Source organism: Coregonus clupeaformis, unplaced genomic scaffold, assembly GCF_020615455.1.
Source record: "Coregonus clupeaformis isolate EN_2021a unplaced genomic scaffold, ASM2061545v1 scaf0928, whole genome shotgun sequence".
In the NCBI taxonomy this organism is placed as follows: Eukaryota; Metazoa; Chordata; class Actinopteri; order Salmoniformes; family Salmonidae; genus Coregonus; species Coregonus clupeaformis.
In genome coordinates, this window is record NW_025534382.1 from 86,212 (window position 1) to 158,300 (window position 72,089).

At 42.5% G+C, this 72,089-nt stretch overlaps 1 pseudogene; it reads left to right on the forward strand.

The window, feature by feature from the left end:
• The first annotated feature begins 3,767 nt into the window (after positions 1-3,767).
• LOC123485997 lies at positions 3,768-43,470 on the forward strand (annotated as a pseudogene).
• The last annotated feature ends 28,619 nt before the right edge of the window (positions 43,471-72,089 follow it).

The following is a 72,089-nucleotide window of genomic DNA, read 5'->3' on the forward strand; positions in this document are numbered from 1 at the left end:
CATTTAGCAGATGTTTTTTTTCCAGGGCCTGGTATCCCAAAAGCATCTTAAGGCTAAGTTCATCATTAGAACCTTCGTAGGCGCATTGTTAAATCTCTGAGCTGTTTCCCAAAACCATCGTTATTAACGTTGCACTTGAAAACGCTCATATTCTAACACCTGCCTCAGACCACTTGTAGAACAGCCAAGTGCGTCGTTAGATGCTTTTTTGCCCTCCCGCAACACTTTATACACAGAAGATCTCCGCTAAACATAGAATCACATGGTTTATCCGTCTGTCTGTGACCGCCGATAAATTCAGAACAAAGTTGACTACAAATACAAAGTTGCAAATGTCTTTGCAATTGATGCAAACAAGTGACGTATAAAATAATGCTTAGTTCAAATTGACAGATTAATTTATTTAACTAATTTTGAGGTAGGAAGTGATTCTGTTACCAAGTAACCTGCTGGAATAGGCTACTGAGAATGGGGTCATAATTTCAATCAATGAATCAAATATTAATAATATGGATGTGAACTGATTGTCAACAACAGCCAGGTAATTTCTTTTTTTACCTGTTGCCTAATATCTCTCTCTCTCTCTCTCTCTCTCTCTCTCTCTCTCTCTCTCTCTCTCTCTCTCTCTCTCTCTCTCTCTCTCTCTCTCTCTCTCTCTCTCTCTCTCTCTCTCTCTCTCTCTCTCTCTCTCTCTCTCTCTCTCTCTCTACACACACACACACACACACACACACACACACACACACACACACACACACACACACCTGCTGTCTCAACCTCTGAATGATCGACTATGAAAAGGCAACTGAAATTTACTCCTGAGATGCTGACCTGTTGCAACCTCTATAACCAATGTGATTATTATTTGACCCTGCTGGTCATCTATGAACATTTGAACATCTTGAAGAACGATCTGGCCTTAATGGCCATATCCTCTTATAATCTCCCCCCAGCACAGCCAGAAGAGGACTGGCCACCCCTCAGAGCCTGGTTCCTCTCTAGGATTCTTCCTAGGTTCCTGCCTTTCTAGGGTGTTTTTCCTAGCCACAGTGCTTCAACATCCGAACATGCGCTGTTCGGCACGAGACGACCGTTAGAGCCAATTACGTGTTTCTGCCAATGACCTTCAAATCAAATTGTATTTCTCACATGCGCTGAATACAACAGCTGTACACTTTACCGTGAAATGCTTACTAACGAGCCCTTTCCCAACAATGCAGTTAAAACTTAAGAAAAATTAGCTAAATAAAAAAAGGAAATAGTAACATAATGATATAACAATAATGAGGCTATAAGGAGTACCAGTACTGAGTCAATGTGCAGGGGTACCAGGTAGTTGAGGTAATAACTAGACTATATACAAGGAGTACCAGTACTGAGTCAATGTGCAGGGTACCAGGTAGTTGAGGTAATAACTAGACTATATACAAGGAGTACCAGTACCCGAGTCAATGTGCAGGGGGTGCGAGGTAGTTGAGGTAATAACTAACTATATACAAGGAGTACCAGTACTGAGTCAATGTGCAGAGGTACCAGGTAGTTGAAGGTAATAACTAGACATATACAAGGAGTACCAGTACTGAGTCAATGTGCAGGGGTACCAGGTAGTTGAGGTAATAACTAGACTATATACAAGGAGTACCAGTATTGAGTCAATGTGCAGGGGTACCAGGTAGTTGAGGTAATAACTAGACTATATACAAGGAGTACCAGTACTGAGTCAATGTTCAGAGGTACCAGGTAGTTGAGGTAATAACTAGACTATATACAAGGAGTACCAGTACTGAGTCAATGTGCAGGGGTACCAGGTAGTTGAGGTAATAACTAGACTATATACAAGGAGTAGCAGTATTGAGTCAATGTGCAGGGGTACCAGGTAGTTGAGGTAATAACTAGACTATATACAAGGAGTACCAGTACTGAGTCAATGTGCAGGGGTACCAGGTAGTTGAGGTAATAACTAGACTATATACAAGGAGTACCAGTACTGAGTCAATGTGCAGGGGTACCAGGTAGTTGAGGTAATAACTAGACTATATACAAGGAGTACCAGTACTGAGTCAATGTGCAGGGGTACCAGGTAGTTGAGGTAATAACTAGACTATATACAAGGAGTACCAGTACTGAGTCAATGTGCAGGGGTACCAGGTAGTTGAGGTAATAACTAGACTATATACAAGGAGTACCAGTACTGAGTCAATGTGCAGGGGTACCAGGTAGTTGAGGTAATAACTAGACTATATACAAGGAGTACCAGTACTGAGTCAATGTCCAGGGGTACCAGGTAGTTGAGGTAATATGTACATGTAGGTAGGGGTAAAAGTGACTAGGCAATCAGGATAGAGATTACATCTCCTCATCCAGGGAGTGCACACACACACACTCACTGACACACACACACAGGTTTTCCATCTTTCCCTTTTGAAAAAGTGTTGCCTCAGGATTATTTTCCTGCTGTAGCAAACGGCCTCAAATTAAGATCCTACATCTGTAGCAATATACCTGTCTTTAATGTACATGGCTATATTAGGAGGACATGATTCTCTTTAGACCATTGTTTTTTGACCATTTGACATATTTTATTTACTATTGTTTAGGCTGGTTGAATGAGTTCCCTATGAGAGGCTACTTCATCTGCAAGAAAACAGGCGGCCGCACCAGTTTCCTCATATGAAATTAAAAGTAAGTGTGTAGCCTACGCACTTACAAAATGGCTGTTTAAACTGTGGGACACATTTCTCGGCAACATTAAAATTAGGGTAAATGTGTTGATTTGAAGGAAAGACGGGCAGACTCTGGTAAGTCTAGGCTACATAGAACTATTATATTAGAAAGTTAGGTCGTTTACAGACATTCAATAGTCAGAGTAGGTTTGATATATGATCACTTATCATGCTGACCAACTTGATGGTCTCTGTTGGAAATGTGAAACATGTCATGCCTAGGCTACAAGCTCTGTCCTGCTACTGTTAGGTCTATAACGTTATGGGAACTGATCTGAACAGGTTTAGGCTGGTCATCTAGGATATGTAGGCTATAGCTGAGGTATAGACCTCCTGCTGTATAAGGACTAGGCTCCTGCTACTGTTACTGTTATAACGTTATGGGAACTGATCTGAACAGGTTTAGGCTGGTCATCTAGGATATGTAGGCTATAGCTGAGATATAGACCTCCATCTGCATATCACTAACAAACCTCTGTTATATATTATAACCTAGCCTACGTTACAAAATATAAATCTCCTACTTGTTGCAAAAATACTTTCTGAATGGATCAATGATTTCCCCTCAGATAAATCATGCCTGTTTTAGCCCTTCTGTCTACATTCTCAGATTCAAAGACAAAAAATGGCCGACTTTTAATTAATACAAATAAGTGTGAGACATGGCCTTGTGTTGCTGCACTGTCTATAACTACCTTAACAAACAGTGACCTATTATTATTATTGACAGTTAACATGGAGAAGAGATGTCACAACCAGATGTTCATCTGATTGCATTAAATAGCCTGACTGTTTCAATATGTCTGTTAGTACATTTTTATTTCTAAGAGATCATGAGTAAATGAGAACAATGGACATTCTAGAATTAGTTGTCACTGTGGTAACCACAACCAACATGCTGCATCTCTGTTTAGGGGTCAGTGGTCTAAAATGAGTCTCTCTGGGGAGAGAGAGGAGGGGGTCCCTGCCTCTAAAATGAGTCTCTCTGGGGAGAGAGAGGAGGGGGTCCCTGCCTCTAAAATGAGTCTCTCTGGGGGACATGACACCAAAGCTAAGAGGTGAGATTACAATTTTGTTTAAGAATTCGTACGTTTATTTCCGAAACGCTATATCCACAATTGTTTTTCAGCAGAAATGATTGCCTTAGGTCCCTTCAATATTACTGGGTACCTTCAATATTACTGTTCTCAGATTTTTTATTAATGGATTTGAGATGTGTATAAAAATAAAAGTTTTTTTGGCTAAATGCTATATATCCTTTGTTTAGCTGGAATGTAATGTTCGTATCCTGTATATTTGACTGTGATACGTGGTTGTCTCACCTAGATATCTTAAGATGAATGCACTTACAGATACCATATCTTAATTTGACCCAGTTTCTCACAGCAGGAAAATAATCCTGCAGCAATAGGAAATGTAAATTATTATGTGGAATTATAATTCATGATTTTTTTTTGTAGTGGTCGGTAAATTTTTCATTAGGGCAAATCAAGTTTGACATTTTTAAGTGGAAATTACAAACTCTAGAAGCCTTTTTAAAGCTTGAATACACTACAATATGGCAACTGTATTGTAAGTCACTCTGGGCCCGGTTTCCCGATAGCGATGGAATTTATTATTACTGTGTAAAACCTAGCAGTACTACTTATTTCTCTGAGAGTGAGGCAGATATATTATTACTGTGTAAAACCTAGCAGTACTACTTATTTCTCTGAGAGTGAGGTAGATATATATTATTACTGTGTAAAACCTAGCAGTACTCCTTATTTCTCTGAGAGTGAGCCAGATATATTATTACTGTGTAAAACCTAGCAGTACTACTTATTTCTCTGAGAGTGAGCCAGATATATATTATTACTGTGTAAAACCTAGCAGTACTACTTATTTCTCTGTGACTGAGGCAGATATATAGCATTTTGCAAAAAAACATGATTATTTGTCTCTCTGAAATGAAACTATCAAGTGATAGATTTTAAACAAATACATGTCTGTCATTGAACAACCCCATACCATGATTAGATAGTGAAAAAACACACCAATCTCTTTCATCATTTCTTCAAAAAATAAAAGCTAATTTACGAACATTTCTGAAAATGGATATATAGCGTTTTGAAATGAAACTCTTCTTATGTTTCCCCATCTGAGCTCAGAGTAAATGAGAGATGTAATGTTTGTCTCTGTTGTGTTGAAGCCCAATCAAGCAGGAGAGACCAGCCTCCCCTGTACCCAGCTGTGTGTCCATGAAGAGTGACCTGTCTATGAATCTTCCTATAGAGTTCAGAGAGGGAGACTTTTCTACTGAACAAAGGTAAGAAGAACTCATGGGTCATGGTCAGTGAGTTAAACAACACTGTCTCTAGTCATTTCTCCTCTCCCGTTTTCCCATTTATTTTTGTTGTTTTCATAATCCATAGGCTAATCCTTTTTTCCATTTTCATAGTCCTGAAACAATATTAAACAAACACATCATTCCCTGTTTGTGTGTGTGTGTGTGTGTGTGTAGGTGTGTGTGTGTGTGTGTCTGTGTGTGTGTGTGTGTGAGTGTGTGTCTGTGTGTGTGTGTGTGTCAGTGAGTGTGTGTGCACTCCCTGGATGAGGAGATGTAATCTCTATCCTGATTGCCTAGTCACTTTTACCCCTACCTACAGTTGAAGTCAGAAGTTTACATACACTTAGGTTGGAGTCATTAAACTCGTTTTTCAACCACTCCACAAATTTCTCGTTAACAAACTATAGTTTTGGCAAGTCAGTTATGACATCTACTTTGTGCATGACACAAGTAATTTTTCCAACAATTGTTTACAGACAGATTATTTAACTTATAATTCACTGTATCACAATTCCAGTGGGTCAGAAGTTTACATACACTAAGTTTACTGTGCCTTTGAACAGCTTGGAAAATTCCAGAAAATGATATCTTTGCTTTAGAAGCTTCTGATAGGCTAATTGACATCATTTGAGTCAATTGGAGGTGTCCCTGTGGATGTATTTCAAGGCCTACCTTCAAACTCTGTGCCTCTTTGCTTGACATCATGGGAAAATAAAAAGAAATCAGCCAAGACCTCAGACATAAAATTGTAGACCTCCACAAGTCTGGTTCATCCTTGGGAGCAATTTCCAAACACCTAAAGGTACCACGTTCATCTGTACAAACAATAGTACGCAAGTATAAACACAATGGGACCACGCAGCCGTCATACCGCTCAGGAAGGAGACGCGTTCTTGTCACGCCCTGACTCAGGGGACTCGTATATGTTGAGTGAGGGTGTGTAGTTTCTATGTTGTGTATTTCTATGTTGTATTTCTAGATCGTGTAGATCTATGTTGGCCGGTGTGGTTCCCAATTAGAGGCAGCTGTAGCTCGTTGTCTCTGATTGGGGACCATACTTAGGCAGCCTATTGGCACTAGTGGGTTGTGGGATCTTGTTCCGTGTTAAGGTATGTTGTGTTGTGCTGCCTTGGACTTCACGTATCGTTTGTTTATTGTTTTGTCGTTGTGTTTATTCGTTAATAAACATGTATGCATATCACGCTGCGCCTTGGTTCTACCAGTCTTTGAACGAGCGTGACAGTTCTGTCTCCTAGAGATGAACGTACTTTGGTGCGAAAAGTGCAAATCAATCCCAGAACAACAGCAAAGGACCTTGTGAATATGCTGGAGGAAACAGGTACAAAAGTATCTATATTCACAGTAATAACTAGTCCTATATCGACATAACCTGAAAGGCCGCTCATCAAGGAAGAAGCCATTGCTCCAAAACCGCCATAAAAAAGCCAGACTACGGTTTGCAACTGCACATGGGGACAAAGATCGTACTTTTGGGGGAAATGTCCTCTGGTCTGATCAAACAAAAATAGAACCGTTTGGCCATAATGACCATCGTTATGTTTGGAGGAAAAAGGGGGGTGGATTGCAAGCCGAAGAACACCATCCCAACCGTGAAGCACGGGGGTGGCAGCATCATGCTGTGGGGGTGCTTTGCTGCAGGAGGGACTGGTGCACTTCACAAAATAGATGGCATCATAAGGAAGGAAAGTTACGTGGATATATTGAAGCAACATCTCAATGCTACCAAATACTAATTGAGTGTATGTAAACTTCTGACCCACTGGGAATGTGATGAAAGAAATAAAAGCTGAAATAAATCATTCTCTCTACTATTATTCTGACATTTCACATTCTTAAAATAAAGTGGTGATCCTAACTGACCTAAGACAGGCATTTGTGAAAAACTGAGTTTAAATGTATTTGGCTAAGGTGTATGTAAACTTCCAACTTCAACTGTATGTAGGATCTTAATTTGAGCCAGTTTGCTACAGCAGGAAAATATTCCTGCAGCAACAGGAAATGTGGATCATAATTTATGTACATTTTGTAAGGTTGATATATTCTTCATAGAAAAAATCTATTCTGAAACTTTAGAAGCCGTTTTAAACCTCAAATACATTTCCTGCATTGCATGGAAGTTATTCTGCAGTGGGGGGTGATCAAATTAAGATCCTTTACTCAGAATTTTACTTGGTGATATGGTGCTGCTAGTGATAGACAACATTTAGAGACAGAATACAGACAGAGGAGTTTACACAAAGTTTACGTACAACATTATACACACATAGCTAGAGTGAGCATTGAGCTATAAGAGAATGAGCAGTGGATATACAAATTTATACAACAGGTGGGTCTAATCCTGAATGCTGATTGGTTAAAACCGCATTCCAGCCGATGTCTATTCCACAAATTACCACCGGCTAAATCTATGACATTAAATGCCTATGTACTCTGTTCCATCTGACTGTGCAATCCACTATCTCATCAGCCCAGCCAGGCAATTTATACATTTGATCGCCACGATAAAAAAGTATCTAGACATTATCTCACATTTCTTTTAGACTAACATTTAGTTTGCATTTACATTTGCAACATTGTTTCAATATTCAAATTTGATCTCCAGCTGTCGCATAGTAATGAACGTGTCAGGAGTCGGGATGAGACAGACTGGCAGGCAGCTTTTCTCAGCCTGTCGAAATCATGAATACAAAGAAATATCAATAGAAAACAGGTCAAACTAAACGAAGTGCAGCTAGTTTGCAGTTTTGTCATTTCACTTCACCATTTTGGACTATTTTGTGTATGTCCATTACATGTAATCCAAATAAAAATTAATTTAAATTACAGGTTGTAATGCAACAAAATAGGAAACATGCCAAGGGGGATGAATACTTTTGCACGGCACTGTATTTGCAGAGTTTGCTTAACAAAACCCGTGCCAATATATCTTACAAACACCTGCTTCTCAGGCATTATCACTTAAATAGAGTACAGTGGGTTTACATTTACATAAATATATCTAAGAGAGATGAACAGAGTGCTAATGCAGTATAGTGCAGTTATTTAGTGTACAGTTCAGAGATGGCTTGATGTGGTGTGCAGCATAGAGTGTATAGTCCTTTAGTCTCTATGGGCCAGATGGTAGTGTACAGTTCAGAGATGGCTTGATGTGGTGAGCAGCGTAGAGTGTATAGTCATTTAGTCTCTATGGGCCAGATGGCCAGTTGGTGAGGGCTACAGCATGGGGAAAGAAACTGTTCAGATGGGGGTCTATAACATCCAATTACATTGGTTTACAGCAGCTGACAGTTGCAACATCATTGCTAATAATGCAAACTGCCTTAGTTTAGATAAAGACAAGCTCTGTACAGATGTAGGATCTTAATTTAATCAGCCTGTTGTAGGATAACTAAAACTTGTTGTGTATGTAGGCTATAGCTGAGGTATAGACCTCCATCTGCATATCACTAACAAACCGCTGTTATATATTATAACCTAGCCTACTTGACATAATATAAAATCTCTTACTTGTTGCAAAATAACTTTCTGAATGGATCAATGATTTCCCCTCAGATCAATCATGCCCGTTTTAGCCCTTCTGTCTACATTCTCCGATTGAAAGACAGGGATGTAGCTCAGTTGGTAGAATATGGCGTTTGCAACGCCAGGGTTGTGGGTTCGATTCCCATGGAGGGTATAATTTTTTTTAAAATAATGTATGCACTTCCTAACTGTAAGTCGCTCTGGATAAGAGCGTCTGCTAAATGACTAAACTGTTTTAATGAATAAAAATAAGTGTGAGACATGGCCTTGTGTTGCTGCACTGTCTATAACTACCTTAACAAACAGTGACTTATTATTATTATTGACAGTTAACATGGAGAAGAGATGTCACAACCATTTGAGATGTGTATAAAAATCAATGTTTTTTTTGTCTAAATGCTATATATCCATTCTTTAGCTGGAATGGGATGTTCGTATCCTGTATATTTGACTGTGATATGTGGTTGTCTCACCTAGATATCTTAAGATGAATGCACTTACAGATGCCATATCTTAATTTGACCCAGTTTCTCACAGCAGGAATAGGAAATGTAAATTATTATGTGCATTGTAATTCATGAAAATGTTTTGTAGTGGTCGGTACATTTTTCATTAGGGCAAATCAAGTTTGACATTTTTTAAGTGGAAATTACAAACTCTAGAAGCCTTTTAAAGCTTGAATACACTACAATACAGCAACTGTATTGTAAGTCACTCTGGGCCCGGTTTCCCGATAGCGATGGAATTTAGGCTTACCAGTGTTTTAAGATGCATCTTTCCTACAACGGCTGATGATGTAACATGTATATAAAGTATAAAGTGACGCGGGAGGGCAAAAAAGCATCTAACGATGCACTTGGCTGTTCTACAAGTGGTCTGAGGCAGGTGTTAGAATATGAGCGTTTTCAAGTGCAACGTTAATAACGATGGTTTTGGGAAACAGCTCAGAGATTTAACAATGCTCCTACGAAGGTTCTAATGATGAACTTAGCCTTAAGATGCTTTTGGGATACCAGGCCCTGGACAAAAACATCTGCTAAATTCATAGGTAAATGTTTTACATACAGATCTCATATTACTGGGTTTATTTAAAAAAAATATATATATATATATATATATTGATGTTACAAATGTATCATGTGTACAGTTCTTTATAAAAAAATGTAGTTATTTGTACATTTGACTGTGTAAAACCTAGCAGTACTACTTATTTCTCTGAGAGTGCGGCAGATGTACGTTCAAGAATTAGTTGTCACTGTGTTAGCTGTGACAACTAATTGTCACAGCTAACACAGCGGCAGGTAGCTTAGTGGGTAAGAGTGTTGTGCCAGAAACCGAAAGGTCGCAGGTTCTAATCCCCGAGCCGACTACGTGAAAAATCTGTCGATGTGCCCTTAAGCAAGGCACTTAACCCTAATTGCTCCTGTAAGTCGCTCTGGATAAGAGCCTCTGCTAAATGACTAAAATGTGTTCACCACAACCAACTGTTTAGGGGTTAGTGGTCTAAAATTAGTCTGTCTGGGGAGAGAGAGGAGGGGGGCCCTGCCAACATGCTGTAGCTCTGTTTAGGGGTTAGTGGTCTAAAATGAGTCTGTCTGGGGAGAGAGAGGAGGGGGTCCCTGCCTCTAAAATGAGTCTCTCTGGGGAGAGAGAGGAGGGGGGCCCTGCCTCTAAAATGAGTCTGTCTGGGGAGAGAGAGGAGGGGGGCCCTGCCTCTAAAATGAGTCTCTCTGGGGAGAGAGAGGAGGGGGGCCCTGCCTCTAAAATGAGTCTGTCTGGGGAGAGAGAGGAGGGGGGCCCTGCCAACATGCTGTATCTCTGTTTAGGGGTTAGTGGTCTAAAATTAGTCTGTCTGGGGAGAGAGAGGAGGGGGGCCCTGCCTCTAAAATGAGTCTCTCTGGGGAGAGAGAGGAGGAGGGGGCCCTGCCTCTAAAATGAGTCTCTCTGGGGAGAGAGAGGAGGGGGGCCCTGCCTCTAAAATGAGTCTGTCTGGGGAGAGAGAGGAGGGGGGCCCTGCCAACATGCTGTATCTCTGTTTAGGGGTTAGTGGTCTAAAATGAGTCTGTCTGGGGAGAGAGAGGAGGGGGGCCCTGCCTCTAAAATGAGTCTCTCTGGGGAGAGAGAGGAGGGGGGCCCTGCCTCTAAAATGAGTCTCTCTGGGGAGAGAGAGGAGGGGGGCCCTGCCTCTAAAATGAGTCTGTCTGGGGAGAGAGAGGAGGGGGGCCCTGCCTCTAAAATGAGTCTCTCTGGGGAGAGAGAGGAGGGGGGCCCTGCCAACATGCTGTATCTCTGTTTAGGGGTTAGTGGTCTAAAATGAGTCTGTCTGGGGAGAGAGAGGAGGGGGGCCCTGCCTCTAAAATGAGTCTGTCTGGGGAGAGAGAGGAGGGGGGCCCTGCCAACATGCTGTATCTCTGTTTAGGGGTTAGTGGTCTAAAATGAGTCTGTCTGGGGAGAGAGAGGAGGGGGCCCTGCCAACATGCTGTATCTCTGTTTAGGGGGTTAGTGGTCTAAACTGAGTCTGTCTGGGGAGAGAGAGGAGGGGGGCCCTGCCAACATGCTGTATCTCTGTTTAGGGGTTAGTGGTCTAAAATGAGTCTGTCTGGGGAGAGAGCTGGGGGGCCCTGCCAACATGCTGTATCTCTGTTTAGGGGTTAGTGGTCTAAACTGAGTCTGTCTGGGGAGAGAGAGGAGGGGGGCCCTGCCAACATGCTGTATCTCTGTTTAGGGGTTAGTGGTCTAAACTGAGTCTGTCTGGGGAGAGAGAGGAGGGGGGCCCTGCCAACATGCTGTATCTCTGTTTAGGGGTTAGTGGTCTAAAATGAGTCTGTCTGGGGAGAGAGAGGACCAATTTTCTACGCTTTTTGGATACGTGCCCAGATCTCAAAATATTGTTTTAAAAAACGAATAATTTTTGTTTGACATAATAAAAAAAGAATATTACTAATGTACCCGACTTTAAAGACTGGGTTTAGTTTATTGTGTTGCTCTGCTCATGTCCGCGTTCTGAAACTGTCCGCGTCCACGCACGGTTTGGCGCCAAGCATATTGTCCAGTTACGCGCAGAGTGGTCTGGAATAACGACGGAGTTCGTTACAGTGTTGAGACACCGAAGTTTATTGTTCAATTTGCTTTTTGCGTAATGGTCAGTGACAGTATGAGTGTAGCCAGATCCTTTTCACTCGCTATTCTTGTTTAATTGTGTGGTTCACCGTATTCGTCATCATCCTCGAGGCACAGACAAACGACCTGCTAGCTAGCCAAGCTAGTCGGTACAGCTAGCTAAGCTAGCTACTCTTTACCAGCAGCATCCTAGTTATCCTAGCTACCACTACATCATCACCGGCTGCCTGCATTTCTTGTGGACCGATGGAGCTCCCGGGTTGTTTCTTCCTCTCTCGTTGACGGATGCTGGCCTACGCTCCCTCTGTCCCGTTCTCCTCTCTTCACTAGATGGACGGTAACTTTAGTGTTTAACCCCTTTGTGTCCAAGGACTGACATTTTGAATATTATTTTCGGGGCGCCTCAAGTGACAACGTTTATTTCTGATAAAATTAGTTCATTGCATCCGCCATGGTGCCCAGTTTAATAATATTACCTTCTTTCCCTGGTTATGAAGTAATCGCTAAAAAACAGGCCTTATGTTCTGGAAATTTTTCACCCTACCAGCTCCTATTAGTTCTATTGAGCTCTGTGACACCGACTCGCCTTCAGAACGTTCTATTCCCAGCCCATTGTTCTGTGTCACAATGCCAGCTTCACTATCGTTATCAATGAGACCTGCCTGCGTTAACCCTGTAGGTTTACCTCAGATAACTTACTATTGACAAGGTTTCGGCTACTTGGTGAGCGCGTACACTGTTCATCTGAGTACATGTTGTGGTCACCAATAGTGTGGTTAAACACAGTTTAAGAGGCGATGGCTGGCGGAAAGCCATCAAACATTAAACATTTTCTGGTCATGGTTAACCATATTTGTTTTAAGAAAAAAGTGTACAATCTAAACAAAATGCATGTCCCTGTCCTCTTTTTCAAGATGTGGCCGATTTAAAGAGCCAGAAGACATTTTTTTAATTAAGAAATAACATTTTCTTTGAGGACTTGTTGTTTCTAAAAGGCTGCTGGGTAATTTGATATGCATCGAAATCTTCGTTCGTAGGCATCAAATTGAGCGAATGCTGCGCAGGTTCACTGAGTTGCAAACCAAATGGGTATAATGGGGTGATTGTTGTCTAATCGGGTGGTCTAGCTAATGGATTTGTAGATCTGACGCAGTTGCTACCTCAGATTATGAGCCTAGCAAGTGTCATTAATGAATTATATAGTACACACATTCGGCCACAAGGAGGAGCAAGAGTGCCATAAACCCATACTGTTTTTTGCCATATAAACCATAAACCTAACAATCAATCAAATGTATTTATAAACAGGGGTGCACATAACCTTACCAGCAGATTGTGTCTGGTACTCACCCCATATGTATTGTGGTCTTAAGAAGTGCAGTCTTCCTCAGTGCCGCCACCACTGTCCTCTTCAGTGTTGCCCCCACTATCCTCTGCTTCAGCTTCCTGCATGGTAGATGATGAAGATGCTGCAGATGCACCTCCCTGTCCTTGGTTGAGGCTCCGATTGGTCAACAGCAGGCTTTGGGTCAAATATATAATATAATATAATATGCCATTCAGCAGACGCTTTTATCCAAAGCGACTTACAGTCATGCGTGCATACATTTTTGTGTATAGGTGGTCCCTGGGATCGAACCCACAACCTTGGCGTTACAAGCGCCGTGCTCTACCAGCTGAGCTACAGAGGACCACATCTCTGTAGCTCTGTGGTCTGCTTTGACAGGTGAATGTGCATCAGGGCTGAGAGACAAGCATGTGACAGACGAGATCTGTACTTGGTTTTTATTATGTTGAGATGTGAGAATCCCCTCTCACAAGCTGCACTGCTTAAAGGCAGTGTAAGAGACAGCTTAACCACCTTGTTGATGTTGGAGTAAGCATCTGGGTTACTTGTATTTACTATTTGGACCAAGTCATACACAGAAGAGGCTCCCAGGCGTTTTCCTGCCTGCTTTAAGCGCATCCATTCTGTCACAGTGGTATCTTTGTCAAGTTGCAAGGTGGCCTCATATTTCTTGAGAATGCTGCAAACTGTTGTGTTTCCAAAACTGTGGAGGTCTTGCATTTCCTGAGGCCATGTTGAAGGATCAAATACTAAGAAATGATCACATGACTTGAGGGAGTCATATCTGATTTCAAACTCTTCAATTAACCCCCTGAGTAAGTGTGTCTTGTCTCTGTCAGCATCAGCATTGGAAACAGTGTGTGCCCTGTGGCTTTCACCATCAAGCAGAAGTGTGAACTGTCCAATGGCCACCATGAGTTCATCCTTACATTCTCCAATGGTCAGCTTTTCCTTCTGAAACCTAATGGATGTGGTCTTCAAAATGTTGCAAATGTCAAGCATGTTTGACAGAAAGCACTGAAAACGCTCTGTGCAGAAATGCTGCAAGTCACTGTTATCGCTCATAACCAGTTGCATTTTAATGGCTGGCAATAGTCTTGATATTTTTAAGTGTTTCATAACTCCATGCAGACCATCTGATATTATGAAACTTACCCAGTTTCACAAAGGAGATCCCATTTTCTTCACATAGCTTATTCAGTGCAGCAGTTTTTTTGCTCCACCTTTTTTTGTAAATAAAACTGCAGCAGCTTGACCACAGAGCTATTAAATGTCTCACAGTAAGGAACGTTGCGATCAGCTGATTTCGCGCAATTCTCCAGTGTGTGTGCGGTGCACAGAATGTGCACAAGGGAGTCTCCAACCGCAGCAAGTTGCCGGAGTTTTGGCACAACGCCGTTGTAGATACCTACGTTAGCAGCAGCCCCATCTGTGCACACAGCGACCAACTTTGTTGTCCAGTCATCCAAGCCTGTGTCCTGGAAAAGTCTCACAAGTCCGTCTGTTATGGCCTGCGCCGTTCGGTCAGCACCCAATTCAATCAGTCCAATAAAGTCTGAAGTATATTCTCCGTTGCTGGACACAGACACAATGTAAACGATTTCCTGCTAAGTTTTTGTGATGTCCTCAGATCCATCAAAAAGCAGCCCCCAAAATTCATCAGACTGCAAGTTGGCTCGTAACTCCCCGCTGATGGTGTGAGCGATGCTCTGCATGATCCGTGTGCCCACTTCACGTGAATGATATGCTGCACCTCCAACATTTACTCCTAGCCGCTTCAGTAAAGGAACATCCTCAGAATAGGAAGACATGGGACGTGCGTGTTTAGCTTTATGGAAGGCGAGGAGAAAAATATGAAACAGAGCTTGCCGCTGTTCTTCATTCAGCTTGTCTCGCCATCTGGCAAGTGGGCGACTGGACATTTATTCTCGGCTATTCTCGGCTAACCCCCTGAGTAAGACACACTTACTCAGGGGGTTAATTAGCAACGGCTTGTGCCATATTCGTGTGCTCCTTGCTCTTTTCATGTTTGTCAAATTAAGGATGGTTGAAATTCTTTGAGCCTTTATAAAATGCACCTGTTTTGTCTGCTAGATGTGAATTTGAGCGGCAAATCTTGCACCACATTTCAGTGCGCTCATCGTTAGCTTCAAGCCACTGCACATCTTGGAGCCGCTTTTCCGAAAAAAGTATTTTCTTCGGCTCTGGCTCCAGTTGGCGTTTCTTTGTAGGTGGCGAAACGCCAAAGAAGCTGCTTAATGTCTGATGCTTTTTGGACATCCCTGACAGTAGATGACAAGCAACATGTCATGTGTAAGGTTAGATGAGAAGATCTGTCAAGTACGCAAAGGCGCGTAGTAACACAAGTGGCATTACGCATTCCTGATTTTTGTCGCGCTTGCGTACCTGCGTACCAGTTATGTGCACCCCTGTTTATAAAGCCCCTTTTACACCAGCAGATGTCACAAAGTGCTATACAGAAACTCTTACCCTACTTATAACCTATTTTAGCCGTAACCCCTAATTCTAGGGTAAGGTAGCCTAGAACAGTTTTAGAAACTATTTTAGTAATAATATGATCTTAGTAAATACAATTATAGTATTAAATAGCGTTTTGATTATTATTATTATTTTTTATTATATGTATAATTGCAAGACAGAACACTTGATAAATAAGACACATTTGTTTTATTTTTCAAATGTGGTTTGAATTGGGTGACCTAGCAACCTCTGTGTGAAAGTCCAGAAATTGGCGTGGGGCAGGTTTGAGACTGATCTAATACACTTCATTTCTCAGCTGCCTCACCAACGTCTGTACGTGAATTAATAACTTTTAATTGCTAAATATTTCCTATAGATGGCAGCATAAGACAACGAAGCATCAGTTATAGGCTACAAGCAGCAATATGATTGACATAAAATATTATGCAACCAAATACTATATGTCCCATGATTTTCTAAAATGGTCACTCATTACTTTAGTTAGCTATATATCTCGTATTAGGCCTGTGATGCTTTTGGAATAGCAATTAAATAGTGCCTATAGCAGGTGTTGAACCCCGGGTAAATAATCACTAGTCAGATGCGCTAAGCTCAACCCTAGTTTACATGCATTATAGAAAATAATCTTAATATCTGATATTGGGAGTAAATAACCTCGGAATAGAAAAGACAAGAATGCATCTTCCAGCCCGCCAATAAATTACATCAAATCAAATCAAATGTTATTTGTCACATACACGTGTTTAGCAGATGTTATAGCGGGTGTAGCGAAATGCTTGTGCTTCTAGCTCCGACAGTGCAGTAATATCTAACAAGTAATATCTAACAATTTCACAACATATACACACAAAATTAGTAAGGAATGGAATTTAAGAATATATACATATATGGATAAGCAATGACAGAGCGGCATGGACTAAGATACAGTAGTATATTATAGAATACAGTATATACATATGAGATGAGTAGTGCAAGATATGTAAACATTATTAAAGTGACTAGTGTTCCATTTCTTAAAGTGGCCAGTGATTTCAATAGGCAGCAGCAGCCTCTAATGTGCTAGTGATGGCTATTTATCAGTCTGATGGCCTTGAGATAGAAGCTGTTTTTCAGTCTCTCGGTCCCAGCTTTGATGCACCTGTACTGACCTCACCTTCTGGATGATAGTGGGGTGAACAGGCAGTGGCTCGGGTGGTTGATGTCCTTGATGATATTTTTGGCCTTCCTTTGACATCGGGTGCTGTATGTGTCTTGGAGGGCGGCTAGTTTTCCCCCGATAATGCAACCCTCACGGTTAGCAAATGTACCTCAACATGCCCCTCGCTTGGCTAGAAGGCAGAGTGCTCGCTGCTGGTTGATGAATCTGACAATGAATGTACTAGGAAAATAAGTTTTTCTCGACCAGAGGTGACTAAATTAATGTTCAGGCTTATTTATAATCGTTATAGTAATGAAGTATAATTTCAAAACATGAGCATAAAACAGCTAATAATAAACATGAATCATCATTATATTATTTCACAGTAACCTGTTAAATGCGTTTTCAGTCGTTCCTCTTGCTTCAGCAGTGTGGAAAGGGACAGTAAAAAGTGTGTGCAGGAGTTTTCCTGTGAGGGGGAGTGGTGGTGTATCCAGGGAGAAAACTAAACTAACCTTCTGAAATGTCATTTGTGGTCTTATGCTATATTCTATTGGAATTATTTAGCAACTGCAGTAGTACTGAATAAAGTAAATCCTTACTAAAGTAGTAATTACTCAGAATTGCAAAATATGAAATTTTCTAGTTCATTTTACCACTTACAAGAATAAAATAACATTTTATAGCATAGCACAATGAATCTGACATAAACCAAAAACAACATTCATTTTGTTACTTATAAAAAATAATTAAAAAACGATATATTTAGATGGGTGACATTATCTGCCAAAGTAACACCTCGATCGAGCGTTCTTTTTGATTATTATTACTGTGTGAAACCTAGCAGTACTACTTATTTCTCTGAGAGTGAGGCAGATACATATTATTACTGTGTAAAACCTAGCAGTACTACTTATTTCTCTGAGAGTGAGGCAGATATATATTATGACTGTGTAAAACCTAGCAGTACTACTTATTTCTCTGAGAGTGAGGCAGATATGTAGTATTTAGCAAAAAACATGATTCTTGGTCTCTCTGAAATGAAACCATCAAGTGATAGATTTTAAACAAATACATGTATTTCATTGAACAACCCCATACCATGATTAGATAGTGAAAAAACACACCAATCTCTTTCATAATTTCTTTAAACTATAAAAGCTAATTGACCAACATTTCTGAAAATGGATATATAGCGTTTTGGAATGAAACTCTTGTTTCCCCATCTGAGCTCAGAGAACATGAGAGACGTAATGTTTGTATCTGTTGTGTTGAAGCCCAATCAAGCAGGAGAGACCAGCCTCCCCTGTACCCAGCTGTGTGTCCATGAAGAGTGACCTGTCTATGAATCTTCCTATACTGTTTAGAGAGGGAGACTTTTCTACTGAACAAAGGTAAGAAGAACTCATGGGTCATGGTCAGTGAGTTAACCAACACTGTCTCTAGTCATTTCTCCTCTCCCATTTTCCCATTTATTTTTGTTGTTTTCATAATCCATAGGCTAAACTTTTTTCAATTTTCATAGTCCTGAAACAATATTAAACAAACACAACATTCCCTCCATGTGTGTGTGTGTGTGTGTGTGTGTGTGTGTGTGTGTGTGTGTGTGTGTGTGCGCACAGGAGATGTAATCTATATCCTGATTGCCTAGTCACTTTTACCCCTACCTACAGTTGAAGTCGGAAGTTTACATACACTTACGTTGGAGTCATTAAACTAGTTTTTCAACCACTCCACAAATTTCTCGTTAACAAACTATAGTTTTGGCAAGTCGTTTAGGACATCTACTTTGTGCATGACACAAGTAATTTTTCCAACAATTGTTTACAGACAGATTATTTCATTTATAATTCACTGTATCACAATTCCAGTGGGTCAGAAGTTTACTTAGCTTGGAAAAATTCCAGAAAATGATGTCATGGCTTTAGAAGCTTCTGATAGGCTAATTGACATCATCTGAGTCAATTGGAGGTGTACCTGTGGATGTATTTCAAGGCCTACCTTCAAACTCAGTGCCTCTTTGCTTGACATCATGGGAAAATCAAAAGAAATCAGGCAAGACCTCAGAAAAAAGGAGGAAACAGGTACAAAAGTATCTATATCCACAGTAAAAACTAGTCCTATATCGACATAACCTGAAAGGCCCCTCAGCAAGGAAGAAGCCATTGCTCCAAAACCGGCATAAAAAAGCAAGACTACGGTTTGCAACTGCACATGGGGACAAAGATTGTACTTTTTGGAGAAATGTCCTCTGGTCTGATGAAATAAAAATATAACTGTTTGGCTATAATGACCATTGTTATGTTTGGAGGAAAAAGGGGGTTGGCTTGCAAGCCAAAGAACACCATCCCAACCGTGAAGCAAGGGGGTGGCAGCATCATGCTGTGGGGGTGCTTTGCTGCAGGAGGGACTGGTGCACTTCACAAAATAGATGGCATCAAGAAGAAGGAAAATGATGTGGATATATTGAAGCAACATCTCAGAAATAAATCATTCTCTCTACTATTATTCTGACATTTCACATTCTTAAGATAAAGTGGTGATCCTAGCTGACCTAAGAAAGGCATTTGTGAAAAACGGAGTTTAAATGTATTTGGCTAAGGTGTATGTAAACTTCCAACTTGAACTGTATGTAGGATCTTAATTTGAGCCAGTTTGCTACAGCAGGAAAATATTCCTGCAGCAACAGAAAATGTGGATCACAATTTATGTAAATGTTTGTAAGGTTGATATATTCTTCATATTAAAAAATATAGTCTGAAACTTTAGAAGCCGTTTTAAACCTCAAATACATGTCCTGCATCGCATGGAAGTTATTCTGCAGTGGGGGGTGATCAAATTAAGATCCTACAACTTTTCTCAGAATTGTACTTGGTGATATGGTGCTGCTAGTGATAGACAACATTTAGAGACAGAATACAGACAGAGGACTTTACACAAAGTTTACGTACAGCATTATACACACAGAGCTAGAGTGAGCATTGAGCTATAAGAGAATGAGCAGTGGATATACACATTTATACAACAGGTGGGTCTAATCCTGAATGCTGATTGGTTAAAACCGCATTCCAGCCGGTGTCTATTCCACAAATTACCACCGGCTAAATCTATGACATTAAATGCCTATATATTCTGTTCCATCTGACTGCGCAATCCACTATCTCATCAGCCCAGCCATATAAAAAGTATCTAGACATTATCTCACATTTCTTTTAGACTAACATTTAGTTTGCATTTACATTTGCAACATTGTTTCAATATTCAAATTTGATCTCCAGCTGTCGCATAGTAATGAACGTGTCAGGAGTTGGGATGAGACAGACTGGCAGGCAGCTTTTCTCAGCCTGTCGAAATCATGAATACAAAGACATATCAATAGAAAACAGGTCAAACTAAACAGAGCAGCTAGTTAGCAGTTTTTTCATTTCACTTCACCAATTTGGACTATTTTGTGTATGTCCATTACATGAAATCCAAATAAAAATCCATTTAAATTACAGGTTGTAATGCAACAAAATAGGAAAAATGCCAAGGGGGATGAATACTTTAGCAAGGCACTGTATTTGCACAGTTTGCTTAACAAAACCCATGCCAATATATCTTACAAACACCTGCTTCTCAGGAATTATCACTTAAATACAGTACAGTGGGTATACAGGTGATTTACATAAATATATCTAAGAGAGATGAACAGAGTGCTAATGCAGTATAGTTCAGTTATTTAGTGTACAGTTCAGAGATGGCTTGATGTGGTGTGCAGCATAGAGTGTATAGTCCTTTAGTCTCTATGGACCAGATGGTAGTGTACAGTTCAGAGATGGCTTGATGTGGTGTGCAGCATAGAGTGTATAGTCCTTTAGTCTCTATGGGCCAGATGGCCAGTTGGTGAGGGCTACAGCATGGGGAAAGAAACTGTTCAGATGGGGGTCTATAACATCCAATCACATAGGTTTACAACAGCTGACAGTTGCAACGTCATTGTTAATAATGCAAACTGCCTTGGATTAGATAAAGACAAGCTCTTAATTTAATCATCCTGTTGCAGGATAACTAAAACGTGTTGTGTATGTAGGCTATAGCTGAGGTATAGACCTCCATCTGCATATCACTAACAAACCACTATTATATATTATAACCTAGCCTACTTTACATAATATAAATCTCCTACTTGTTGCAAAAATGATGATGACTGAAAACACAACCGTGGGACAAACGAGTGACACATTTCAGGGCAAGGGCGGTCCATTTAAAATTCATTCATTCTTCCCTCACCCTTTGCCCTGCATGTGTCCACTCATCATACGTCATGATACGTCATCAGAAGTGTCAACTCATCATACGTCATGATACGTCATCAGAAGTGTCCACTCATCATACGTCATGATACGTCATCAAAAGTGTCCACTCATCATACGTCATGATACGTCATCAGAAGTGTCCACTTAATTTGAGGGCTGAGGGGAGAGTCTTTTAAGTGTTTGAAATGCTGCCATGGATAGTTTCGAAGTAACATTACCACATGATCAATGACATCCGAAGCTTTGTTTGATCTCATACTTTTTCGAACCATGTGTTGCAAAATGCGAGAGATCTCACTGATTTCTCCCTGGTGCCGGTGCTTTTTTCGAAGCAAAGTCTTTTTCAAACACTGACCTCTACTGGACACCTTATTTACACATTTAGTTTGATGTCTTCCAGTTTGTAGCCCCTGAATGGGAGCTCAGCAGGTAGGGACGGGGATTTGGATCAGACATCAACATAGGCACAAGATTGAATCCCTGCTATAGCTGAACATTTATTTTCTGTGGAACCACACTATCTTCCCATTGTTGTTTAAATAATGTGTTTTATTTAGTGTAGCCTATAACAATATTCTGTCTTTAGTATCCTAAATAATACCACATATGCATCGCTTTTTGAAAACATAGTGAACCTGGAGGCAAAAAGCGAACCCCACATTCTAACTAAATGTTGTTTATTAGCACTCAAATATATCAATGGCATTTTCGGCACAATTTGGTGAAAGCCCCAAAGCGTTCAGAAAGCCTCTGATTCCCATCACTAGTGGACACCCCCATGAGTGTCTTTCCGAACCCCTCCTAAAACCACCTGTTTCGTTTTGGTTGTTGTTAGTGACTCTTTGTTAGTTCCTTCTTCTGTTTGAGAGACAATGTTTTATTTCTTGTTGAGGAACGTAACAATGTTCCTGTGATTAAATTAAATCACCCGACTGTTTGGATGTGTCTGTTAGTAAATGTTTTATTTCTAAGAGGTCATGAGTAAAAGAGAACAATTGACATTCTAGAATGAGTTGTCACTGTGTTCACCACAACCAACATGCTGCATCTCTGTTTAGGGGTCAGTGGTCTAAAATGAGTCTCTCTGGAGAGAGAGAGGAGGGGGGCCTTAAGATGAATGCACTTCCTGTAAATCACTCTGGATTAGAGTATCTGCTAAATCAGGAGTTCTCAATCCAGGGTCAGCGGAGGTACTGCAGGGGTTCTGCAGCACCCTGACTGGACTCGTTGCAATGGAAGACATTTGATAGAATTTTCACAACACGACCACTTTGCCTACTCTTCATTATTGCCTAATATAATGGAATGCATATTTCTTTAACCAATTCTGATGGTTGTTACAAGCGGAATTTTGACAATATTACCGTTATACCAACACACTCTTCACACCCGTTTAACAACTCTAAATAGCTTTGGCATTGTAGGCATCAGGGTCCCTTGTCAATAATGTTGCCTACAACTTTGCATACAATGTTCATTTTCATCGAACACATATTTCGCCCTAGATGCCTTCAATTGCCCAATTTATAGCCATGGCCAATTTAGGAAAAAATTTTAACAACGTGATGTTGCGCTCCAAAGGGATAACTTGAAATAACATGATGTAGGTAATTAAATAATCAAAAGAAAAGCGTGTTTATTATACACTTAGAAAATAAGGTTCCTTATAGAACCAAAAAGGCTTCTATCACTTCCTTAATATATGGAACCACTAAAAGTTAGATATATTTTTGGGTTCAGTGAAGAAGAACCTCTAGAGTTCTGTTCAACGAAAGGTGAATGTTTTGAGGATGTGAACCCAGCAGCCCTCCAGTGGTCAGATCAAGCCCGCCCGTTTTTTCCAGCGCCCGGCCCGTGATTCGAACCAGCCACCTTTCTGCCATAGGTCCAACTCCTGCCACTGCTCCAACTCCTTAGCCGCTGGGCGAAAACCTGAGTTACTCTTCAGAAATAAGCATGAGTTAATCTGCCAAACCGAAGACAAAATGCTATGCATTCATTTATACCCATAAGTGTAAAATGCCTTAATTCTCAGCACTTATACGACCAATTTTCTACTCTGAGATACTTTGTGGATATGGGCCCAGACAGATCTCAAAATATTGTTTAAAAAAAACTTTGAATGTTTGTTTTACATATAAAAATAAATACATGAATATTACTAATGTAAGCCACTGTAAAGACTTGGTTTAGTTTATTGTGTTGCTCTGCTCATGTCCGCGTTCTGGAACTGCCCGCGTCCCCGTACAGAACTGTCCGCGTCCACGTACGGTTTGGCGCCAAGCATATTGTCCAGTTACGCACAGAGTGGGCTGAGGTGATCTTGGGGAACAACAACGGAGTTTGTTACAGTGTTGAGACGCCGAAGTTTATTGTTCAATTTCCTTTTTGGTCATAGAAAGTATGAGTGTAGCCAGATCATTTTCAGTTGCTATTCTTGTTTAATTGTGTGGTTCACCGGATTCGTCATCATCCTCGAGGGACAGACGAACGACCTGCTAGTTAGCCAAGCTAGTCGGTACAGCTAGCTAAGCTAGCTACTCTACCAGCAGCATCCTAGTTATCCTAGCTACCACTACATCCTAACCAACTGCCTGCATTTCTTGTGGACCAATGGAGCTCCCTGGTTGTTTCTTCCACCTGTTAAATACCGTGGAGGGCTTCTCCCTCTCTCGTTGATGGATGCTGGCTTCCTACGCTCCCTCTGTCCGGTTCTCCTCTCTTCACTAGATGGACGGTAACTTTAGTGTTCCAAGGACTGAACTTTTGAATATTATTTTCGGGGAGCCTCAAGTGACATTTTTTACAACGTTTATTTCTGATAAAATTAGTTCATTGCATCCGCCATGGAGCCCAGTTTCATAATATTACCTTCTGTCCCTAGTTATGAAGTAATCGCGAAAAAACAGGCCTTGTGTTTGGTCATTTTTCACCCTACCAGCTCCTATTAGTTCTATTGAGCTCTGTGACACCGACTCGCCTTCAGAATGTTCTATTCCCAGCCCATTGTTCTGCGTCACAATACCAGTTTCACTATTGTTATCAATGAGACCTGCCTGCGTTAACCCTGTAGGTTTACCTCAGGTAACTTATTATTAACAAGGTTATGGCTACTTGATAGGTGTTAACCCTGTAGGTTTACCTCAGTTAACTTATTACTAACAAGGTTACAGCTACTTGGTGAGCATTAACCCTGTAGGTTTACCTCAGATAACTTATTATTTACAAGGTTACAGCTACTTGGTGAGCACAAACACTGTTCACCTGAGTACATGTTGTGGTCATTGCTTGTAGTGCAAGTGATGGAAGGCGGATAGCCATCAAACATTAAACGTTTTCTGGTCATGGTTAACCATATTTGTTTTAAGAAAAAAGTGTACAATCTAAACAAAACGCATGTCCCTGTCCTCTTTTTCAAGATGTGTCCGATTTAAACAGCCAGAAGACATTTTTTAATTAAGAAAAACAATTTTTTTGACAACTTGTTGTTTCTAAGTGGCTGCTGGGTAATTTGATATGCATCGAACTCTTTGTTTCTAGGCATCAAATTGAGCGAATGCTGCGCAGGTTCACGGAGTTGCAAACCAAATGGGTATAATGGGTTGATTGTTGTCTAATCGGGTGGTCTAGCTAATGGATTTGTAGATCTGATGCAGTTGCTACCTCAGATTATGAGCCTAGCAAGTGTCATAAATGAGTTATGTAGTACCCACATACGGCCACAAGGAGGAGCAAGAGTGCCATAAACCCATACTGTTTTTTGCCATATAAACCCTAAACCTAACAATCAATCAAATGTATTTATAAAGCCCTTTTTACACTAGCAGATGTCACAAAGTACTATACAGAAACTCTTACCCTACTTATAACTTATTTTAGCCGTAACCCTAACCCCTAATTCTAGGGTAGGGTAGCCTAGAACACTTTTAGAAACTATTTTAGTGATAATATTATCTTAGTAAATACAATTATAGTATTAAATAGCGTTTTGATTATTTTGTTGTTATTTTATTATATGTATAATTGCAAAACAGAACACTTGATAAATAAGAGACATTTGATTTATTTTTCAAATGTGGTTTGAATTGGGTGACCTAGTAACCTCTGTGTGAAAGTCCAGCAATTGGCGTGGGGCAGGTTTGAGACTGATCTAATACACTTTATTTCTCAGCTGACTCACCAACGTCTGTACGTGAATTAATAACTTTTAATTGTTAAATAATGCCAATAGATGGCAGCATAAGACCACAAAGCATCAGTTTAAGGCTACAAGCAGCAATATGATTGACATAAAATAGCATGCAACCAAATACTATATGTCCCATGATTATCTAAAATTGTCACTCATTACTTTAGTCAGCTATATATATCGTATTAGGCCTGTGATGCTTTTGGAAGAGCAACAAAATAGTGCCTATAGCAGGTGTTGAACCCCGGGTAAATAATCACTAGTCAGATGCACTAACCTCAACCCTAGTTTACATGCATTATAGAAAATAAACGTAATATCTGATATTGGGAGTAAATAACCTCGGAATAGAAAAGACAAGAGTGCATCTTCCAGCCCGCCAATAAATTACATCAAATCAAATCAAATGTTATTTGTCACATACACGTGTTTAGCAGATGTTATAGCGGGTGTAGCGAAATGCTTGTGCTTCTAGCTCCGACAGTGCAGTAGTATCTAACAAGTAATATCTAACAATTTCACAACATATACCCAATACACACAAATCTAAGTAAGGAATGGAATTGAAGAATATATACATATATGGACAAGCAATGACAGAGCGGCATGGACTAAGATACAGTAGTATATTATAGAATACAGTATATACATATGAGATGGGTAGTGCAAGATATGGAAACATTATTAAAGTGACTAGTGTTCCATTCCTTAAAGTGGCCAGTGATGTCAATAGGCAGCAGCAGCCTCTAATGTGCTAGTGATGGCTATTTAACAGTCTGATGGCCTTGAGATAGAAGCTGTTTTTCATTCTCTCGGTCCCAGCTTTGATGCACCTGTACTGACCTCGCTATTGGATGATAGTGGGGTGAACAGGCAGTGGCTCGGGTGGTTCATGAATCTGACAATGAATGTACTAGGAAAATACGTTTTTCTCGACCAGAGGTGACTAAATTAATGTTCAGGCTTATTGCGTTAGCAGTGTGGAAAGGGACAGTAAAAGCGTGTGCAGGAGTTTTCCTGTGAGGGGGGAGTGGTGGTGTATCCAGGGAGAAAACTAAACTAACCTTCTGAAATGTCATTTGTGGTCTTATGCTGCATTCTATTGGAATTATTTATTAACTGCAGTAGTACTGAATAAAGTATATCCTTACTAAAGTAGTAATTACTCAGAATTTCAAAATATGACATTTTCTAGTTCATTTTACCACTTACAACAATAAAATAACAATTTATAGCATAGCACAATGAAACTGACAAAAACCAAAAACTACATACATTTAGTTAATTATAAAAAATAAATAAAAAACGTGACATTATGATGGGTGACATTATCTGCCAAAGTAACACCTCGATCAAGCGTTCTTTTTGATTATTATTACTGTGTAAAACCTAGCAGTACTACTTATTTCTCTGAGAGTGAGGCAGGTATATATTATTACTGTGTAAAACCTAGCAGTACTACTTATTTCTCTGAGAGTGAGGCAGATATATAGCATTTTGCAATAAAAACATGATTATTTGTCTCTCTGAAATGAAACCATCAAGTGATAGATTTTAAAAAATCACATGTCTGTCATTGAACAACCATGCCATGATTAGCTACTGAAAAATCACACCAATCTCTTTCATAATTTCTTTAAACAGTAAGAGCTAATTTACGAACATTTCTGAAAATTGATATGAAGCATTTTGGGATGAAACTCTTGTTTCCCCATCTGAGCTCAGAGTAGATGAGAGTTGTAATGTTTGTCTCTGTTGTGTTGAAGTCCAATCAAGCAGGAGAGACCAGCCTCCCCTGTACCCAGCTGTGTGTCCATGAAGAGTGACCATTCTATGGCTCCACCTCTAAAATGTAGGTAAGAAGAACTCATGGGTCATGGTCAGTGAGTTAAACAACACTGTCTCTAGTCATTTCTCCTCTCCCATTTTACCATTTATTTTTGTTTTTTTCATAATCCATAGGCTAATCCTTTTTTTCCATTTTCATAGTTCTAAAACAATATTAAACAAACACAACATTCACTCCATGTGTGTGTGTGTGTGTGTGTGTGTGTGTGTGCGCACAGGAGATGTAATCGATATCCTGATTGCCTAGTCACTTTTACCCCTACATACAGTTGAAGTCGGAAGTTTACATACACTTAGGTTGGAGTCATTAAACTCGTTTTTCAACCACTCCACAAATTTCTCGTTAACAAACTATAGTTTTGGCAAGTCGGTTAGGACATCTACTTTGTAATTTTTCCAACAATTGTTTACAGACAGATTATTTAACTTATAATTCACTGTATCACAATTCCAGTGGGTCAGAAGTTTACATACACTAAGTTGACTGTGCCTTTGAACAGCTTGGAAAATTCCAGAAAATGATATCTTGGCTTTAGAAGCTTCTGATAGGCTAATGGACATCATTTGAGTCAATTGGAGGAGTCCCTGTGGATGTATTTCATTGCCTACCTTCAAACTCAGTGCCTCTTTGCTTGACATCATGGGAAAATAAAAAGAAATCAGCCAAGACCTCAGACATAAAATTGTAGACCTCCACAAGTCTGGTTCATCCTTGGGAGCAATTTCCAAACACCTAAAGGTACCACGTTCATCTGTACAAACAATAGTACGCAAGTATAAACACAATGGGACCACGCAGCAGTCATACCGTTCAGGAAGGAGACGCGTTCTGTCTCCTAGAGATGAACGTACTTTCGTGCGAAAAGTGCAAATATCCCAGAACAACAGCAAAGGACCTTGTGAAGATGCTGGAGGAAACAGGTACAAAAGTATCTATATCCACAGTAATAACTAGTCCTATATCGACATAACCTCAAAGGCCGCTCAGCAAGGAAGAAGCCACTGCTCCAAAACCGCCATAAAAAAGCCAGACTACGGTTTGCAACTGCACATGGGGACAAAGATTTTGAATGTTTGTTTTACATATAAAAATAAATAAATAAATATTACTAATGTATAAAAAAAATAATCCTGCAGCAATAGGAAATGTAAATTATTATATGCATTGTAATTCATGAACATTTTTTGTTGGACCAGCAGGTGTAATGAGATGTTGGACCAGCAGGTGTAATGAGATGTTGAACCAGCAGGTGTCCACATACTTTTGATCATGTAGTGTATGTTTGGTAAAGTAATAAAGAAGGTGTAATATTTTGGGTAGATGTTCCTGGACCAGATTATAACTATATATGGGCATATTGTAAAGTATGTGCATGAATAGACTCTTAATGATTAAAGTGGAACTGAGATGAGGAAGTGAATCAGTAGGCTCAATATTAGGAGGGTGTTCTTAATGTTTTTTACACTGTTTGTTTGTTGCTTTATGTAATGGCATATATTTAAATGCTTTATGTAATGTATTTTATCTATTGAAATATAATTTTGATATATTTTAAAATGTAATTTCATGGTGATTTATTATGTTTTTCAGAATCTCCAACCAAACTCTGAGATCAGTCTCTCCAGTACCAAGTCATCTGTCCATGAAGAGTGACATCTCTATGGATCATCCTTTCCATTTTAGTGATAAATCAGGGACCTTTGACCCCAGGTAAGTTACTGGTCAGAATTGATGATATTACTATTGAAGATGAGAATCTTCTAGATCTGAAACCAGATGTATTTTGTGTATCTGAGTATATACTGTAAAGCATCTGCTTATAATTTGTTGTTTATGTCATATATTTTTATACACTGAGTGTACAAAACATTATGAACACCTGCTTTTTCCATGACATAGATTGACAAGGTGAATCCAGGTGATAACTATGATCCCTATATGATGTCACTTGTTAAATCCATTTAAATCAGTGCCAGGCGCACCGATTTGTATCAAGAACTGCAACGCTGCTGGGCTTTTCACGCTAAACAGTTTCCTGTATGTCTCAAGAATGGTCCACCACCCAAAGGACATCCAGCCAACTTGACACAACTGTGGGAATCATAGGAGTCAACATGGGCCAGCATCCCTGTGGAACGCTTTCGACACCTTGAAGAGTCAATGCCTTGACGAGTTGATGCTGTTCTGAGGGCAGGGGGAGAGGGGGGGGTGGGGGGATGCAACTCAATATTAGGAGGGTGTTCTTAATGTTTTGTACACTCAGTGTATTTTTGTTGCTTTATGTAATGGTATATATTTTAATGCTTTATGTAATGTATTTTATCTATTGAAATATAATTTTTATATATTTTAAAATGTAATTTCATGGTGATTTATTATGTTTTTCAGAATCTCCAACCAAACTCTGAGATTAGTCTCTCCAGTACCCAGTCATCTGTCCATGAAGAGTGACTTCTCTATGCATCATCCTATACATTTTAGTGATAAATCAGGGATCTTTGACCCCAGGTAAGTTACTGGTCAGAATTGATGATATTACTATTGAAGAGTAGAATCAATGATACAATGATCCGTTTTGATGAACAGTTTATTTGTATTCTGGGGTAACATACTATATTGTTAAAATTCTATAGGTGTTATATTTAACAGCTCAGTCATTTAACATATGCTTTTATCCAGAGCAACATAGAAGCACAAGTAGGGTTAAGTGCCTTGCTCAAGGGCACATTAGCAGATTTTTCACCTAGTCAGCTCAGGGATTTGAACCAGCGACCTTTCAGTTACTGGCCCAATGCGCTTAACGCTAAGCTACCTGCCGTGACCAGTTGAATCAGATGTGCTATCTCTCAAACTGCTGCGGGTCGCTGTAGTGACGGGGAAACAAAGCTTCCTGAAGCAATGAGGCTTTCCAGCCAATTGTGTCAAATAGGTTAATTGCTCTGAGCTTCTTTATTCATTCACAATGCACATTAGTGACATCTGCTGGTCAGAAATAAATAACAATGTGTGATTATCAGATAGAGGTATTTTTTTCTCCACTGATTTGATCAAACGCTGTGGCGGTAAGTCGTTGGCTTTTAATAGCCTCCAGTCAGATCACATCTTTACATCATGCTGCGTTTTCTGCCTTCAAGTGGACTATTTTTCAAAAATGGAATCTATGGCATTATTGAGGATGTTTAAGAGAGAAGCTTATACTATACTAAATAAAACAAATTATTTGAACAACAGTGCAGAAAGTGTGGTTTCACAAAACTATTTTCAAAATAGTGTCTCTTCAACGGGATTCGAACTCATACTCCCACGTCCCAGAATGTTCCATAGTTCCCTACTCTACCAGCTAAGATACCAGTCAGGTGAAATTACTTGTAAAAAATCCTAACTAAATGTATAAGTATGATATCCAGTAGCGGTCGGTGTTTGAAAGCAGCTTAATCGAAGAAAGCAACAGAACCACGGTGAAATCAGTGGGATCTCGCATTTTGCAACACATGGTTTGAAAAAGCATGTGATCAAACGAAGCTTCGGACATCATTGATGACGTACTTCTGATAAAGTGATACACTTAACGGCACACTGATTCGAAGTTAGCTGCTTAGCGATTTCAACGCATGCCTTGGAGCTTCAGTATGAAACATAACATCACTAGATCACTGAGGAGAGAATTGAGAACCACTGACTTAGTCAACCGTTCTCAATTGACACAAGGCCATACGTGAGTCGTTCACAAGACACCGCCACTGGCCATAGTCCTACATAACTGTGTGTATTAACAGTCATTGCATAACACAACACATTAGATAAACGTCAATGGCACTCACTCACTGTTACACAAAAAGAGCTTTGAACAAACCACTCCGCAAAATATTCTAATGAGCCACTGCCCCTACATTTTAATTATCACTAAAACGCAAATAACCCTTTTTGTGAACTGCAAAGAACCATTGAATGGCTTGAAGGGTTCTTTGAGTCATGATGGTTCCACATAGAACCATCACCCTTCCCAAAGAACCCTGTCGGAACCCTCTTTTCTTAGTGTGTACATTCTATACTTTTGAAGATTTCTACAATCTGAGTTCATATAGTTTAGTAATACCACTGTGGACATGTTTCTACAACCTTCTGAGTTCATATAGTTTAGTAATACCACTGTGGACATGTTTCTACAACCTTCTGAGTTCATATAGTTTAGTAATACCACTGTGGACATGTTTCTACAACCTTCTGAGTTCATATTGTTTAGTAATACCACTGTGGACATGTTTCTACAACCTTCTGAGTTCATATAGTTTAGTAATACCACTGTGGACATGTTTCTACAACCTTCTGAGTTCATATTGTTTAGTAATACCACTGTGGACATGTTTCTACAATCTGAGTTCATATAGTTTAGTAATACCACTGTGGACATGTTTCTACAACCTTCTGAGTTCATATAGTTTAGTAATACCACTGTGGACATGTTTCTACAACCTTCTGAGTTCATATAGTTCAGTAATACCACTGTGGACATGTTTCTACAACCTTCTGAGTTCATATTGTTTAGTAATACCACTGTGGACATGTTTCTACAACCTTCTGAGTTCATATAGTTTAGTAATACCACTGTGGACATGTTTCTACAACCTTCTGAGTTCATATAGTTTAGTAATAACACTGTGGACATGTTTCTACAACCTTCTGAGTTCATATAGTTTAGTAATACCACTGTGGACATGTTTCTACAACCTTCTGAGTTCATATAGTTTAGTAATACCACTGTGGACATATTTCTACAACCTTCTGAGTTCATATTGTTTAGTAATACCACTGTGGACATGTTTCTACAACCTTCTGAGTTCATATTGGTTAGTAATACCACTGTTGACATGTTTCTACAACCTTCTGAGTTCATATATTTTAGTAATACCACTGTGGACATGTTTCTACAATCTGAGTTCATATTGTTTAGTAATACAACTGTGGACATGTTTCTACAACCTTTTGAGTTCACATTGTTTAGTAATACCACTGTGGACATGTTTCTACAATCTGAGTTCATATTGTTTAGTAATACCACTGTGGACATGTTTCTACAATCTTCTGAGTTCATATAGTTCAGTAATACCACTGTGGACATGTTTCTACAACCTTCTGAGTTCATATTGTATAGTAATACCACTGTTGACATGTTTCTACAACCTTCTGAGTTCATATTGTATAGTAAAACCACTGTGGACATGTTTCTACAATCTGAGTTCATATAGTTTAGTAATACCACTGTGGACATGTTTCTACAACCTTCTGAATTCATATAGTTTAGTAATACCACTGTGGACATGTTTCTACAACCTGAGTTCATATAGTTTAGTAATACCACTGTGGACATGTTTCTACAATCTTCTGAGTTCATATAGTTCAGTAATACCACTGTGGACATGTTTCTACAACCTTCTGAGTTCATATAGTTTAGTAATACCACTGTGGACATGTTTCTACAACCTGAGTTCATATAGTTTAGTAATACCACTGTGGACATGTTTCTACAACCTGAGTTCATATAGTTTAGTAATACCACTGTGGACATGTTTCTACAACCTTCTGAGTTCATATTGTATAGTAATACCACTGTGGACATGTTTCTACAATCTGAGTTCATATAGTTTAGTAATACCACTGTGGACATGTTTCTACAACCTTCTGAGTTCATATAGTTTAGTAATACCACTGTGGACATGTTTCTACAACCTGAGTTCATATAGTTTAGTAATACCACTGTGGACATGTTTCTACAACCTGAGTTCATATAGTTTAGTAATACCACTGTGGACATGTTTCTACAACCTTCTGAGTTCATATAGTTTAGTAATACCACTGTGGACATGTTTCTGCAACCTTCTGAGTTCATATAGTTTAGTAATACCACTGTGGACATGTTTCTACAACCTTCTGAGTTCATATAGTTTAGTAATACCACTGTGGACATGTTTCTACAACCTTCTGAGTTCATATTGTATAGTAATACCACTGTTGACATGTTTCTACAACCTTCTGAGTTCATATTGTATAGTAATACCACTGTGGACATGTTTCTACAATCTGAGTTCATATAGTTTAGTAATACCACTGTGGACATGTTTCTACAACCTTCTGAGTTCATATAGTTTAGTAATACCACTGTGGACATGTTTCTACAACCTGAGTTCATATAGTTTAGTAATACCACTGTGGACATGTTTCTACAACCTGAGTTCATATAGTTTAGTAATACCACTGTGGACATGTTTCTACAACCTTCTGAGTTCATATAGTTTAGTAATACCACTGTGGACATGTTTCTACAACCTTCTGAGTTCATATAGTTTAGTAATACCACTGTGGACATGTTTCTACAACCTTCTGAGTTCATATAGTTTAGTAATACCACTGTGGACATGTTTCTACAACCTTCTGAGTTCATATTGTTTAGTAATACCACTGTGGACATGTTTCTAAAACCTTCTGAGTTCATATAGTTTAGTAATACCACTGTGGACATGTTTCTACAACCTTCTGAGTTCATATAGTTTAGTAATACCACTGTGGACATGTTTCTACAACCTTCTGAGTTCATATAGTTTAGTAATACCACTGTGGACATGTTTCTACAACCTTCTGAGTTCATATAGTTTAGTAATACCACTGTGGACATGTTTCTACAACCTTCTGAGTTCATATAGTTTAGTAATACCACTGTGGACATGTTTCTACAACCTGAGTTCATATAGTTTAGTAATACCACTGTGGACATGTTTCTACTACCTGAGTTCATATAGTTTAGTAATACCACTGTGGACATGTTTCTACAACCTTCTGAGTTCATATAGTTTAGTAATACCACTGTGGACATGTTTCTACTACCTGAGTTCATATAGTTTAGTAATACCACTGTGGACATGTTTCTACAACCTTCTGAGTTCATATAGTTTAGTAATACCACTGTGGACATGTTTCTACTACCTGAGTTCATATAGTTTAGTAATACCACTGTGGACATGTTTCTACAACCTTCTGAGTTCATATAGTTTAGTAATACCACTGTGGACATGTTTCTACTACCTGAGTTCATATAGTTTAGTAATACCACTGTGGACATGTTTCTACAACCTTCTGAGTTCATATAGTTTAGTAATACCACTGTGGACATGTTTCTACTACCTGAGTTCATATAGTTTAGTAATACCACTGTGGACATGTTTCTACTACCTGAGTTCATATAGTTTAGTAATACCACTGTGGACATGTTTCTACAACCTTCTGAGTTCATATAGTTTAGTAATACCACTGTGGACATGTTATTCATTCCAGAGGCTACTACCACTCAGAGAGCAGAGTATTCTGTTCCCAGCTGTCTGTCTATGAACAGTATTAACATCTACAATCTCTCTCTCCTTTATCTCTGTAGTGGAAGGTCTACTCTGTTAGAGGATCAGTATTAACATCTACAATCTCTCTCTCCTTTATCTCTGTAGTGGAAGGTCTACTCTTTTAGAGGATCAGTATTAACATCTACAATCTCTCTCTCCTTTATCTCTGTAGTGGAAGGTCTACTCTGTTAAAGGATCAGTATTAACATCTACAATCTCTCTCTCTCCTTTATCTGTGTAGTGGAAGGTCTACTCTGCCAGAGGATCAGTCCAGGTGTGCAGTGTGTCAGCAGGTGCTGAGGGATCCAGTCTCTATCACCTGTGGACACAGGTTCTGCAGACAGTGCATCACCAGATACTGGGAGAAACCTGCTCCTTCAGGAGACTATGACTGTCCTCAGTGTAGAAAGAGATCCAGAACACGGCCTGTACTACAGCAGCTGAGTCAACCCAATAAAACAAGAGGCTCTGAAAACAGTAAGACCACTTGCACACGTGGGCCAAATCAAAACCTTAATATGATTTACAGTAGTTAACTACAATATTATGAGATAATAGAAGTTACTGTAGTTGTGGAAGGCCCACTTTTCATCCTGTCAATGAATGTTTCTGATACACATCATTTTTCCTCTTCCTTGTAGTGGATGACAGCCTGCAGAGAGCTATAGTAAACCATAAAGACAGTCTGAAAAGGAGGTATGAATGTGTGATAGAAGGTATGGAAAAAGCAGGGAACCAAACTCCCCTCAACAGGATTTACACAGAGCTCTACATCACAGAGGGAGAGAGTGAAGGGGTTAACAATGAACATGAGGTGTGGCAGCTAGAGACAGCATCCAGGACACCAACCTCACATGACACAGCAATCCACTGCAATGACATCTTTAAACCCTTACCAGGCCAAGAGAGAAGCATCAGAACTGTGCTGACGAAGGGCATCGCTGGCATCGGAAAAACAGTCTCTGTGCAGAAGTTCATCCTAGACTGGGCTGAAGAGAAGGCGAACCAAGATGTGGATATCATATTTGTGCTTCCTTTCCGGGAGCTGAACTTGATTAAAGATCTCCAGTACAGTCTTCTCAGACTTTTAAATGGCTTCCACCCAGAACTAGACATAGGCAATGCAAAGAAACTCACTGCCTGTAAAGCTATGTTCATCTTTGATGGTTTGGATGAAAGCAGACTTCCATTGGATTTCCAGCACAATGAAAAGGTGTCTGATGTCACACAGACATCGTCTGTCGATGTTCTGCTGACAAACCTCATCATGGGGAACCTGCTTTCCTCTGCTCTCCTATGGATAACCTCCCGACCAGCAGCAACCAATCAGATCCCCCTAAGTGTGTTGACCAGGTGACAGAGGTACGAGGGTTCAATGACCCACAGAAGGAGGAGTATTTCAGGAAGAGATTCAGTGATGAGGACCTGGCCAGCAGAATCATCTCACACATAAAGACATCAAGGGAGCCTCCACATCATGTGCCACATGCCAGTGTTCTGTTGGATTTCTGCAATAGTCCTTGAACACATGTTGAGTACAGACAAGAGGGAGAGATATGCCCACGACTCTGACTGAGATGTCCATACACTTCCTGCTCATTCAGACCAGCCTGAAGAACCAGAAATATCATGGAAGAGATGAGATGGATCAACAGGAGCTCATGGAGTCAGATAAGGAAATTCTTCTGAAGCTGGGGAAGCTGGCGTTTGAAAATCTGGAGAAGGGTAATCTCATGTTCTATGAAGAAGACCTGAAAGAGTGTGGCATTGATGTCAAAGAAGCCTCAGTGTACTCAGGAATGTGCACACAAATCTTTAAAGAAGAGTCTGTGTTATTTCAGAGAGTGGTGTACTGCTTTGTTCATCTGAGCATTCAGGAGTTTCTCTCAGCTGTCTACATGTACCATTGTTACACAACCAAGAACATGGATGCACTGAAGCCCTTCCTCAAGAGAAAGTCTAGAGCTGCATCTGAAGAGCTAACCTTGCATGAGCTGCTGAAGAGTACCGTGGATAAAGCCTTGGAGAGCAAGAACGGACACCTGGACCTCTTTGTCCGCTTCCTTCATGGCATGTCACTGGAGTCCAATCAGAAACTCCTACGAGGTCTGGTGACACAGACAGAAAGCAGTCCAGACAGCATCCAGAAAACAATCCGATCCCTTAAGGTGATGCAGAGGAAGAACATCTCCCCTGAGAGGTGCATCAATCTCTTCCACTGTCTGATAGAGATGAAAGACCATTCAGTACAGGAGGAAATCCAAGCGTACTTGAGGTCAGAGAAGAGATCCAAAAACCTCACACTTTCTCAGTGTTCAGCACTGGCCTACATGCTACAGATATCAGAGGAGGTTCTGGATGTGTTTGACCTGAAGGTATACAAGACATCAGAGGAGGGTGGTAGGAGACTGCTCCCAGCTGTGAGAGGCTGCAGGAAAGCTCTGTAAGTATTCATGGAAATATCCCACACCAAAATACATTGTAGTTACAGCAGCATTTTTATTGGCTGACTGGCTCTGTAAGTACTCATGTGACTATCCCTCAGACCAAACTTTACTGTATGTAAGAACAACAATATTTTCATTGGCTGACTAAACTTTCTATCAGCTGAAAAGTCTTAAACAAACTGTAATACAAACGGGTCTGAAAAGTTGTAGCATTGAGACATCTATACACAGTGTTCACATTATTAGTGCAGGGGTAACAGTGTAAGCAGGGAAAGCTAAATGTAACATTTTAATACAACCTGTCCCTCATGGTATTTACTCTGTTGACAGACTCACTGGCTGTGAACTCACAGACACATCCTGTGAACTGTTGGCCTCAGCTCTCAGTTCAAACCCCTCACACCTGAGAGAGCTGGATCTGAGTAACAATGACCTGAAGGATTCAGGAGTGAAGCTGCTCTCTGCTGGACTGGGGAATCCCCACTGTAAACTGGAGACTCTGAGGTCAGTATTCCTGTAGTTGGTCAACAAGTGATAACTGTTCACCAGATCCACATGTGTTTACCAGGCACACATAGTCCACACCATATGTGTTTGAACAGTGAAGTTTACCGTTTTTAAATTTGGTGCTATGCTCCATCATTTTGGATTTGAAATTGTTTCATATTAGGCAACAATACAGAATGTCACCTTTTTATTTGATGTTAATAGTGAGAGGTTAGTATGTTTTGTTGTAGCCTCTGTAACTTTCTCACTCATTATTATTCATGATTCATTCATGATTTTTATTAATCAAGGCATCATCAGTATTAATTTAGTAGTGTTTAGAAACATGTTATCTACTCACTTAGACAGAAAATTACTCCAGTCATCAACCACCATTCAGTTACTATTGGACAAAACATAACCCAAAACACAACCAAAACAAACTGCAAATGCAACCAACGAGTTTGGGACCAAATACTAAACTTTGACTACTTTAATACACTATAAGTTAATTGGTCAGAATACTTATGACTTCATCAAATAGGAGGACTAGATACATAAAGTGCTTTCATTTAAAATGTTAGCTTCTCTGTCAAACTAGATATGGTGTGGACTGTATACTCATACAATCTAAATCTGATACCTCACTGTCTGTCTTTTGACTGATACTGCTTTTTAAACTGCTCTGGTCAGTCTACTCAAATATTTGTACTGTACATGTTTCTATCTAGAAGCAATAATCTGATAATTTCTAATAATGATACATTAATTTATGAATAGATATGGCAGGTTTCAGGACACTGATATATCTGAATATGTTGAAAAAATATATAGCCACTATTTTCACCGCCAAAGAATAGCAGTGTGATTTTAATATGATTTGACTCTTTGCAGGCTGTCAGGCTGTCTAGTGACAGAGGAAGGCTGTGCTTCTCTGGTCTCAGCTCTGAAGTCAAACCCCTCACACCTGAGAGCGCTGGATCTGAGTAACAATGACCTGAAGGATTCAGGAGTGAAGCTGCTCTCTGCTGGACTGGGGAATCCCCACTGTAAACTGGAGACTCTGAGGTCAGTATTCCTGTAGTTGGTCAACAAGTGATAACTGTTCACCAGATCCACATGTGTTTACCAGGCACACATAGTCCACATCATATGTGTTTGGACAGTGAAGCTTACAGTTTTACGTTTGGTGCTATGCTCCAGCATTTTGGATTTGAGATAAAACGTTTCATATTAGGTGACATTACAGAATGTCACCGTTTATTTGATGTTAATGGTGGGAGGTTAGCATGTTTTGTTGTAGCCTCTGTAACTCTCTCACTAATTAGTATTAATAATTAATTCATTATTTTTCTTAATCATGGCACCATTCAGTTACTCCTGAGTGGCGCAGTGGTCTAAGGCACTGCATCGCAGTGCTAGCTGTGCCACTAGAGATCCTGGTTCGAATCCAGGCTCTGTTGTAGCCGGCGCGACCGGGGAGACCCATGGGCGCGTGTAATTGGTCCAGGGTAGGGGAGGGAATGGCCGGCAGGGATGTAGCTCAGTTGATGGAGAGCATGGCGTTTGCAACGCCAGGGTTGTGGGTTCGTTTCCCACAGGGGGTATGAAAAAAATAAATAAGAGCGTCTGCTAAATGACTTAAATATAATCACGATTCATTTAGTAGTGTTTAGAAACATGTTATCTACTCACTTAGACAGAAATGTACTCTAGTCATCATCCACCATTCAGTTACTATCGGGCAAAACATAACCCAAAACAAACTGCAAATGCAACCAACGAGTTTGGGACCAAATACTAAACGTTTGACTACTTTAATACACTATGAGTGAATTGGTCAGAATACTTATGACTTCTTCAAATAGGGGGACTAGATACATAAAGTATTTTTCATTTCTAAATGGTGAAACAGATATGTATAAAGATAACCTCAAATAAAAGGTGACATTATGTACTGTCACCTCATATGAAACATTTGATCTCAAATCCAAAATGTTGGAGTACAGAGCCACATTTAAAATGTTAGCTTCACTGTCAAAATAGATATGGTGTGGACTGTATACTCAATACAATCTAATCTGATACTTCACTGTCTGTCTTTTGACTGATACTGCTTTTTAAACTGCTCTGGTCAGTCTACTCAAATATTTGTACTGTACATGTTTCTCTCTACAAGCAATATTATGATCATTTCTAATATTGATACATTCATTTATGAATGGATATGGTGGGGTTCAGGACACTGATATATCTGAATATGTAGAAAAAATATACTGCCACTATTTTCACCACCAAAGAATAGCAGTCTGGTTTTAATATGATTTGACTATTTGCAGGCTGTCAGGCTGTCTAGTCACAGAGGAAGGCTGTGCTTCTCTGGTCTCAGCTCTGAAGTCAAACCCCTCACACCTGAGAGAGCTGGACCTGAGTAACAATGACCTGAAGGATTCAGGAGTGAAGCTGCTCTCTGCTGGACTGGGGAATCCCCACTGTAAACTGGAGACTCTGAGGTCAGTATTCCTGTAGTTGGTCAACAAGTGATAACTGTTGACCAGATCCACATGTGTTTACCAGGCACACATAGTCCACACCATATGTGTTCAGACAGTACAGCTTACAGTTTTACATTTGGTGCTATGCTCCAGCATTTTGGATTTCAGATATAATGTTTCATATTAGGCAACAGTACAGAATGTCACCTTTTATTTGATGTTAATGGTGAGAGGTTAGCATGTTTTGTTGTAGCCTCTGTAACATTCTCACTCAGTATTATTCATGATTCATTCATGATTGTTCTTCATCATGGCATCATCAGGATTCATTTAGTAGTGTTTAGAAACATGTTATCTACTCACTTAGACAGAAAATTACTCCAGTCATCATCCACCATTCAGTTACTATTGGACAAAACATAACCCAAAAACACAACCAAAACAAACTGCAAATGCAACCAATGAGTTTGGGACCAAATACTCAACTTTTGACTACTTTAATACACTATGAGTGAATTGGTCAGAATATGTTTGACTTCTTCAAATGGGGGGACTAGATACATAAAGTGCTTTCATTTCTAAACGGTGAAACAGATATGTATGAAAATACCCTCAAATAAAAGGTGACATTATATACTGTCACCTCATATGAAACATTTGATCTGAAATCCAAAATGCTGGAGTACAGAGCCACATTTAAAATGTAAGCTTCACTGTCAAAATAGATATGGTGTGGACTGTATACTCAATACAATCTAAATCTCATACCTCACTGTCTGTCTTTTGACTGATACTGCTTTTTAAACTGCTCTGGTCAGTCTACTCAAATATTTGTACTATACATTTTTCTATCTACAAGCAGTACTTTGATAATTTGTCATTTCTAATAATGATACATTAATATATGCATAGATATGGCAGGTTTCAGGAAACTGATATATCTGAAAATGTATAAAAAAATATACTGCCACAATTTTGACCACCAAAGAATAGCAGTGTGGTTTTAATATGATTTGACTCTTTGCAGGCTGTCAGGCTGTCTAGTCACAGAGGAAGGCTGTGCTTCTCTGGTCTCAGCTCTGAAGTCAAACCCCTCACACCTGAGAGAGCTGGACCTGAGCTACAATCACCCAGGAGACTCAGGAGTCAGACTGCTCTCTGCTGGACTGCAGGATCCACACTGCAGACTGGAGAAACTCAAGTATGTAGAGGGTTTATGTCAATGTTCATATCAGACATGTTGGAGTTATCAGGCTAGTTAAGACAAACATTCTGACCACCACTTGGACTAAGTTATATAAAGACTGTGTGTGTGTCCAGTGTGTGTGTGTGTGTCCAGTGTTTGTGTGTGTCCAGTGTGTGTGTGTGTCCAGTGTGTGTGTGTGTGTCAGTGTGTGTGTGTGCCTGTGTCTGTGTGTGTCCAGTGTGTGTGTGTGTGTGTGTCGTGTGTGTGTGTGTTTGTCCAGTGTGTGTGTGTGTGTGTGTGTGTGTGTGTGTATATCCAGTGTGTGTGTGTGCACGTCTATCAGTACACACACTGGACACACACACACACACTGGACAAACACACACACTGGACACACACACACACTCACACTGGACACACACACACACTCTAGACACACACACACACTGGACAAACACACACACACTAGACAAACACACACACACTGGACACACACACACACACACTAGAGACACACACACACACTAGACATACACACAAACTGGACACACACACAATGGACACACACACACACTGGACGAACACACACACACACACACACACACACACACACACTGGACACACACGCACACACACACACACTGGGCACACACACACACACACACACACCAACACACACACACACACACTGGACACACACCGGACACACACACAAACACAAACACACACCGGACACACACACAAACACACACACACTGGACACACACTGGACACACACAAACACACATACTTACTCACACTGGACACATACACACACACACACACACACACACACTAGACACACAAACACATACAATAGACACACACATATACTGGACACACACACACACTGGACAAACACACACACACTAGACACACACACATACAATAGACACACACACACACACACTAGACATACACCACACACTGGACAGACACACACACACATACACACACTGGACACACACACACAATGGACACACATACAAACACTGGACAAACACACACACACACACACACACACTGGACACACACAAACACACACTGGAAACACACACACACATACTGGACACACAAACACACACACTTCACATACACACACACACTGGACAGCACACACACACACACACACACACACACTGGACACACACCGGACACACACACACACACACAAACACACACTGGAAACACACACACACACACACTTGGAGTGGACACACACAAACAGTGGACACACACACACACACACTTGGACAAATGTATATACTGACTGTTTGTGTGTGTGTGTGTGTGTGTGTGTGTGGTGTGTGTGTGTGTGTGTGTGTGTGTGTGTGTGTGTGTGTGTGTGTGTGTCTCTGTGTGTGTGTCTCTGTGTGTGAGAGTTCAGGTGTATCCCTCAATGACTGTCTGTTCTTCTGCTTACCGCTACAGTGTGGAACATGGTGGAGAGTACACAATGAAACCTGGACATAGAAAATGTGAGTGTTGACTGCTGTGAAGAATATGACTAAGAATAAGTCTTAATTCAAGTGAAGTCAAAGTCAAAGACCACCATCATTACTTACTTGGTCATATTAAATATCAGCTGTAGTTCTACAGAAGCACAAATCAGGGACACCAAAGTTTACAAAGAGTTGCTTTGACAATGTGTGTGTCTGTGTCTGTGTGGAGTGTTCGTGTTACATTAGAAATGTGTGTGTTCAGTGTGTGTGTGTGTGTGTGTGTGTAATTAATGGGAATAAGTGTGTTTTATATTACCATACAGTATAACATATGATCATTCAACAAGTCTCAAGTTACCTTAACTTCTCCTTTTGATACCTAGAAACATCTACATGAAATGAATTAGTGAAAAGTGAGTTAACATTCTAATGTGAATGATGATGATTTCTAATATTGTGTCTGGTTTCATCCATCAGATGTCTGTGATCTCACACTGGACCTAAACACAGTAAACAGATTCCTCTCTCTGTCTGAGGAGAACAGAAAGGTGACATGGAGGAGAGAGGGAGCAGCCGTATCCTGATCACCCAGAGAGATTTCAGGACTGGGAACAGGTGCTGTGTAGAGAGGGTCTGACTGGGCGCTGTTACTGGGAGGTAGAGTGGAGTGGGAGAGGGGCTGGTATAGGAGTGACATATAAAGGAATCAGCAGGAGAGGATGGGGTGATGACTGTAGGATTGGATACAATGACAAGTCCTGGAGTCTGTTCTGCTCTGACAACCGTTACTCTGCCTGTCACAATAATAAGTCCACTACCATAGACGTCCCCTCCTCCAGCCCCCACAGAGTAGGAGTGTATCTGGACTGGCCAGCCGGAACTCTGTCCTTCTACAGAGTCTCCTCTGACACACTGACCCACCTGAACACATTCCACTCCACATTCACTGAGCCCCTCTATCCAGGGTTTAGGGTTGACTCCTCAGTGTCCCTATGTTAAATACACACTGGACACACACACACTGGACACTGTACACACACACACACACACACACACAGACACACACAAACACACTGGGAACACACACACACACACACACTGGACACACACACACACTGGACACACACACACACACACTGGGAACACACACACACAAACACACTGGGAACACACACACACACACACACTGCACACACGCACACACTGGACACACACACACTGGACACACACACACACTGGGAACACACAAACACACTGGGAACATACACACACAAACACACTAAACACACACACACAAACACTGTACACACACACACACACACTGAACACACACACTGGACACAAACAAACACACACACACACACACACTGGACAAACACAAACACTGGACACACACACACACTGGACACACACACACACTGGACACACACACACTGGACACACACACACACTGGACACACACTGACACACACACACACTGGACACACAAACACACACACACACACACTGGACAAACACACACACACACACTGGACACACACACACTGGACACACTCACACTGGACCAACACACACACACACACACTGGACACACACACACACACACACACACACACACACACACACACACACACACACACTGGACACACTCACACACTGGACACACTCACACACTGGACACACACACATTGGACACACACACACACACTGGGAACACACACACACTGGACACACTGGGAACACACACACAAACACACTAAACACACACACACACACACACACTGGACAAACACACACACTGGACAAACACACACACTGGACAAACACACACACTGGACACACTCACACTGGACACACTCACACTGGACACACACACACACTGGACACCCACACGCAGGACAAACACACACACACACACACACACCGGAACACACACACACACACATACACTGGACACACACACACACACACACACACACACACACACACACACACACACTGGACACACACACACACACACACTGGACACACACTCACACACACACACTGGACACACACACACACTGGACACACACACACACACACACACACTGGACACACACACACTGGACACACACACACTGAACACACACACACACACACACACTGGACACACACACACACTGAACACACACACACTGGACACACACACACACACACACACACACACACACTGGAGACACACACACACACACTGGAGACACACACACACACACTGGACACACACACACACTGGACACACAGTGGACACACACTGACACACACTGGACACACACACACACTGGACACACACTGGACACACACACACACTAGACACACACACACACACACACTGGACACACACACACTGGACACACACACACATACTGGACACACACACACTGGACACATTTCCTTGTGTTGGATTTTGATGAAAGGAAATCCCATATTGCCTACTGGACAGGACTTTGCTATGGCATCTTCTGTTTGGGTGTCTCAGGTCAGGTCTGAGCCATGATCAGAATGTGTCTCTGTGTCTATTTCCAGCCCTGCCATTTCTACCTGTCCTGATCTAGTGTTTCACCCCTGACCTCCTCACACCGTCTCACTGTCCATGTCTGCTTTTAGCTCCCACCTCTACTTCACTGTGTTATAATGGACCTTATGCTTGTTATGTCACCTCTGTAACCAGTTATCAAACATACTGACCTTTCTGACCCTATCCCATGGCCCTACTTTCTAGAAATGAACATTTAAATTCCTCTGAGTTTTGTTTTGTGTCCATTTACTTATGCATTTGTTGTATATTGGGGTTGTGCTGCAGAGCATCATGGGGGTTTGTATGTGTTGAGATGATCACGTTCCAGATAAATGGTTGAACTGATTCCTGTCTCCTGTCTCATCATTATTGAATTGTTATACAGACGTGGTTATGAAACCCATCAGACATAACAAAAGATTGGTGATGAGTAAGTCTGAATCTACAGGAACTATTCTGTCTGGAAGAAGTGGGTTTTTACAACTATTTAAAACTGTTATTTTCTGTGGTACAGTCTAGGCTAATGTTAGCACAGTGTATTGCTAGCAGAGGCAAGTGCACAGTCGAGCTAGCTAAGAAAGAGAGTTAACATCGTCATGACGTCAGAAAAGGACTCGAGACGGACGTCGGAGCGGGAAAACAAAATGATTAAAAGGGAGGAACATATAGTGATTATAGGAAAGGACATTTATTCAACTGTGAAGACAAACCTTTTAATTAAAACTGCTAAATGAGTGAACTTAGGAGGAAACGTCAGTGAGTGAAGTGAATGAAGATCACATGACTGAGGAAAATATTGCTGTGGTTGAGGACAATATTGAAGTGAGTGACAATCAGGAGCTTATTGAGAAACTAAACATTATTGGAATTGTTGGAAACATTGGACAGTTTGATGAAAGTATTGAGCAGTGGAGCTCATATACAAAACAGTTTGAATATTTTGTTCTTGTAAATGACATGGATGAGGACAACATTGTGCCTACATGTTTTAGTGTAATGGGGCCAAAGACATTTAATTTACTAGGCAGCCTGCTACAGCCAGACAGAAAAGGTAATAAGACGTATGGGGATATTGTGGAGATACATAAAGGACATTTTTCACCAGAACCACTAGTTAATGCTGAACGGTTCAGGTTCCACAGGAGACATCAGGAAGAGGGAGAATAAGTAACAATGTTTGCTGCTGCATTAAAGAAACTACCAGAACACTGAGTTTAATGCTGTTCTAAATGACATCATTAGAGACAGACTAGTATGTGGGCTACGGAGTGAAGCTACACAAAAGAGACTGTTGACTGAAAGTCATCTGACCTTGGCAAAGGACATTGAAATCAGTGTGTCCATGGAACTAGCTGCTAAAGAGGCTCACCAGTTGAGTTCATCAGGAACTTAGTGGGTTCATCTAACAATCCTAATCATCAGCTGATACATTTTAATCTCATACACAGCGTATACCTTCCACCTAGAAAATATCATTTAATAGAATTGGAGGGTGGGTTAGGGTGGTCCCAGGAGGTTGGAGGGTGGAGTTGGGGTGGTCCCAGGAGGGGGTTGGAGGGGTGGGTTGGGGTGGTCCCAGGAGGGGTTGGAGGGTGGGTTGGGGTGGTCCCAGGAGGGGTTGGAGGGGTGGGTTGAGGTGGTCCCAGGAGGGGTTGGAGGGTGGGTTGGGGGTGGTCCCAGGAGGGGTTGGAGGGTGGGTTGGGGTGGTCCCAGGAGGGGTTGGAGGGTGGGTTGGGGTGGTCCCAGGAGGGGTTGGAGGGTGGGTTGATGCAGCTGAGGTGGGTGATTGTATATGTGGTTTATTATGATTGTATTTATCTGCAATAGCTAGTTTCCATAATATACTGATATATATTTGAACAGTATTGTGTTTCTAGCTGTATAACCATTCCTGCTGCTATTTGTTCTTGTCTGTGTTCCTTTCAAATAAATGAAAAGTTGATCACAGAGTTTCAACTGAAAATCAGAGACCGGGAAATCAAGTCACATGCTGGTGTAAGGACATGGATTGTCCAGCCTGTGGTAAAAAGGGCAACATCGGACAAGTCTCCAGAAACAAAAAGAGAACAGACTGAAACAAGAAACAGGCATTCCAACGAAAGACAAATAGACATGTTCACACTGTTGAGTAAGAGAACACTGAGGTGAGTGACTCATCAGACGAGGAAGTCACACTGAAAATCCTGACTTTTTCCTGGCGGGCCGCACGGCTACTATGTCTCCCCCTTGCTAGAGGGACAGCCGGTGGGTATGGAGATTGACACAGGGGCAGCTGTATCTCTTTTGTCAGAATAAATACACTGAAACACCTTCCACTTCAACCAGCGCACCTCGTGTTAAAGACTTACACAGGTGAATCTGTCGCTTTGAGAGGCATCACTGATGTCACAGTTCAGGTAAACAGACAAACTGAAAAGCTGCCACTCTATGTTGTGAAAGGAGACTATGCATCACTACTGGGATGTTCATAGATGGAGAAAATCACACTGGACTGGCCATCAGTGCATACAATGACACATGGAGACACAGACCTACCTGCCATCTTAAAGAAACATGGAGAAGTCTTTAATGGACAGCTGGGTAGTATGAACGACATTACATGGAAGCTTACCATTAAGCCAGACAGCAAACCAATGTTTCTGAAAGCAGGATCTGTACATTATGCTATCAGACCATAAGTCAAGGCTGACTTGGACGCTTTAGTCAAGAACAAAGTAATGGTGTCACGCCCTGGCTCTGGGGACTCTTATATGTTGAGCCAGGGTGTTGAGCCAGGGTTAGTTTATATGTGTAGTGTCTATGTTTTGTTTTCTATGTGTTCTTTTCTAGATTGTGTGTTTCTGTGTTGGCCGGGGTGGTTCCCAATCGGAGGCAGCTGTGTCTTGTTGTCTCTGATTGGGAACCATACTTAGGCAGCCTGTTGTGCACTTGTCATTTGTGGGATCATGTTCCGTTTAGGGTTGTGTTGTATGACCGAGGACTTCACTTTTCGTTTTGTTGTTTTGTTGTTGTATCGTGTATAGAGTATTAATTAAAAGATGTACGCATATCACGCTGCGCCTTGGTCCACTTATTACAACGTTCGTGACAACTGGAGCCGGTCAGCATGAGTGAATGCATGAGCAACACCCATCTACCAGTCCTTAACACTAGAACCGCCTGTTCTTTCAGCATATAAGAACCCGCTAGAGAAAGTTACCAGGCGTCCACTTTAGCATATGCATCAGATGCATATCAACCAGCAAGGTGCAAGGTGTGCAAACATGGTTTGTTAAATAAACGCTTGATAAATAGTGCATCATATATTGTAAAGGATTAATTGCATGAAGAAATATTTGTGGAAATATATCAATAAAAAAATAACAACAACAGTTAATTCTACAAAGTAAAAATTAAATTGGCCTATAGGCTATTTCTGTTTCCCTTACAATAAAAACATTACAGTATAATCCATCTGATCAACTTTATTTCTAGATTAAATTAGTAATAGAGTTATAGTACTTAATAAAGTCCATTTAGAGTTTATTTTGACAAAGTACAAATCAAAAAAAGTATAATAATAATAATATAACCAGCCAGGTGCTCAGGTGAAATGATTTGCTGTATTTCTAAACAAAAGCACCAGTGCATGAACAATTATAAAGGATGAATTGCATAAATAAATATTTGTGTTAATATATTAATGACAAGATATAAAAACAATAATGTGTTGATTGTATCAGACACTGTACCAAGCCTTTACACATGAACCAATCACGTCTTCTCTTTATGCTTCAGGTCCACAGTCAGCACACAGCTTCGGGGCTTTGTTTGAGCAAGCCCCACAAACAAATCGGTTCCCTGCACACAGTTTTCATGGGTCTTGTTCGGTGTGCACCTGCTGACTTGACATTGTGTCTTTTTCCCCAGTGGGAGCTGTGGTGCTTGGGGAAGAGGGAGAGCAGGACCTGCTGTCTTGACATTGTGTATTTTTCCCCAGTGGGAGCTGTGGTGCTTGGGGAAGAGGGAGAGCAGGACCTGCTGTCTTGACATTGTGTATTTTTCCCCAGTGGGAGCTGTGGTTCTTGGGGAAGAGGGAGAGCAGGACCTGCTGTCTTGACATTGTGTCTTTTTCCCCAGTGGGAGCTGTGGTGCTTGGGGAAGAGGGAGAACAGGACCTGCTGTCTTGACATTGTGTATTTTTCCCCAGTCGGAGCTGTGGTGCTTGGGGAAGAGGGAGAGCAGGACCTGCTGTCTTGGCGCCCTGCTTGGTGACTGTAGCTTCTTTCTCTGCGTTCATGTGGTTCTCACCAAGCTCACATGCCAGATCTATGATGAAATGTCTCCTGCTGACTGTCTTGTCAAGGCATTGCTTGTACAACACGTGTTGATAGCAGTCATGTCGAGCACATTGTAGAACACCTCAACAGGCCAGCGGAGAGTACCTCCCTTTTACAGAGTACAGTCAACAGGCCAGAGGAGAGTACCCCCTTTTACAGAATACAGTCAACAGGCCAGAGGAGAGTACCCCTTTTACAGAGTACAGTCAACAGGCCAGAAGAGAGTACCCCCTTTTACAGAGTACAGTCAACAGGCCAGAGGAGAGTACCCCCTTTTACAGAGTACAGTCAACAGGCCAGAGGAGAGTACCCCCTTTTACAGAGTACAGTCAACAGGCCAGAGGAGAGTACCCCCTTTTACAGAGTACAGTCAACAGGCCAGAGGAGAGTACCCCCTTTTACAGAGTACAGTCAACAGGCCAGCGGAGAGTACCCCTTTTACAGAGTACAGTCAACAGGCCAGCGGAGAGTACCCCCCTTTTACAGAGTACAGTCAACAGGCCAGCGGAGAGTACCCCCTTTTACAGAGTACAGTCAACAGGCCAGAGGAGAGTACCCCTTTAACAGAGTACAGTCAACAGGCCAGAGGAGAGTACCCCCTTTTACAGAGTACAGTCAACAGGCCAGAGGAGAGTACCCCCTTTTACAGAGTACAGTCAACAGGCCAGAGGAGAGTACCCCCTTTTACAGAGTACAGTCAACAGGCCAGAGGAGAGTACCCCCTTTTACAGAGTACAGTCAACAGGCCAGAGGAGAGTACCCCCTTTTACAGAGTACAGTCAACAGGCCAGAGGAGAGTACCCCCTTTTACAGAGTACAGTCTGGACATCTGACCTAGAATCCACACCAAGCTTTTACATAAAATAAAATATTATAGAATAGGTTATAATTATATAGAATGATAATACTAATAGTAATAATATGAATGTAATATAATAAAATGGGATCCTATTTGGTGTTTGGCAGATGGGAAGGCTATCTGTATATGGTAGAGATACTGTATATACCTTTGTGTGATTGTAGTCTGTCACTGTCTCCGGTTTCTTCTTCTGTTCTCTGCCGGTGGCAACAGTGGGGTGCATGGTGCTGAGGAAGCTAACACTTATTTATTTTACATCTGTACACCGTGAGTGTTGCTTTACCACTCTCCATCACACCGTGAGTGTTGCTTTACCACTCTCCATCACACCGTGAGTGTTGCTTTACCACTCTCCATCACACCGTGAGTGTTGCTTTACCACTCTCCATCACACCGTGAGTGTTGCTTTACCACACTCCATCACACCGTGAGTGTTGCTTTACCACTCTCCATCACACCGTGAGTGTTGCTTTACCACTCTCCATCACACCGTGAGTGTTGCTTTACCACTCTCCATCACACTGTGAGTGTTGCTTTACCACTCTCCATCACACCGTGAGTGTTGCTTTACCACTCTCCATCACACCGTGAGTGTTGCTTTACCACTCTCCATCACACCGTGAGTGTTGCTTTACCACTCTCCATCACACCGTGAGTGTTGCTTTACCACTCTCCATCACACCGTGAGTGTTGCTTTACCACACTCCATCACACCGTGAGTGTTGCTTTACCACTCTCCATCACACCGTGAGTGTTGCTTTACCACACTCCATCACACCGTGAGTGTTGCTTTCTACCACTCTCCATCACACCGTGAGTGTTGCTTTACCACTCTCCATCACACCGTGAGTGTTGCTTTACCACTCTCCATCACACTGTGAGTGTTGCTTTACCACTCTCCATCACACCGTGAGTGTTGCTTTACCACTCTCCATCACACCGTGAGTGTTGCTTTACCACTCTCCATCACACCGTGAGTGTTGCTTTACCAGCAGCTTCTGCCTTTGTTGGTTCACTGTTCCGAGCAGCTAGTCTTCTTTATGTTCTGTTTCAGCTCAGCCGTCTCCCCACCCTGATAATAAAGTGTTTTATTGGTATCTTCCACTAGATGGCAGTAAACACCTGCTGTAACTAGACTACGACTATGTGTTCGGTTTCATACATGCAGTTTCCCAGAGGAGGAGTGCTGATCTAGGATCAGGTCCCCCCTGTCCATCTAATCTGTTTCATTATGATCTAAAAGGCTAAACTGATCCCAGATCAGTACTCCTACTCTTTATGAATACTGTCACAGGTGACTCCTCAAGACATTTAAATATTTCTCCTTAAACCACTCAAATGTTGTTTTAGCAGTATGCTTAGGGTCATTGTCCTGCTGGAAGGTGAACCTCCATCCCAGTCTCAAATCTCTGGAGGACTGAAACAGGTTTCCCTCAAAAATTTCCCTGTATTTAGCGCCATCCATCATTCCTTCAATTCTGACCAGTTTCCTAGTCCCTGCCGACGAAAAACATCCCCACAGCATGATGCTGCCGCCACCATGCTTCACTGTGGGGATGGTGTTCTCGGGGTGATGAGAGGAGTTGGGTTTGCGCCAGACATAGCATTTTCCTTGATGGCAAAAAAGCTACATTTTAGTCTCATCTGATCAGAGTACCTTCTTCCATATGTTTTTGTCATGAGCCCTCTCACTCCACCGGGTTACCACCTTAATTTGTTTCCACTATCTTCCACTCTGCTCACCTCCCTCTCTCTACTCAGCCTAACTAGCTCCACCTGTCCCTGCTCTGCTCGGCTCTAATTACTCTGCCAGCTGCGCTGCATTACCCACTAACCTCTCCCAGTATTTAAGGCCCTGTCTTTCAGCTCTCCGGTGTCAGATCGTCTGCAAAGCTCACACCCGGAACCTGTTTGCTCGCGCTTCTGGCTCACCCTGGTTTTGTGACCCCGGACCTGCCTGTTTTTTGGATACTCTTCTGCCTCAGGAGATCCAGACCTGCTTCGGCCATTACGACTCCTGACTACTCTTCAATCCCGGTAACTCTGACCAGCCTTCTGCCTTGCTACTACGTGTTTTGGATTTCCCTTGAACTGTACTGCTGCCTGGTTTCATTCCGCCCTGTTGTGTCTGTCTCCCCCAGGACTTCTGGACCACCCACCACCGGCTTCATAGGGCCTCTATCGCTGCCACCGGGGGCACAGACCCAGCGCTTTGGACGGGATCCCTGTTACCCCTGGAGCCTTCATTCACTCCCTACTTCCCCTTTTCCCTTAAGTTTAATAAACTTTCTGGTGTGACGCAATTGTGGTCCTCTGGTCGTCTGTCTGAATCGTGACAGTACGATCTGACCATTATGGACTCAGCGCACACTTTCCCCGACATGGAAACCGATGAGCATGAGCAGCAGTTCCAGCAGCAGCAACAACAACTCGCCATGATCATTCAACTCCTCACCAACCTTACCCCAGCCAGTCTGCCCACCAGCCCAGCCCCCGAGTTACCTGCCCCGGTCATTGCAGCCGCTGCTCGGAACCCAAGATTGGAAACCCCGAGCGGTTCAACGGCGATTCAACCCAGGTCCGGCCATTCCTGACTAGCTGCCGACTTCAGTTCTCCTTGCAGCCAAGGACCTTCGCCACGGAGGGGGCTAAAGTTGGGTATGCCATCACTCACCTGACGGGCCGAGCTCGACTCTGGGGAACAGCAGAGTTCGAACGTCAAACCCCCGCATGTGCAACCTTCGACCTGTTTGCTGAGGAGATGCTGAAGGTGTTTGACCTGGATTCACCCACCGCAGAGGCGTCTCGTGAACTGTTCAGTATTCGACAAGGCAGGCGTACAGTCGCAGACCATTCCATCGACTTCCGAACCCTGGCTAGACGAAGTTCTTGGAACACACCATCGTTGGTGGACGCGTTCTTCCATAGTTTGGCTGACTATATCAAGGACGAGTTGGTCTCCCATGAACTGCCTTCCACTCTTGATGAAGCCATCGCACTGACTGTCAGGATCGACAGAAGGATACAGACCCGTCAGTCGTGAGAGGGGCGCCAAGGTCCACCTACTACCGGCATTCGGAGAGATCCGACTGGGCTCCTGTCATCTACTGCCACTCACCCAGGTCAGCTTGATCAGTCTGAGCCTATGGAGATTGGGCGAGCCTCCCTCACTCCTGCAGAGCGCCAGCGCGCTCACCTCAAACCTCTGCCTCTATTGTGGAGGTGATGGACATCGTGTGGTAACCTGCCCTTTAAAGGGCCCGAAGCTCACCGGGCGTAGGGGGAGTCCGGTTGAGTTCAATGACCATCCAGTCCTCCGACCGCAAACCCCTGCTGCAAGTTCACCTCCGCCTCTCTGACTCAACTCACACCCTGGCTGCTCTGGTGGATTCTGGCGCCGAAGCCAACATAATGGACATCAAGCTGGCACGCCAACTGGGACTGGAGAACCTCCGTTTGACACCTCCTATTCCTGCCCGGGCACTGGACGGACACTTACTCGGATCGGTCACTCATGTCACGGCCCCGGTCTCGATGGGTCTGTCCGGAAACCATCAAGAAACTATCCAGTTTCACCTGCTCCCCTCTCCAGGCCAACCCCTCATCCTGGGTTACCCATGGCTCCGCCGGCACAACCCTCAGCTCGACTGGGTGACCGGGGTGATCAGGGAGTGGGGAGAGGACTGCCACCGAACCTGCCTGCTTGCTGCCGCCTACCCCCTCGGCCAGTACCTACTAACTCCGCTCCTGACCTCTCCAATGTCCCAGAATGCTACCATGGTCTCAGAGAGGTGTTTAACAAAGCAAGAGCCACATCTCTGCCCCCTCACCGACCGTACGACTGTGCCATCGACCTCCTCCCTGGAACAGCTCCTCCAAGGGGTCGTCTTTATTCGTTGTCTGCTCCTGAAAGAAAGTCCATGGAGGACTACATCAATGGCTCTCTGTCCGCAGGATTAATCCGTTCATCTTCATCTCCTGCTGGTGCTGGCTTCTTCTTTGTGGGGAAGAAGGACGGATCTCTTCGCCCCTGCATCGACTACAGGGGACTCCAACGACATCACAGTGAAGAACCGTTACCCTCTGCCTCTGCTCACCTCTGCTTTTGAGTTGCTCCAGGGAGCCACTGTTTTTACCAAGTTGGATCTCAGAAACGCTTACCACCTAGTGCGGATCCGGGGAGGGAGATGAATGGAAAACCGCATTCAATACACCAACAGGCCACTACGAGTATCTGGTTATGCCTTTTGGCCTCACCAATGCTCCTGCTGTGTTCCAGGCTCTAGTGAATGATGTACTGCGGGACATGTTAAACAAGTTTGTCTTCGTTTACCTGGATGACATCTTAATTTACTCCAGAAACCTGTCTGAACACACCCGCCATGTCCAGCAAGTCCTTCATCGTCTTCTGGAGAATTCCCTCTACGCCAAGGCAGAGAAATGTGAGTTTCACGTCAAGACAGTGGCCTTCCTGGGGTACATAGTGGCAGAAGGAAGTATCCAAATGGATCCTGCCAAAGTATCAGCAGTCACTTCATGGCCAGTTCCGGAGAACAGAAAGAAGCTGCAACAGTTTCTGGGGTTTGCTAACTTCTATAGGAAGTTTATCCGGAACTACAGTACCGTTGCTGCCCCTCTCACTGCTCTAACCAGCACCAAGCAACCCTTCACCTGGACCCCAGCAGCCGACAAAGCCTTCAGTACCCTCAAGGTGAGGTTCACCTCCGCTCCCATCCTCCAGATGCCTGATGTGGACCGGCAATTCATTGTGGAGGTGGACGCCTGGGATGTGGGAGTTGGTGCTGTGATTTCTCAGTGGGCTGCGGAGGATAGGAAGCTCCATCCCTGTGCCTTTTTCTCACGTCGGTTGTCCCCCTCTGAGTGCAATTACGACATAGGGAACCGTGAGCTGCTGGCTGTGAAGCTTGCCTTGGAGGAGTGGCGTCACTGGCTGGAGGGGTCCACCATTCCATTTCTCGTTTGGACCGATCATAAGAACTTGGAGTACATCCGCACGGCCAAACGGTTGAACTCCAGGCAGTCCCGCTGGGCCCTGTTCTTCACCAGGTTTAATTTCACTCTGTCATACCGGCCTGGATCACGCAACACCAAGCCAGACGCCCTCTCCCGTCAATTCCAGAAGGATGACACCCCTCCAAGGACCCTGTGTCGATTCTGCCAAGTCCCTGCATCGTTGCAGCTCTGACCTGGGCTGTTGAGGAACAGGTGCTGGAGGCTCTCCGTAACCAGCCAGGTCCCAGCACTTGCCCAGCTGACCGCCTTTTTGTCCCCGAAGACCTGAGGTCCCAGGTCATTCAGTGGGGACATGACTCCCGCCTAGCTTGTCACCCCTGGCTCCACCCGCACTTACAACCTGCTCGCCCAGAGGTTCTGGTGGCCCTCTCTGAGGAAGGATGTACGGAATTCGTCCAAGCCTGCCCCATCTGCAACCAACACAAGTCGTCCTGCCAGCCCCCAGCCGGATTGCTGCAGCCCCTGCCTGTGCCCAGACGTCCCTGGTCTCACATCGCCCTTGACTTTGTCACGGGGCTGCCCCCTTCAAGTGGCATGACCGTCATTCTCACCATCGTTGACCGTTTCAGCAAGATGGCACACTTCATTCCCCTCCCCAAGCTCCCAACCGCCAAGGAGACCGCCCAGGTGGTCCTGGAACACGTCTTCCGGATCCACGGACTGCCAAGGGATGTTGTTTCTGACCGTGGTCCACAATTCTCCTCCGCTTTTTGGAAGGAGTTCTGTCACCTGCTGGGAGCCACAGTCAGTCTGACTTCCGGATTCCATCCCCAATCCAATGGGCAGTCAGAGCGGGCTAATCAGGAGCTCGAGAAGGCACTGCGATGCATGACTTCACGCAACCCCCACTCCTGGTCGCAGCAATTGACATGGGTGGAGTACGCACACAATTCTCTGACCTGCTCTGCCATCGGTATGTCCCCTTTCCAATGTGTTTATGGATACCAGCCTCCTCTATTTGCCAGCCAGGAGGAGGAGGTTACTTGCCCATCTGCACTTGCTTTTGCCCGTCGATGTCGCCGCACCTGGTCACAAGCCCGAGCCACACTCCTCAGGTCCGTTGCCAGCTACACTACCGGGGCCAACCGTCGGAGAATTCCTGCTCCCACCTACCATGTTGGTCAAAGGGTGTGGTTGTCATCGAAGAACCTGCCACTCAGGGTGGAGTCGCAGAAGCTGGCACCTCGGTTCATTGGCCCATTCCTATCATAAGAGTGATTAGCCCAACTGCTGTCCGGCTCCAACTGCCTAATTCCCCTGAGGGTGCACCCCACTTTCCATGTGTCTAAGATTAAGCCCATCCATGAGAGTCCGCTGGTCCCTGCTGCGCCTGGTCCTCCTCCTCCACGGCTCGTCGATGGTGGTCTGGTTTACACCGTCCGCCGCCTGCTTCGGTCCAGACGGAGGGGTAGGGGTCTCCAGTACCTCATTGACTGGGAGGGCTATGGACCTGAGGAAAGGACCTGGGTGCCAGCTAGTCGGATTGTGGATAGGACTCTCATCACCGCTTTCCACCAACGGCATCCTGATCAACCTGCAATCCGTAGGGGCCGCCCCAGAGGGGTCCCTAACCGTCCGGCCCGCTCGGCTTCCTGTCCTGTGCCTGATCCTGTCTCGGGACCTGTCCCATCTCCCGACCACGGCCCTCCGGCTTCCTCCGAGGATGAGGACGTTCACTCGGACCGTTCGGAGGAGTTCTAGCCCTCCTCCGGCTCCCCTCCTCCCGCCCGGCGTGGTGTTGCTCTTGGGACTTCTGGGGCCGTCCCCTTGGGGGGTTCTGTCATGAGCCCTCTCACTCCACCGGGTTACCACCTTAATTTGTTTCCACTATCTTCCACTCTGCTCACCTCCCTCTCTCTACTCAGCCTAACTAGCTCCACCTGTCCCTGCTCTGCTCGGCTCTAATTACTCTGCCAGCTGCGCTGCATTACCCACTAACCTCTCCCAGTATTTAAGGCCCTGTCTTTCAGCTCTCCGGTGTCAGATCGTCTGCAAAGCTCACACCCGGAACCTGTTTGCTCGCGCTTCTGGCTCACCCTGGTTTTGTGACCCCGGACCTGCCTGTTTTTTGGATACTCTTCTGCCTCAGGAGATCCAGACCTGCTTCGGCCATTACGACTCCTGACTACTCTTCAATCCCGGTAACTCTGACCAGCCTTCTGCCTTGCTACTACGTGTTTTGGATTTCCCTTGAACTGTACTGCTGCCTGGTTTCATTCCGCCCTGTTGTGTCTGTGTCTCCCCCCCCCAGGACTTCTGGACCACCCACCACCGGCTTCATAGGACGCATCGCTGCCACCGGGGGGGGCACAGACCCAGCGCTTTGGACGGGATCCCTGTTACCCCTGGAGCCTTCATTCACTCCCTACTTCCCTTTTCCCTTAAGTTTAATAAACTTTCTGGTGTGACGCAATTGTGGTCCTCTGGTCGTCTGTCTGAATCGTGACAGTTTTGGGAGTCTCCCACATGGCTTTTGGCGAACACCAAACGTGTTTGCTTATTTTTTTTCTTTAAGCAATGGCTATTTTCTGGCCAGTCTTCAGTAAAGCCCAGCTATTATTACCCATAGCTGTAGTTACATTCCCAAGACATTTACATTACATTTTCCTCATTTAGCAGACGCTCTTATCCAGAGCGACTTACGGTAGGTATGTACAAGTATCTCCTCCAACAATCGCACACACACCTCCTTGAGCAGCCGTAATAGCATCCAAGGCTATGCGATTATCAGTAGCATACTGTCTAATAAGAGCCAACTCAGAACCAATAGCTTGAAAACCCATGACAGTAGCATTAACCACTCTAGCAACATCATGACATGTCAATGCTATGAGATAATGATTAGATTATTGCAATTCTGTATTTCCAAAAATAGTCTTAAAAACTATCTGAGTACGTGTAAATATCTTAAAATCTTGAGGTATTGCTTTGTATCTAGTAGCCAAATCAATTGGATTTGTATTCTTTGAATGTACATATCCCATAAGTTCCGAAGTATCCCTCCTAAAACGTCCAGTAAGATTCTTATCAACCAATTCAACAGGCTGAACAACATAGAGAAGGTTGTTTAAAGTACAGACTCCACATATTCCCCTGAAAAGTGGAGGAAGAGTAGTCCATATATTATTTCCACAACACCAAAAAAAAAACTGGAATCGGTAATGTTCCCACTTTTGAAATGCAATTCTTTTCCCCCATATCCTTAAACATCATGAGACATTGAGAAGCTCTCAGGAAACCAACATCTATTACTGATAACTCTCCTCTCTGCCTTCCCTTTATCTATTACTGATAACTCTCCTCTCTGTCTTCCCTTTATCTATTACTGATAACTCTCCTCTCTGTCTTCCCTTTATCTATTACTGATAACTCTCCTCTCTGCCTTCCTTTTACACACACATCAAATACAGAAGACGCATTTACCATAGCTGAGACTTTAGTGGGTGTAATTGATAAATCACTTGGTACTTGAATGATATGCTGATCATAAAAGATCGGACATCTAGTAACGGATGGCCAATGTTCCTGAATCCCATAAATGGTTGAATGGACCTTATTCAGATCCCTCCCATTCTCCTGTCTTAGAGATAGATTAGTATAAATAACATACTGAGACATCTTGTGAAGAATCCCATCAACCTTGATAATCATGTTATTGGTTTTACCAATGTAAATGTTATTCGGCAAAATTATCGGTCTGACTGATTGTGATCCCATCTCAGGATGAGTGTTCAATACATACTGATAAGCAATAATGCATAGGGTCGGCAATCCTTCTGACCTTTGCAGAGGAACCGCCCAATAAGGAAATACATCCTCCGTTGATTTGGGAATCAGTGAACACACATAACATGAATTTTGAGTCAACTTCCTAACTTTCTGCTTAAGGGTTTTGTACCACATATTAGACGCTATGGGATGAATAGAATACACTTGTGAATCCATATTCTAATAAATAATAATTTCCTCATTCTCTACCAACTCAGCAGTCGGATCCTCAGGTAAAGTCGCTGGCCGATTGATTGGATCATTTATACCCCCAAATACCACTTTCCTTGGTATCCAATAAGGAGCACAAACCCCTTGCCAATATTGTGGAAGGTCGGTATATGAGTGATCACCACAATACCATACCATGTAACCAGTTGCTGGCCAGGGCAAATTAGTATCCAAAAAAATCTTCTTATCTGGACATCCCTGTGTAATCCCCATTTTATATAGCATTGTATGACTAGCTATAGAAGCCATGCTGGTTAGAGGTACTGCCTTCTGCTTAGTCCTGATTGCTACTGGTTGCATACTTGCATAAGCTAGAAAATCTCTCTGAACCAAAAATGTTGGCGTCAACCCTTTCCATAACCCATTACAATATTCTACGGTTGGTGTGCTAGCACCTGTTGCCGCTAATGACATTATAAGTATTAAGACTTCCTCTCCTTCAACCGATTCATATTCAACGTTAACCCTTGTCAATTCCTCACTTAAAACCACAAAAGTAACATAAAAAGGCTTTTACTCCCTGTAGCTCTGAGAGGATAATACAAACAATGCATGTCATGCTATGTAGACGTCCGTCAGACTAACCTGTCTCTGTGTACGCTCAGGGTGCTGGTCCGTCTGACTAACCTGTCTCTGTGTACGCTCAGGGTGCTGGTCCGTCTGACTAACCTGTCTCTGTGTTCGCTCAGGGTGCTGGTCCGTCTGACTAACCTGTCTCTGTGTACGCTCAGGGTGCTGGTCCGTCTGACTAACCTGTCTCTGTGTACGCTCAGGGTGCTGGTCCGTCTGACTAACCTGTCTCTGTGTACGCTCAGTGTGCTGGTCCGTCTGACTAACCTGTCTCTGTGTACGCTCAGGGTGCTGGTCCGTCTGACTAACCTGTCTCTGTGTACGCTCAGGGTGCTGGTCCGTCTGACTAACCTGTCTCTGTGTACGCTCAGGGTGCTGGTCCGTCTGACTAACCTGTCTCTGTGTACGCTCAGGGTGCTGGTCCGTCTGACTAACCTGTCTCTGTGTACGCTCAGGGTGCTGGTCCGTCTGACTAACCTGTCTCTGTGTACGCTCAGGGTGCTGGGTCCGTCTGACTAAACTGTCTCTGTGTACGCTCAGGGTGCTGGTCCGTCTGACTAACCTGTCTCTGTGTACGCTCAGGGTGCTGGTCCGTCTGACTAACCTGTCTCTGTGTACGCTCAGTGTGCTGGTCCGTCTGACTAACCTGTCTCTGTGTACGCTCAGGGTGCTGGTCCGTCTGACTAACCTGTCTCTGTGTACGCTCAGGGTGCTGGTCCGTCTGACTAACCTGTCTCTGTGTACGCTCAGGGTGCTGGTCCGTCTGACTAACCTGTCTCTGTGTACGCTCAGGGTGCTGGTCCGTCTGACTAACCTGTCTCTGTGTACGCTCAGGGTGCTGGTCCGTCTGACTAACCTGTCTCTGTGTACGCTCAGGGTGCTGGTCCGTCTGACTAACCTGTCTCTGTGTACGCTCAGGGTGCTGGTCCGTCTGACTAACCTGTCTCTGTGTACGCTCAGGGTGCTGGTCCGTCTGACTAACCTGTCTCTGTGTACGCTCAGGGTGCTGGGTCCGTCTGACTAACCTGTCTCTGTGTACGCTCAGGGTGCTGGTCCGTCTGACTAACCTGTCTCTGTGTACGCTCAGGGTGCTGGTCCGTCTGACTAACCTGTCTCTGTGTGCGCTCAGGGTGCTGGTCCGTCTGACTAACCTGTCTCTGTGTACGCTCAGGGTGCTGGTCCGTCTGACTAACCTGTCTCTGTGTACGCTCAGGGTGCTGGTCCGTCTGACTAACCTGTCTCTGTGTACGCTCAGGGTGCTGGTCCGTCTGACTAACCTGTCTCTGTGTACGCTCAGGGTGCTGGTCCGTCTGACTAACCTGTCTCTGTGTACGCTCAGGGTGCTGGTCCGTCTGACTAACCTGTCTCTGTGTACGCTCAGGGTGCTGGTCCGTCTGACTAACCTGTCTCTGTGTACGCTCAGGGTGCTGGTCCGTCTGACTAACCTGTCTCTGTGTACGCTCAGGTTGCTGGTCCGTCTGACTAACCTGTCTCTGTGTACGCTCAGGGTGCTGGTCCGTCTGACTAACCTGTCTCTGTGTCGCTCAGGGTGCTGGTCCGTCTGACTAACCTGTCTCTGTGTACGCTCAGGGTGCTGGTCCGTCTGACTAACCTGTCTCTGTGTACGCTCAGGGTGCTGGTCCGTCCTGACTAACCTGTCTCTGTGTACGCTCAGGGTGCTGGTCCGTCTGACTAACCTGTCTCTGTGTACGATCAGGGTGCTGGTCCGTCTGACTAACCTGTCTCTGTGTACGCTCAGGGTGCTGGTCCGTCTGACTAACCTGTCTCTGTGTACGCTCAGGGTGCTGGTCCGTCTGACTAACCTGTCTCTGTGTACGCTCAGGGTGCTGGTCCGTCTGACTAACCTGTCTCTGTGTACGCTCAGGGTGCTGGTCCGTCTGACTAACCTGTCTCTGTGTACGCTCAGGGTGCTGGTCCTTGTCGCTAAGTCTCATGTTTACATTATTGTTCATATAGTCATGATTTAACCTTCTATTTTCATTGTCAGATTTGCTGAAGTCGGTATTGTCCTTAACCATCTTCTCCCTCATCTCAGAATTGTTAATCACTAGCGCCCCAGATATAACTTCTGTCAGAGTTATAAGGTCTATGATAAATGTCACTGATGCAACATCTCCACTCATCCTTCCAAGGAGTTTGCATCTCGTCATGGTCTTCTCCATGATCCCTCCAGAAACTGCCACTTTTCTCTCCACCACCACCTAGGTTTGATAAAAGAAAGACAAATACACAAAAACAAACACAGAAATAATAATAAATATAAGAATAACACAACACTATAATAACAATCGAAGCCTATACAAATATCCCCTTAAGTTCAGTCCTTCCCCAACTCCTCCGAAGTTGGTGTCTGTGTCCTGGGTGCTCCTTTAAGCCTGGACGCATGTATCCACTGCGGTTGACCTTTAACCTTAACCGATGTACTTGTTTCCAGAAGAACCTGTGTTGGACATCCATAACGTGGCTCTCCTTGTATAACCACAGGTTTTAAACTTCGTACCAGAACATAATCTCCTGGTTGAAAATGGTGTATCGGTTTCTCCCCTGGTGAGGGAAGGGAATCGATTACCTGTTGAGAATATTTGGAAACAAAAGAAAACAAATGTTGAACATAATTTTGTTGCAATTCCTGTAGCTGTGTCATATCCCCCACTGGATTCTCCTTCATCAGCGCACCTAGAGGAAAACGTCTAGCCATCAACACTTCATGAGGAGACAATCCGGTACACGCATTAGGCATCACTCTTATGGATAAGAGTACTAAAGGTAATGCCTCCAACCAATTCATCCTCCTCTCTAGATGTATTTTCATCAGTTTTATTAGTGCGTTCCACCTGAGCTGAACTTTGCGGACAATAAGGAATATGAAACGTCCACTTCATCCCTAACGCTGCTGATAACTGTCTAGTTATTCTCGACGTAAAAGGCGTGCCATTATCGGAATCAATACCCATAGGTAAACCAAACCTAGGAATGATATGTTCCATCAGACACTTCACTACTGTTTGAGCATTCTCTTTTCTTGTCGCAAAAGCCTCTGTCCATTTAGAAAACCTATCGACAATTACCAAAAGATATGAATACCCCTTATACTTTGGCATATGCGTATAATCAATTTGTAATTGTTGGAATGGACCCTCAGGTTTTGGTAAATGTTCCCTTTTAGGTGGATTGATGCATGGATTACATCTAGCACAAATGAAACATCTTTGTATGAATTGTCTAACTTGTTTCTCCAAACCTATCGTAAAAAACACCTTATTTATATAAGCTGTCACGCCCTTGTACCCTACATGTGTTCCTCCATGAACATAGGCAATAACAGAATCATAAGCTAACTTCGGTAACGCAATTCTATCATCGATACATTTCCATAAACCGTTTTCATCCTTCTTACAACCCTTTATGCCCCATAATCTCACTTCATAATCAGTTGCTTGGTTCTGAAAAGACCTTAAATTATCACATGTGAACGGAGGATTCTCTTGACTAATTTAGTTGTACTGCAATTAGTTCCTTTTCCATCCATGGTGGAAAAGATCCAAACATAGCTGCATCATGAGCACATTTATCTGCTAAATGATTCCCTCTTGCTATCTCCGAATCTTCCTTTGAATGACCTTTACATTTGACAATAGCAATGTTATCAGGTAACATCATAGCCTTAATTAAACTTTTAACTAAATCGGCTGAATATGTTTCCCTGCATTAGTCACAAAACCTATATTTTCCCATATTTTGCTAAAATCATGTGCTACTGAAAAAGCATATTTGGAATCAGTGTATATTGTTACAGTTTTATCCGCAGCATAAATACTCGCTCTTGTTAACGCAATTAATTCAGCAGCCTGAGCTGAGGAAACTGGTATTTTATATGCTTCAATGCACTGTCCTTCATTATCCACAACAGAAAATCCTGACAATACCGTTTTATCATCTGGTCTCATTGCTGAACCATCACAATACAAAACCATATCATTATTATCTAATGCAGTCTGTTTCAAATCAGCCCTCACGCTAGATGTGGCATTAATGAGTTCCATACAATCATGTACTGTATGAGATCTTCATCATCTATACTACTTTCAACTCCTTGTAACAATGCCTTTAGATTCAAAGCTGGGTTCATACAGTATGTGTTGCTGTAGAAGTAGTCACATTTTGAGTTCCCGTCAAAATATGTTCGTAATTGCTACGCCTTTGGCTAGTCATGTGTTGCGTTGTTATATTTAACAAAATGATATTCACTGTGTGTGAAGTGTGCAATGTCAATGGATATGCTAACACAATAGTTTGGGATTTTTCAACCATCAATGCAGCAGCAGCCACAGCTCTCAAACAGGGAGCCATACCTTTAACAATCATTGGTAGCATCTTACTATAATAAGCAACAGGTTGCATACCCTCTCCATGCATTTGAGCTAAAACAGCTGACACAACACTGCCATCCTCTGACACATATAGATGGAATGTCAGATTGTAATCCGGTAAACCCAGTGCTGGAGAATTGCATAAAAGATACTTGATGTGACGAAAAGAGTGTTTCATTTCATCAGTCCACACAATATCCTCAGGAGCATCCTTCTTCGTTGCACAGCGCAGTATCGAATCATACACTGCGTATTCAGCCAACCAAGGTCTGCAATAATTCACAAGTCCCAAAAAAGACAACATTCCAGTCTTATTCCTTGGCCTTTCAATGTCTTTGATCGCTTGCACCCTCACTGGTGACAAAAATCTACATCCATTGCGTAGTATATATCCCAGATAATTGACAGCCTCCTTACAAAACTGTAGCTTGGCGAGAGACGCCCTGTGACCCCCATTAGCCAGATGCGTTAGTAGTGCAATTGAATCCTTTGCACACTCTTCCTCGCATGAAGAAGCAATTAATATGTCATCAACGTGCTGTAAAAGCGTCGAATTGCATGGGAGAGACAATTGAGCCAAGCGCCTATTAACCGCTGAACTATATACTGCTGCTGAATCAATACATCCCATTGGTAGACGACGCCAAATATATTGTTCCCCTTTAAATGTAAAAGCAAAAAAAGGCTGTGTTTTTTCGTGTACAGGAATGGAGAAGTATGCCGAGCATAAATCAACAACAGTATACCACTTAGAATTAGCAGGCAAAGCCGTTAATATTGAATTAACATCAGGCACAATCGGAGATACCGGTATTATTGCCTCTGTAATTTTCCTGAAATCCTGTGTAAATCGATATTTCTTACTGCCTGGTTTCAAAATCGTGTTTATAGGTGTATTATTCGGGGACATGCCTTTGTAAAACACCTCTTGTTGTAACAAACTGTCCATTATAGGACTAATGCCCTCTTCTTTTTCCTTAGATAAAGGATATTGTTTAATAAAGACTGGATATTTATTTGGATCAATCTTTGCCTCATAAGGCGGAACATCAATTAACCCCACATGATTATCATGCAAAGCCCATAACGAAGATGGTACCCCACTCAACATGCATGGAGGACATAAAGTTATGACATTTTCCTCATCCATACTAATCAATGGTTTAACGTCTATCTGTAAATCTTTAACAAAAAAATGCTTTGGCTCCAAACCATAAGACCAAATAATATAACCCTTGTTTCTCTCCTCCCCTGTCGGAGACAAAGTTATATATTCATTAAACGAATTAACCAACGCACTAACATCGCTAAAATAATTTCTTACTGCACATACAAAAGTACCAATATCATTAGAAGTATCTTTCCATAATAATAACAGGCCGTGTGGTGATATGAAAAAACGTTGTGGAATTTCCTGCATTGCATCCACTTCAATTACTTTATCTGAAAAAGGCATATTTACAATCTTCATTGAAATTATCATTGCAGCCGCTGCTGCATGGCCAGAAGCTAATCTTTTATCCCTTCCATAGTAAATAATTTGAACACAAACTCTGCCTTAATCAATGTTGTTTTCGCCAAGTATGTACATTGAGTGCTATTAGAGAATAATTGATATGCAGAACTTGGCGGAATGTGTACCTCCATGCCCTCTTGTGAGCAAAAAATGGTCGCATTAAGTTTACTAAGAAGGTCTCTTCCCATTAACGCCATCAGAGTTGTAGCGCTGACTATAAATGAATGTTGGAAATTACTATCATCCAAATCAATTTGCAATGGTAAAGACATAAGATCAATTTGTGTAGTTCCACTAATTCCGATAGACTGGACCTTCTGATTACTTAAAGGACACTTTAAATCTGGTTGCCTTAAACATGACATAGTTGCCCCTGTATCTATTAGAAATGGAATTATTTTACCAGATACACATAAACTTAGCTGTGGTATTCGTAATGGGTTGTCCGAAATATGCAATTGTGGTGCATTTATCATGTATTTAACTTCTTTCCTGTCTATCAGAGTTCTATGTCATTGTCCCCACAATTAATTCCCCGGATTTTCAACTCTAGGGTTATTTTGGGAATTAGGTTGCGGTTTATCCGGATTCCAATTCCCCCTCTCTCTATCACCATATTCCCGTCTATTCTCATCCATCAATCGAACGGTACCAATCTTTCCGCCAATGTCCCCATTGTTTGCAATAATTACAAGTATCTTTATCTCTATTAAACTTCCTTCTTCCTCCTCTGGAATTACCATTAGACCTGCCTCTACCTTGATTAGTATTATAGGGCACGAATTGCCCATCCACCTGCTGCTGATATGGTACCTGTTTATCCTGCGGTTTGTATTGGGGAAATTGCATTGCCTGAATTGTAGGTTTATGCTCATTGAATAATCCTACCGCCTCTAATTCCCTAATCTGGTTTAATAGCTGGAAAGGTCTTACTGTGTATATTTCAGGTGTTGCTAGTTGAAGTGTATATGCAGACCCTTGGTCCAAGCCATTCAAAAACATGCTTAGAGACTTCTAGCTCACTCAGGAAAGGAAAAAATTAAATAAAATATATATATATATATAAATAGATAAAAGAGAAGCAAATGGGTCTGATGTGTTCAATTAAATGGGGAACGAGTGATTTCTTTAAGTTTCTTAGATGCGTGGATATGTTACGTTATGTGCGCATGCGCAGCTTCACTAGCGACTTAAATTTATGGCACCTGGTAATCATTTCACGACAGACAATCATCAGGAGCACGTTGGTATGTAACTGCGAACTACTCACAGTCTAGCATTAATGTTTAAGTCACTTATATGTTTGAGCACTGAACATTTACCTCACTGTGTCGGTGTTAGTTGGCCGAGAGTAACTTGTGGCTTGCTGGGTGTGGTAGCTCAGCGACCCAGATGCTGTATAGCATTAGGCTATCATTATCAGCCATTTGCGTTGTGCTGATTGTTCGGAGCACTCTGCTGGTTTCTGGTGGCGGTGGTGATAGCGGTGGTTTGGTTCGGTGATCCATGGTGGAGTGTTGCGTTTGTGCGTGTGTGGGTCCTTTGGACGAGGCATGTGGTGGCATGGGTTCTGTGTCCAGTGGCAGCGTCCGTGGCAACGGCGGAGTCGCTGTGCGCATGCTCCTCTGGCGCTATGCATTCTGGGTGATGTAGTCAATGCTGTTTTAAGCCAGATTTGCTACATTTTTGATGGTGTTGTAGGCTTATTTGATTTTCATTATTTACATTATTATTATTTGAATAATATTTAGATTATATATTTGAATAATATATTGTCATTATTTGTTTGTTGTAATTCAGGTTTATGACCTGTGGTCATTTGATTTAAAATAAAATTAAGGACAAAACACGAGACATGACATTGTGTGCTTCCTGGTGAGCCATAATGAAAAATCAGAACAATCTCTATTAAACTTCCTTCTTCCTCCTCTGGAATTACCATTAGACCTGCCTCTACCTTGATTAGTATTATAGGGCACGAATTGCCCATCCACCTGCTGCTGATATGGTACCTGTTTATCCTGCGGTTTGTATTGGGGAAATTGCATTGCCTGAATTGTAGGTTTATGCTCATTGAATAATCCTACCGCCTCTAATTCCCTAATCTGTTTTAATAGCTGCAAAGGTCTTACTCTGTATATTTCAGGTGTTGCTAGTTTAAGTGTATATGCAGACCCTTGGTCCAAGCCATTCAAAAACATGCTTACGAAAAAAGTGTCCTCCGCATCATTTATTTCCAATTTAGCGTCCTCTCTCCATGTTTAAAAAAAAATCATATGATAAAGTCTCACATGAAGTTATCAATGCTTCCATGTTAACATTTGGCATTAGAGTATTTAGAAGGTATCTTACGTCTTTACCACTCATCGACCCATGCATTAAAGCTGTGCGCCACCAATTCATAAATCCTAATGGATTTACCAATGGTTCATGGCGCATCTTTTAGGTACTCTGAGAAATTTCAGCTAACGTAAGTGGCTTATCTAAGACTCTATCTTCCATTACTAAAAGTGGTGCCATTATTTCTTCCTGAATATTATCCTCTTCTTCCTGTCTACACCTATCTCTACTTGCTAAATCATCCACCCTCCATTCAACTCTTTTACAAATATTTTCTATCTCTCTTTCTGAAATACAAGACAAAACCCCTTTAATATCTTTTGGTTGTACGGCTGAGTTTGGGTTCAGTGTAATCTTTTTCTGTATTTGGTACCGTTCTATTGCTTCTATTGCTTCTATTGCTTCAATGAGGAATTCCATAATTGTATTTGCTAAACTGTCGCTGCAATCAACCTCACGCTTTTGTTTGAGTATTTTAAATATCATTTTATATTCACTTTCTAAACACTCTCTAGTATATCAAATTTATTCAATGTTTATTCGTCCTGTCTGACCTTTAAACCTTCTTTCTGCTGTCTCACAAGCTTTACCAAAACGTTTTAACCACAACTCTCTGCATTCCTCTCGCCACCGTTTAATTTCCAAATTATCTCTTTTGACTTTGGGAAACATACAGTGGGGGAAAAAAGTATTTAGTCAGCCACCATTTGTGCAAGTTCTCCCACTTAAAAAGATGAGAGAGGCCTGTAATTTTCATCATAGGTACACGTCAACTATGACAGACAAATTGAGGAAAAAAAATCCAGAAAATCACATTGTAGGATTTTTTATGAATTTATTTGCAAATTATGGTGGAAAATAAGTATTTGGTCACCTATAAACAAGCAAGATTTCTGGCTCTCACAGACCTGTAACTTCTTCTTTAAGAGGCTCCTCTGTCCTCCACTCGTTACCTGTATTAATGGCACCTGTTTGAACTTGTTATCAGTATAAAATACACCTGTCCACAACCTCAAACAGTCACACTCCAAACTCCACTATGGCCAAGACCAAAAGAGCTGTCAAAGGACACCAGAAACAAAATTGTAGACCTGCACCCAGGCTGGGAAGACTGAATCTGCAATAGGTAAACAGCTTGGTTTGAAGAAATCAACTGTGGGAGCAATTATTAGGGAAATGGAAGACATACAAGACCACTGATAATCTCCCTCGATCTGGGGCTCCACTAAGATCTCACCCGTGGTCAAAATGATCACAAGAACGGTGAGCAAAAATCCCAGAACCACACGGGGAGCTAGTGAATGACCTGCAGAGAGCTGGGACCAAAGTAACAAAGCCTACCATCAGTAACACACTACGCCGCCAGGGACTCAAATCCTGCAGTGCCAGACGTGTCCCCCAGCTTAAGCCAGTACATGTCCAGGCCCGTCTGAAGTTTGCTAGAGTGCATTTGGATGATCCAGAAGAGGATTGGGAGAATGTCATAAGGTCAGATGAAACCTAAATAGAACTTTTTGGTAAAAACTCAACTCGTCGTGTTTGGAGGACAAATAATGCTGAGTTGCATCCAAAGAACACCATACCTACTGTGAAGCATGGGGGTGGAAACATCATGCTTTGGGGCTGTTTTTCTGCAAAGGGACCAGGACGACTGATCCGTGTAAAGGAAAGAATGAATGGGGCCATGTATCTGAGATTTTGAGTGAAAACATCCTTCCATCAGCAAGGGCATTGAAGATGAAACGTGGCTGGGTCTTTCAGCATGACAATAATCCCAAACACACCGCCTGGGAAACGAAGGGGGAAGCCGTAAGAGGCATTTCAGGTCCTGGAGTGGCCTAGCCAGTCTCGAGATCTCAACCCCATAGAAAATCTTTGGAGGGAGTTGAAAGTCCGTGTTGCCCAGCGACAAGCCCAAAACATCACTGCTCTAGAGGAGATCTGCATGGAGGAATGGGCCAAAATACCAGCAACAGTGTGTGAAAACCTAGTGAAGACTTACAGAAAACATTTGACCTGTGTCATTGCCAACAAAGGGTATATAACAAAGTATTGAGAAACTTTTGTTATTGACCAAATACTTATTTTCCACCATAATTTGCAAATAAATTCATAAAAAAATCCTACAATGTGATTTTCTGGATTTTTCCCCCTCATGTTGTCTGTCATAGTTGACGTGTACCTATGATGAAAATTACAGGCCTCTCTCATCTTTTTAAGTTGGAGAACTTGCACAATTGGTGGCTGACTAAATACTTTTTTTCCCCACTGTATAGCGTTTTGGAATGAAACTCTTCTCATGTTTCCCCATCTGAGCTCAGAGTAGATGAGAGATGTAATGTTTGTCTCTGTTGTGTTGAAGCCCAATCAAGCAGGAGAGACCAGCCTCCCCTGTACCCAGCTGTGTGTCCATGGAAGAGTGACACGTCTATGGCTCACCCTCTATACTTCAGAGAGGAGACTTTTCTAGTGAACAAAGGTAAGAAGAACTCATGGGTCATGGTCAGTGGGTTAAAGCAACACTGTCTCTAGTCATTCTCTCTCTCCCATTTTACCATTTATTTTTGTTGTTTTCATAATCCATAGACTAATACGTTTTTCAATTTTCATAGTCCTGAAACAATATTGAACTAACACAACATTCCCTCCCTGTGTGTGTGTGTGTGTGTGTGTGTGTGTGTGTGTGCACTCCCTGGATGAGGAGATGTAATCTCTATCCTGATTGCCTAGTCACTTTTAACCCTACCTACATGTACATATTACCTCAATTACCTCAACTACCTGGTACCCCTGCTCGTTGACTCAGTACTGGTACTCTTGTATATAGTCTAGTTATTAACTCAACTACCTGGTACCCTGCACATTGACTCAGTACTGGTACTCGCTTGTATATAGTCTAGTTATTAACTCAACTACCTGGTACCCCTGCACATTGACTCAGTACTGGTACTCCTTGTATATAGTCTAGTAATTAACTCAACTACCTGGTACCCCTGGACATTGACTCAGTACTGGTACTCCTTATAGCCTCATTACTACCTCAACTACCTGGTACCCCTGCACGTTGACTCAGTACTGGTACTCCTTGTATATAGTCTAGTTATTAACTCAACTACCTGGTACCCGTGGACATTGACTCAGTACTGGTACTCCTTATAGTCTCATTACTACCTCAACTTCCTGGTACCCCTGCACGTTGACTCAGTACTGGTACTCCTTATAGGCTCATTATTCCCTCAACTACCAGGTACCCTTGGACATTGACTCAGTACTGGTACTCCTTGTATATAGTCTAGTTATTACCTCAACTACCTGGTACCCCTGCACATTGACTCAGTACTGGTACTCCTTGTAGCCTAATTATTATTATTTCATTGTGTTACTGTTTCCTTTTTTTATTTAGCTAATTTGTCTTACTTTTTAACTGCATTGTAGGGAAAGGGCTCGTTAGTAAGCATTTCACGGTAAAGTGTACAGCTGTTGTATTCGGCGCATGTGAGAAATACAATTTGATTTGATTTGAAGCTCATTGGTAGAAACTAACTGGTCGTCTCAGTGCCGAACAGCGCATGTTCGGATGTTGAAGCACTGTGGCTGAGGAAAACTCACTGGAAAGGCAGGAACCTAGGGGAGAAACCTAGAGGAGGAACCCAGGCTCTGAGGAGGCCAGTCCTCTTCTGGCTGTGCTGGGGGAGATTATAACGGTACATGGCCATTAAGGCCAGATCGTTCTTCAAGATGTTCAAATGTTCATAGATGACTATGCAGGGTCAAATATAATCACTGTGGTTATAGAGGTTGCAACAGGTCAGCACCTCAGGAGTAAATGTCATTTTCTCTTTTCATAGCCGAGCATTCAGAGGTCGAGACAGCAGGTGTGGTAGAGAGAGAGAAGGAGAGGGGGAGAGAGAGAGAGAGAGAGAGAGAGAGAGAGAGAGAGAGAGAGAGAGAGAGAGGGAGAGGGAGAGAGGGAGAGAGAGAGAGA